This window comes from Centrocercus urophasianus, unplaced genomic scaffold (assembly GCF_019232065.1).
Source record: "Centrocercus urophasianus isolate 14NV4802_14NV808 unplaced genomic scaffold, USGS_Curo_1.0 seq_23, whole genome shotgun sequence".
Lineage (NCBI taxonomy): Eukaryota > Metazoa > Chordata > Aves > Galliformes > Phasianidae > Centrocercus > Centrocercus urophasianus.
In genome coordinates, this window is record NW_024884789.1 from 1337828 (window position 1) to 1409916 (window position 72089).

At 43.3% G+C, this 72089-nt stretch overlaps 1 protein-coding gene and 1 long non-coding RNA gene across 3 annotated transcripts; both read right to left on the minus strand.

Annotated features, from left to right (window-relative positions):
* Positions 1–2141: 2141 nt before the first annotated feature.
* LOC122163325 lies at positions 2142–56616 on the minus strand. Of its 2 annotated transcripts, none has more exons than XR_006169883.1 (5): positions 56426–56616; positions 53148–53240; positions 13879–14027; positions 12643–12772; positions 2142–2353 (listed from the first exon to the last, which is right to left on the minus strand). It is a non-coding gene; the product is annotated as an uncharacterized LOC122163325 (long non-coding RNA). The 2 variants fall into 2 exon arrangements; XR_006169884.1 differs by lacking the exon at positions 2142–2353 and adding an exon at positions 11750–11836.
* A 5286-nt stretch (positions 56617–61902) lies between these two features.
* On the minus strand, positions 61903–71815 carry ZWILCH (zwilch kinetochore protein). The gene is made up of 18 exons (XM_042824734.1): positions 71746–71815; positions 71527–71578; positions 71100–71195; positions 70893–71011; positions 69674–69870; positions 69213–69292; positions 68786–68941; positions 68481–68552; positions 68057–68150; positions 67130–67185; positions 66604–66706; positions 65314–65393; positions 64946–65102; positions 63924–63952; positions 63450–63586; positions 63172–63267; positions 62956–63074; positions 61903–62300 (listed from the first exon to the last, which is right to left on the minus strand). The coding sequence occupies exons 1-18, from the start codon at positions 71799–71801 to the stop codon at positions 62209–62211; spliced, it is 1791 nt and encodes a 596-aa protein (XP_042680668.1). The 5' UTR covers positions 71802–71815; the 3' UTR covers positions 61903–62208.
* Between the last annotated feature and the right edge of the window lie 274 nt (positions 71816–72089).

The window sequence follows — 72089 nt, forward strand, 5'->3', positions numbered from 1 at the left end:
TCAGGAACGTTAGGAACTGAAGAAAAGTCCACATACTCTATTTTTTCCACGGGCACGCACACGCTGGAGCAGAGCAGTGTATCTCAGCATAAAGCCCTGCACACAAAAAGGATACGGCAGCCAAATTCCGCCGTCTACCACAGTGTTAATAACAGTTATTATTACTGAGCTCCCTTCACTATCCTGGGTGGCTCTCAGAAAACAATGGCACAGTCTCTGCCTTGAAATGGTAATGTTCCACAGAGACATGATACAACAGGAGCGAAATGGAAGAGGTGGGTGGGGAGGGAGCAGGAGGACAACGGTGGCAGCAGTGGGATCACTCGTTCCATCCCGTGACTATCTTGATGCTCCCACTGAGGGATTTAATTAATGACCTCGACGAGGGCACAGAGCAGGAGGGCGCGGCAGTGCTTCGGAGCAATAACCAGGAAGGCAGACAGACGGGTGAAAGGAAAGCCAGCAGTTCCCAAAGGCTGGAACTGAGGAAACGCGGATGGATTTTGCTTTATGACACAGCCTGTGGTTGAGACACTGCAGTGCCTCACTTGCACACAGGTTCTGGGTGTCTGGCAAAGTGAGAGCACGCAGGCATCATTGGTGCCTCTCTTGCTGGCGTGGCTCCTTTACATTGTGAAACCTGCAGTTAAAGACAGCAAGCTTTGGGCCTCACCTACCTGCCTGCTGCCTCCAGCGTCACTTAGCTCAAAACACCACGTAAGAATGGAGCGCACACAAATGAAAACACAGTGCTCCTTAATATAGATCATCTTTCTGTTCCACATACTGTGTGGTAACTTCTATCTACAAGCTCATGTGACAGCTGAGGAAGACAGCAAGCTTTATACAGAGGAAGGTAAATGAAGTCTTGCTTTCCTTGAAACGATAATTTGATTTGAAAAGGAAAATCTGTGAAGTTTTCATGGGCAAACACAAATTCTAAAACAAAAACTGTCTATGAAACCTCTTATTTCATAGCGCTGAAGTGAAGAAGAAAAGGCACTTCTTTATATGAGGAGTTTTTCCTGCCTTGTCATTTTCATGACCATCACCTGCTGCCCTCCGGCGAAGAAAAGCTCACGTCTCACCCTCCAGAGCAGCATTCCCCATGTGAGCAGGGAACAGCTTGTGCTCCTCCAGAGTGACACTGCCCTCACTGCCCTCCTGCAACCACAGCTCACCTGGCAGAGCCCATCAGGGCCGGGTTGAGCCCAACAAACAAGCACTGCGCCCAGCAGCCCCGCGTGCCCCCACCCTGACCTCACACACCACGTTTCACTGAATAAGCAAAGTGATGTCAGGAACCAGGAAGCTTTTTTTCTGGCTCGGCTTGTTTGTTGGCCTTGTGTACTCCCCAGGTGCAGAGGTGAGCATGAGGTAATCATACCTAGTGAATCTGAGGCTTAGGCTATAGGAAACCAACAGAATTTATGTAATTTTGGCATGCAGCAGCTTTCTTCTCTTTAAATTCAGCAGCGAGCAGCAGGCTAGGCTGCAGAACAGAGCGTGCTCTATGCTACACCCAGATCTTCCTCACTGCACCGGAGCCTCAATCAGGGGAAGGGGCTCTGAGCCCCCACATTGCTCAGGTACTCCCATCTCCCTGGAGATTCCTGGAAAAAGGGATGGAACTGGAACTTGGTTTATTTGCTGCCAGATTCTCCGCTCTGACTTAGGGGTGCATTTCCCAAAGGATGCTTTGAAGAGAATCAAAAAAGGATGGTTAGAGATAAGAATTATTATGTAAGCGATTAGCATAGGCTCAACGGAGAACAGGAGAGAGGGAATGACCAATCTCTTCTTTATTCCATGGCTTCTAATTTGCCTGAGTGATTGAAGGCTTCTGAGGCAGGAGCTGAATTAACAAGAGATCCCCAAGCTAGGCACAGCTCATCTGCAAGTGACAACGTTCCTGAGACAGAAGACTCCCAAAGCTGGTAATAATACCCTGCACGGCTCCCACCTAGCTAGGAAGTTAGCTCTGAGCAGATGGTTCAGCTGGATGCTTGCAGAACTTTCCAAACCCATTTTTTTCTATGAGTCTGCAAGCACTGAGCCTTTCAGAGGTGCTGCTAAGGCCACGGCTGCTCCTTGAAGCTGCTTTAATTTACACTTTAATTTACTGCAGTGGAAGTGCTCTTGACTCCTGCTGAACTGCTTCCCCGTTTGACTTATGCTCACGTGCAGAGGACAGAATTTCTTCAAGGCTGGCCCCAAATCACAGACCTGCCAGAGAAGAAGACGACCTTGGACCTGAGTTCTGTGTGAAATTCATCACCCAGAAACATTTCTCCATGATCATTTCTTCACAGAGTCATGCAGACAGAAGCAGAAGAGCCCAGTCTTTCTGAGGCTGAAAAAATAAGGGAGAAAAGCAGCATTATTTATGCTGGCACTTTACACACTGACAATGGAGGTGCACTGGCACAGATTTTTTGTCCCGAATTTTGTATTTTTCCTACAGAACTTATCCATACTATTGCTTCCTAACCAATAGAAACAGGAATCTGCAGTCCCATCTGGAATTAAAATGCCATAATAACAACCACAGCAAAAGCTGGCATCTTCTCTGTGCACAGGGTTGCAGAATTGGAGGAGGGGCTTTGTGGGATTGCTTGAGGTTTTGACTGCAACAAGTTTTTGTAGATACAAGTCCTCTACCAAGGTCAAAGCTTTAATCCCAGCCTGACTCCTATCTCCCCTCCTTAGCACTCAGCAGAGCCCTTTCAATGAATCAAAGACCTCAACTTAAAGGAATAGAACACATTGTTCTCAAGGAAATACATTTCAAAGCTTATTACAGTTATTCATCCTTGTACTCCCAGACAATGAGTCTTAAAAGTCTTTCTAAGTCATCGAGCCACCAGTCCTGTGACTGGATTTCAGAAATGGATTAGGCTCCTCATTCTGTGGCTGCTGTCTCCCGTTCTACGGCACATGTGCCATGTAAGAAGCTGTGAGCTTCTGTATGTACGTATTTGTTTGCAGGTATTGTATTGCCAAGGATTTGAAAGAGAAAAAAAAAGACAACAAAACAACAGCAAATCCAAACACGAAACACCAAAAGAAACCTGCTTCCTGTAGAAAACCACAGCCATTTAGGAAACATTTGGCTACTTCCAGGGGACTATTAACATCTACCCCAGATGAGATAGGTTTTTACGCAGTCATTTTGTACCTACTCATGCGGCCTATCAAAAGTGTGAAGGCTTATTGATTATGCATGAGAATATTTAACATTAATTTAGCTTTTGCCTCTCTTAGCACCTTCTAAACTTCTCCCTAGCCCATTCAGCCATGGTCAACATCTCTGGAATTCACTGTGGCAGTCCTCAGTACAGTTCACAAAGAATGACCAGCGCTGTGTCACACCCCTAGTCTCTCCCTAGCTGTATGTAGAACATCTGGCTTGTGGAGGAATGGTCTTGTGCGAAATGAACCTTCTCAAGAATCACTGGGAAGCTTGGGGAAATGTGTGTACAGACTTTAAATCAAGGTACTGATTTGTATATCCACAATTTGCTGAATGTTCGGAATATTTGCCATAGATCTAGAAACCTCTGAAAACCAAGAATGTAAGTACAATGCAAAAGCAAGAGATCTGCAGGTGCCTTTAGTTCTTCTTGGACACAGTCTGCAGGGCTGGGCAGAACTCGGCCTGCTCAGACCCAGGACAGCCATTTGCATTTGTTCTGCTCACTTGATCACGAATTAGAGAATACCCAGAGTTGGAAGGGACCCATAAGCATCATCGAATAAAACTGTTCAAATACCATGGCATTAAGATTTCCCTGCAGCACCCTTCATTAGGTCACTGACGAGACAGTCATTTTGCCACACTCCTGTTCAAAGCACGAGAAGAGCTGTAACAGCTATCCTGGTGTAGAGGCCAGCCAACAGCTCCACAGTATTGAAGGACACAGTGCAGTCTGGAAGGCAAAGCTCCACATGCAGGGACCTCATGCAAGGTGCTGCGGGCAGGCTGATGTTCCATTGCAGGAAAGCAAGTTGCAGGCAGCCCAGGCATGGCGGGCCCCCTTACCAGAAGGGAAGCCATTCTGGTGAGCATCCCCAGCCTGGGGAGCAGTTCTAGATCTGCTGCTGCTGAAGCCTGGGCTTCAGGCTGCTGTGGTACCAGAATCTGCAAAGCAGTTGAAGAGGTCTAAGTGCATAAGTCCCACTAACTTCAATGGAGAGAAAGGGTTAAACTCCCCCAAGAGTTTAAAAATCTCAGCATAGACGTAGGACTGGCTTCACCACCACTGCGTGGAACTTGGCAACCGCACGAGAGGACACATCAACACTAAACAACGGTTTGGAACAGGAAGAGAAGATGAATATCTAATCCGACTGAAGCTCCAGAGGAAATATCACGCAGGCTGGCTGGACCTGGCCCAGCAGCCTCACACTGATGGCCGCAGCCTGACGGAAATTCTCCTCGCAGGTCTCTCCCTGCCGCCCGTCGGTGCTGTGCATCAGTCGCTGGAAGCATCGCTGCACTTTGGGGAGCCAAGGCCTCGATCTTGCAACTAAAAAGATAGGTTGTATATCCTTTAAAAGCAAAAATCATCCATTAATAGGCCTGGTCGGGGTGCCTGGGAGGAGGCGGCAGCTCAGGCTAATTCTTTTGTTTCTCTTGCTCGGTTTGTCAGAGATAAAGGTCTTCATAACATAAACACTTCCTACTTTGAATACGAGGAGTGGGAGCACTGCGTTGTTTCTTCTAAAGAAAATAAAAGCTAAAGCCTTTCTACCCCAAAGTCCCAAAAGACTCCAGATTTCCCACTTATCTAAGAAAAATGATTTGCACGGACGCTGTTTCCCAACACACGAGCTATAAATCGCCTCCAACTCCTGTGCAAGGACATCCCGAGAACTTCAACACCCGCGAGCTGGGAAGGCAGCCAAAGCCTTACGGAGTGGTGATCGCAGTTCCCACACCAAAGCTGTTACATGTGAAGTCTGTGGTGTCTCAGCGTTCCTCCTGAAGGCTGTTCTCATGCAGATAGAGCAGAAAGTGAGGAAACCTGTCTCTCCCAGCCTATGCCCGTGGAAAATAATGCTAATGCACTGAAGCAGGGAAGCTCCCACAAAGTCACTGGTGCAGGGAGCTGATTCCTTTGCAGAGAGAAGTTGGCTTTTGAAGTTCCCAAGATCCATTTGTTCACTTGATTCCCTCCTAGGTCTTCATGAGCAAATTGTGACTGCCCTATGCTGCCTTTTACTCCTATAAGCTTTGAGCTGCAGAACACCTTCAGCCTGGCCTTGCTCCAAGTTTGTGATTTTTCTCTTTTTTTTTTCTTTCATTTTAGCCTGGCTAGTTCTTAGCTGAATGTGTTTTCTGATCCAGGTCATTGCCATGAAGAAGAATAACACTGGAGCAAGAAGCATGCAGGACTGGATTTTCCCTTTGCTGAGGGCAGACACTAACTCCAGGATGAAGAGATTGTATCACAACTTCGTCACGTGCTTTTGCAAATTCCTTGCCAACACACCACCACAATCTGCATCTACTCCACTGCTAGTGAAGCTCTCCTAGTGACACTGCACCTGAGAAACACATCCTGGAATTGCAGGAGGAAATTCTTCACTCAGAGATGAAGTTGCTGGCATTGCTGCCCAGAGCTGTGGGTGCCCCTTCCCTGTGGTGCCCGAGGCTGTGCGTGGGCCCTGGGCAGCCTGCGCTGGATGGCAGCTGCCTCTGTCAGGGGTAGGGCTGGATGAAGTGGCCTGTTTCAAACCAGGGTCCTGTACAGCGTTCCAAACAGAATAAGTTGGCTCACACCATGTTTGATTTAGTCCCAAAATGACCTATCCCAGCAGGGCTTCATAAAGCTTAGGGGGGCACATCCTGTTCTGATCCTGCTGTCAAGGTCCATAAAAAGATCTGCACTTAATAAACCTTTCTTTCACCAAGGACTCAAACCCTGGGACTTCCCTTAGCTTCTCTAAGTGCATATATCATTTTGACCCAAAGGACATTTGTTACGCAGCTTGAATGTCTTCAGCTGCAACGGAGCACAGGCTTTTCACTACCCTGACAAAGCCAAAGCCATTTTTTGCATAACCCACTTTCTTTTCAAGTCACAAATCCCACTTGGAAGCACTGTGAGTTGCACACTAATTAACAGCCAGACAAGGATTTCAATAAAAAACACACCTGAAGTTCTGCAAATCTGACGCATCTAAGATGAAATGCATGAAGTCCAGTTTTGGAAGGACCCTTAATCCTCAGATCCAGTTTTATTTCCAAGATCTGCCACAGGCTTTGGAAATCATTTGTCACAACTGAAGAATTGAGGATATTGCAGTCTAATTCACTTTTAAAGCATTTTCATTGCTATTATTTCATGAAGTTATGCGTAGGATTTACCTTCTTCCCAGGACTTTATCAGCAGTTACTCAAGTAATGACAAATCTGATTTGTTACAGGAAAACACTGTGTGTATCTTAACCTCAAAAGTATGCCTTAGGATTGAAGAACACCCACTACCAAGCTTCCAGATCCCTCTATAAAAATGGAGTACATTGCACATGACTTATTCAGATACAGCTTATCCAGCCTGAAATGGGCTCGGCAGGATTTGCAATGAAGTCCTGACTGCTCTGAAATGAGAGAGACTTCTGTCAGGGACTTCAGGGGAGATGGATTTCATGTCTGGAATTTACCTTTTCTTTAATACACATGCACAGCACCTACAACATGCTCACACACATACTACCAACCAAGCTGGCAACAGCAATGTTTGTAAAGGTTTTGTTGTCTTTAACAGGGATTTGATTATACATTTTCCACCACTTACCCAGTGGCTTTTATGTTTTTCCCCCAACTCTAGTAGATTCAGCAGAATCAAATCAGTACTACTGGTTGGAATACACTGTTACTACTGCCCTTACTCTGAATGATCTGGGAGTTCACTCATCACAGAGGACAAGCAGAGGCTCACCTGGGGACCCAGAGGATGGCACAGCCAGCAGAAACGCTTCAGCACAGAATCTGAATCTCACCACATAGGACAGCCCTGAACCTAAGCAGGGATTTCAGGCGTTAACCCAGTATAAGTGAAAACATGTGGCAATGTACAGCCCACAGTTCTTCTTCCTTGAACTAGGGGATGTTTGATGGACGTAACTTTCGCCATAGCTATTCAACGTTTCTTCACTCTCGGTCAGATGGTGGGAGAATTGTTTTGTTGGGTGCCCCTCGAGTCAGATTGCCAAGAATAACGGCGGCCTCTCCTCCAAAAATGGCAGCTGGAGCCCTGTGCAAACAGCACGGCGGGCTCCCCTTGAAGTGACAGCAGGTCCCACCGACATCAAAGGCGACACGAGGTTTTTAGTGAGGGCTGTTTGTTGATTTTTTCTCCAGTGAAGTGATATTACATGGCATTTCCAATCCTCAATCCTATTAAGTGACAGAACTACCTAATAGCACTCATTAAATAACATAACTTGGTGTCAGACATTCACTGACAGGCTCATGCAATTGAAGTGGTAGATTTATGCCCTAAAACAATGTGGGTTTGGTATTATTGTTTTGGTTTTTTTTTTAATAAATGTCATTTATTTTAACAGGTGAAAGCATAGGGCCCCAGACAGTTCACAGAAAGGTTATCACCAATGAGTAGAAAAGTAGGTGCCCAAATTTACCTTTAGAGAGCACTGAAAGCAAGTTCATCACCATGCTTCTGGCCCCTGCACTCAGAGGAGCTCAGCGCTTTGGTGACACCAGCCCACACTACAGCCTGTGTCAAATGTTTAAGTTACCCATTGCTTTGGGATACACAGCAAACAGATAATAATAATGTTAAGGTCTCAAATACCACCATCTTCCACTGCTCTCAGTCAGCTATTAACTGCACACCTGAAACCTTTAACCCAGTGTATTTATCTTGTGAACTGAATGACAAAGTTTGTTAGTTCACAGAAATAAGTTTATTAATGATTTCTTGCTGGAATTACTGACAGTATTCCTGAGCAACTGCTCTACAAAAGGAAAAGTAATTCACAACATGGGCTAAAGGTCTATAGCCTGTATGCAGAAATCCTCCCAGGGTCTGCCACTGCACACCGAAAATCCACATTTCTCATTATTTCTCTGCTTGCTCTTTCTCATCACCTATGCATCTCGCCAGGTTAATGCCCCACCATCTCTGGAAAGACTGAAGGCCATGACCAACACTGACCAAATTCCCATCTTGCTGACGCCATGAGCGATTTTTCATTTTTACCCTCAGGAGGATGGCCAAGCAGGCAGACAATTCTTTAGAAAAGTCCTGTCTTGTACTCTTGAAGTCTGAAAAGAAGCAGTACTGTCTCCAGCAAATGCAGAGGCAGCACAGCTCATGCAGTCCTAAACCACACTGCTTTCAGAACTTCCCAGCCCTCTGCTGGGAATCGCTGTGATTTATCATCCATACTGTAAGAACAAGATGCATGAAACAACCCCACTTAAAAACCCAAGGAGATGGGGTAACTTTCAGCAGGGATAGCAGTGATGTACCCCACAGTCTCACAAGTGATGGCAGCAGAACACCTGAACTGCAGCCGGGTGTGCCCCAGCCCTGGTCCCATCCTTCACTCCAGCACTGAGGGCCCCAGCGCTTGTCTGACCCTGCAGTGAACTGATTCAGCTCACTAAATTGGTTGAACACTAACAAGGGAGAAGGAGCTAATCAGCTCCCAGGGTAATATGAGCACCAGCGGTGAAGAGAGGGAGGGGACAAGCTGCAGACTGAGGGAGCAGCAAATTGCAGCGTTCCTCTGGATGGAAATGAACGGTCACAGAACTCTTAATCCATCTTCACCTCTGAGATTGCAGAACTCACCCTGCACAGCTGCCTGCCTCCTTGTGCCAGGTGAAGCCACACACTCTGTTGTCACGATAGCGAGATGGCATATGGGTACATTCACATCAGGTTAAAATCATAAATGAAATCAAGATGGAGAACACAACCTGCAAAAAGACTGTCCATGTATATCCTTGCACTGGAACGCCAGGAGATGTGAACAGTCCCAGCCATAACCCATTTGGAGGTGTGGTGCTTAGCAGCCCAAAGCTCTGCCCCACAGCCCTCTCCAGCCCCACTCCCCATCGCACAGCCTGCCCCCTCTGTTCTGCTGGTGCCAGCACCCACCAGCCCGTTGCTCAGCACAGTCCAGCTCCTCACTGCAAGAAAACCCACGCTCCATTTCCCCCCCACACCCTGGCTTTGTGCAGGTGCAGTGCCTTGGACCTGCTCACCAGAACAGCACAAGGGAAGTGGAGGGCTGTGCAACCAGACACAGGGAGGAAAGGGAACCCTCCAGTTTCACGGTGCCACAGAATAACTGAGGTGTAAAGGGACCTCTGGAGGTCACCCAGTCCAGTGAGAGTGAATCACTGCCTTGGCTCAGCCATAGCATTGAGGCAAGCAGGGAAAGCAGCCAGCAGCCTTCTGGCTCTGTCATCAGAAACTCAATTCTCACAGTTTTCCAATGACAGTTTTAATTTTTTTTAATGGAATACGAATGTTGTTGCAAAAATTATTCCTTTTTGTACCCTTAAGGAATAAAATGAAACGCTCTTCCTGGAAAACACAATTAGCAGCTAAATCCCTGACTATAACCCTCTAAGTAAAGGCAGAATACTCCAAGGAACAGCAAAACAATGCAGCGAATATTTTTGCAGCAGGAAGAGTTTGGAGATGTTTGTTTACCATACAGTTTGTTCCTACTTCACAGATCCTAAAGAACCCATACAAAGAACTCTGATTATTAATAGAGTCAGACAACTCAAAATGGTATTTCTAACCTGTTTATAAATGGTCTGAAGGAAATTACAAATACATAAAAAACAAAACCAAGTTTACAGTAAAAGGGCAGGGAGCTAAATTTGTTCTTCCAGTAAGCAATATGTTATATGAAACTGAGCTGAGTACATCTGCCATCATCTTACCTGGAAAAAATCAAAGTGGGGAGAGGAGGAAAGATTTGTAGTTTGCCAGTGTTCTGGAAGAGCAAAACAAAAAGGAAAAGCTCCTATAGTGTACAAACCTACATATGGATAAGTAGTTTAAGCAACACATGCAATGATTTTCACAGCATGCCTTGAAAAGATTCGTTAATGTCTTTGGAAATGTGGGAAAGTAATTTATAACACCAAATAAAAAAGTAACAGAGGGCCCAATCCTGTCACCACTGACTCAATCTGGGCAGAGCTGTGCTTTCGGGACCTTCCGGCAGACTTAAAACATTTTTCAACAGCCCAGTTCAGATATTAGCAAGCCCCAGCCTGGCTGGCTCCCACCACATCCCTACTCGCTATTTTATTTCCCTTTCCTCTCCCTCCCTCTGCTTTATTAAAATTTAAAACAAAAATATTTTTTATGTTCTGAGCATTTGTATATTTGGAAACAGTGCCTGCCTTTTCTCCATCTGACAGCTCTGAGCACTGCTGGCCCTTAGCAGCCTGCAAATCAAGAGAGGCACAGCAGCCCACCTCGGCGGCATCGCCCACGCCACCACAGCCCTGGGAACTTCTGGTTCTCTGTATAACACTGCCATGAAATCCCCCATCTCCCACAGAATCAGGGGGAATTCCCAGAGAGCAAAAGGAATTCATTTTTCAGAGCCCTTTGCGATCGGAAAGAAATATTTTCCCCTTGCCACAGTAAGAAAAATGATGAAGATGGGCCGTGGATGGAGAGGCTGTGGTAGGAGACCAACAGCATGCTCAGAACATGGCACATTTTACAATGTGATCCTGCACTAAGGAAAGCCACCTTCCTTCTCATTCCTACCAGCAGTGCGGGCCAGAGTGGCTGCTGGAAACACCAAGTCTCTGCATGTGGCACATAAGTTTCCATCAGTACCCTGCAGAGCTGTTGCACTTTCAGAACACGCTGCTGATTGGACTGAAGTTCTAATGCATGTTATTTAAAAAGAAAGGAAAAAGAAAAACAAGCAAATGAAGCACTCAGTCATTTATAAATGACTCTGCGTCATGTGCTCTCCCACAAAGTCAGCAATGTGGGGCATGTCTGTTGATATCCTCTCTGGATTCCATGTGGAAGGACAGAGCCAGTGATCACAGTGTCTGCCCCAGCCCTGACTTCCATTCCTCTCTCCAGATACAGGAGATACACGACCTGAAGTCCTCAGTGAAGAAATCCAGGACCTCTTGTGAAGCTTCCATTGAGACAACCAAGCAGTACACACCACCCAGCTGAACAATATCAGTCAGAGCATCTCCCAGGCTTTGAAACTATATGGCCAGCAAGCATGCAGCCTCCATAGCAGACCTACATGGGCAACAAGTTTCTAGCTATCATATGAGACCTCTAGCTTCAGAAGAGGTCCCCCTGCTTTTAACTTTCCTCCTCCACGGTGTGCTTTGGTTCTGATCTAAATGCAGTGTTGACTTCCAACTTCACCTCTATTGCAAGTGCTTCTATCAGAGCCTGGGAGTTCTTCTCCACATTTTTGGGCAGTTCATCAAAGCAGCGCAGCCAGCTACATCTGCACATATTACCCACAAAGAGTAAAACTTTCTCTGTTCAGTTGCTGGAACAATATAGTACAAAAGCTCCACCAGGACTTCAGTAGGAAAGTTTATTTCTTGTGCTTTTTATTACCTTGCTGCTATTTCCTAGCCATAAGTTGGAAATGTTAAATTATAAAAAACCCAATATTAACCAACCAATTGAATTGCCAGTTCTAATTTCGGACAGAAATATAGACAAAGAAATAATCAAAGACTTACCAAAAAAGCAGATGGCTGCAGAGCACTTCTGGCAGTCATGCTACTCGCACATGGGACCACTTGAGTTTAACAAATCGGACAACAGAGAGAGTGCTGAAATGGAAATTGGGGCTCTACTCCATTCAAATTCTTCAAAATGTTTGTTTTGGATTTGTACCTCTACTGCAATTTACAACTCTAGATTAGATATAGCAAGAGTAATATTCTTGACTAGAAGAAAAACAGAGTGTTAAGCCATTTGCCAAATCACACAGATCGCCTCCCTGTATACAAGTAACATTGATGGATAAATGTTTTCCTAAATAAAACCAAGCGATGAAGGTGTTTTTACTAACACAGCAATACAGTCTACCAGCAGTTGGAGGACAAGACATTTTCCTGATTCAAACTGAAAGACATCTTCAAACAAGTCCCTTATCCGCTCACAAACATGTGCAAGTTCCATCAGCATGAAAAGGAAAACCACAGAAACTTGAGATTTCGCGGGAATCTCCACACAGCACAGACAAGATACTGACACCTCCCACTGGAAGCAAGTTTACATCCCAAATCTGCTTGCTCTAAAGGTATCCCCTTCAATGCTAACGAACGAAAGTCCTTTCTAACATTTGCCACTTTTGAGGCATGGTCAATCAGGCAGGGCAAATTACTGAAACACTGTAATACTGATGCAAGGACGCACGGGTAGCAGATGACGCATGAAAAAGGGGCAAAAAGACTAATTCCACCAGTCCTGCTGTAAGAAATCAGTTGCCATAAGTGTTTAACAGAAAAACATGAAGGCTTGTGTCACAAAGATGCCAGTTGCAGCTTAATGTCAATGCACGTCCAACTATGACATCACCTACCACAACCAAAAATTAAGACGAAAGTTCTGCTGGTCTCAAGGACTCACTCACCAGGGAGCCGGTGGTTTTATATGCACGCCTTCCTGAAGAATCCAAAAATAACATTTTTCCATAGAGCAGAAATTCTTGTAGTGTTCACGCTTTTCGTTTCGGTCATGTTGCAATCCAAAGTGCCAGCCCTCTGTAATGAGGTAATCCAACAATGTAATTTGTAGTATTTTATCCTGTCAAAATTGATCTTAGTATTTCTATAGCAACTAGATCAAAACAAAAGATGAGGCAGACAGAATAACTCTCCCCCTGCCACCACCCAGAATTTTATATAAATATGTGTGTATATATAGAAAGCATTACATATATGAAGTTAACATTCATGATTCATCATTAAACAGCACTAGAAAAACAGCACTGGAGAAACAGCAGCACAGTAGGATGACATTTGCTAGCATTTTTTTTTTCAAATGTGCAAACCGGCATGAATATAGAATGAAGAAGTAATTGTTAACTACCAAACACCCATCAATAGAGCATGTCTTTCCTGCTAGACCCAGTTAGGGAAAGGTATTATCCATTCCCAGGTGGGATGGATGGAAAGGAGTACTGGTTTTTACTGCTGCCATGAGGTAAAGAACATAATATCTTTTCCTCAGAGAAAATGACGTTGTAACAATTACCATCACAAATTGATGTTTAAGAGCATTTGATTGCCATTTAACGATCTGAGCTTAGTTTTGGAATATTCTTGCAGGTGTCTGCCAGCTTATTTTGATGCCTTCGTAGGAGCTGAGCTGAGTCCAGACTCTGTCATTTCAAAACACCTCAAAAAACCTTGCATTTGGAGCTCAATCCTGTTCCCAATCGACTAACATGATTAATAGCCCCTTCCTTTTGAAATGAAGATTGGCCTTTTATAATGGTGAGCTAAAAAGTTTGGTCCTCCTACAGAACAACTTCTCCTTACCATCTGAGTAGCTTCTGAACACTGGTTAGGAGATTCTGTTGCATGCTGAGCACAGATTGCCAAACACACACAAACTCCACATGTAGGCATGCAAATCCCATATAGTTCCTGACTTTGGCTCTAAAGTGAGGCTGAACTTCTCCTAGCACGTGAGAGATACCTGCCTATAGAGACCTGCACAGTGTCCAAGAACAATTTTCTGTATCCCGCATGGTGTCACTTACAGCCCTGGTATAAGAACACACAACAGTTTCAGACAGATTCCTAAAATGGCTGGGAGGGAAATTCTGAGAAATTGTCAGCTGGAAAGAGGGTGATAAACTCACTGTCACTGGGCTCTATCTCTGCAGGTCCAACCAATTTTTTGCTGCAGGCTGCCACCTGTGGAGGGCATCACGTTCCAAGGCACACCACAACAGCTATGGCAAGTGCCTGCAGCCGGAAGGCAATTTGTCTTCTTGGCCAACTGCCACTCCTTAAGAAAAAGTGAGAAGGTTAAGTCAGACAAATACTGGCCATAAAATAAATAAATAAATAAAACAAAAACCTGCTGGTAAAAGCAAGACACCTCTTCGATACGAAGCTCTCTTTCTAGAAAACAGAATTTTGCCAGAATTTAGAGAAGGGGATATGATAGACAAGAAATTGTCCATGAATATACGAAAAAAAATATGTGTGTGCATAATTTGAAGGAGAGGAATGTTTCCACAGATTATTCTCACTCCTCAAATTAAACACACTCAAGCTTTTCACCTCCTAAAGCCCTGACCTTGTGAAGCGCTCTTCCACTTGATGGCAATTCTCTTGAGTAATGACAGAAAAGAATTCAATTGTGGCAGAAGCTGTGCTATGTATTCCTGTTTCATTCACAGAGGTTTCTGTAATAATGTCTGTCCATACATGGCCTTGTAGTAGCGGCATTTCAAAGCTTATCTTACAGCTGACAGAGACCCTGGCGTGCCTTCAGATGAACATACTTATAGAAATGTATTCAGCAAACTGTTCTTTTTTTAACCTCAGAAATAACTGCCATGCTGGTACAGCAGGAGTTGCAAAATGCTCATTTAAGCAGTAGTGTTTAAGAAGCATAAAAATGAATGAAACTGTGGATTTCTTCCTAATTATCACCAGCTCCTGCCTGCCAGAGATGTACCTTTTCTACACCAAACCCCTCATTACCCCTTCCTCCAATAAATGCAATCAACATTGAACCAAAAAGTTCCCGTCTGCATCCAGTTTACAGGCTCCACCATCCTGCCCTTTGAAATGGAATCTTGTATGAGGCGCGTTAGGAAAACTGAAGGAAATTGGAGAGAAAGAAAAAGAGATTTAAAAATAAAAGCAGTATTTATGTCTCCCAAATGGGAAGTTCAGAGCAGCGAGGGCAGGAAGCGGACGGGTATTTAAGCTGATTACCCAAGCAAAGCCCTCTGCCTTTTCAGCAGTGCCACGGTCCCTCGGTAAAACCATTTAAATTAATTAGAGTTCCACGGAGGGGACGAGGGGATGGAAAAGATGTCAGGTTTTATCGGGAGTGTTAGTGATGGCTGGCTGCAGAGAGGCTCCCGTGCTGCTCATTGGGTCTGTGTGCTCCAACAGAGTGCTCTCACTGCCCCGTGGCTCCGTGCCTCCCCAGGGGAACGGCTCAGACCCGCGGCCATTCACCCCAACATACACAGCGTGCGGGCAGTGACCAATTAAGTACCAGGGTATTTCACGTTTGTACAGAAATTCACACAAATAAAAGCCTTCTGAGCCACGCTGGCCTTCTAGACATGGATCTTATTATGCTCTTTGCCTAATTACCAACTCAGTTTTTTTTTAAAACACGAGCACTGCTGCGCACAACCCCAGCGCAATGGCCTCAGGCAATGCTCCCACGTGCATCTGCATACATGGAGAAATCACATCTCCTCCTTCACACTTGCACATAACTGACTAGACAAATAATATTATCATAGGAGGAAGAGCCAGAATTAGAAGGGAAATACTGCAGCATTTAGATGTAATCTGGTGAGCATTAGATCATGATTCACTTTGACACAAAAGCTCAAGAGCACATTCAGCCGGGGAGAAACGCGTTGCAGCGTTTTAAACAAGAAGGAAATCATTCTAATGTTTCATGGGCTGCAATATTTGCTGTTGAAATCCTCATAATTGCCTGTGCTCCACACTTGCATTGTACCTAATGAATTGGTTTTAGATTTCAAAAAGCTTCAGCAAGATCTTATTTGCTTCTGACTCCCAACAAAGAGGAATGTTTTAGTAAGATGGAACAGAAAGCTGACAACAGTGACAACAAAAAGCCTTCAAACACCACATTATATTTATCCTCACTGCATTGCACAACAGGATTTCTAAATTGAGGATCTTTGGGTTTTAATGAATAATTTGTTGAACAGTAGAATACTCCAATACCCATTGCTTTTCATCACAGACAGCTACGAAAGTTGTTTTCCACCTCTGGTATCGCAGGGCACCCAGCTACAAGGGGACAGGGGCATCTTCTGGAGGTGAAGAAAACACTTTGCAGGTTTTATGGCAGTGTGTTATCTCAGGAGGGAGAAATGAAGGAACACACTCAGTCCAGGTTTCAGGAGCAGATACGGAGCAGTGCTTAAAGGCTTGTAACTGCTCCACTCTCGGGAAGTTTTGCTTTATCAAACAAAACCTGAATCAACGCGACGTTAATCAGAGGCTGGCTCAATGCAGTTTTACTGGCTTAGCCCAATCTTCTGCTTTCTTCTCCCCCACACCCACGAGACCCCATTGCTTCCCTCCTATCACCTCCTGCTTTTTGCTGGCCACAAGAAAGAATAAATCCTCGCCTCCTCCCCATCCATTCTCCATCACATCATCTGAAAAAAACACTGGATCTTTTCTGATGGTACCGCAGTGCTGCACTGCTTCAACACAATCCCCAAACTCCTGGCTCCAGACACACATTTTCATGGTACAAAACCACACTCAGCTGTACTTTCCAGCCAACCCTCTCCATCAGCAGTACCCAGTGGTCTCTCAACAGAACAGAACACATCCTTCAATCCTCATGCCACTCAGAAAAGGAACTGAGAAACATCTTTATGGTTTAGATCTGAGCCACAGTATGTGAAGCCAGAACCTGTCAAAGAGCACTGAGTTTCTGCTGGTCCGTTTCTGTCTTCCTCAATCCAATGCATACCAACAAAACTCCCATGTCCAGCTTTGCAGGGGTTTGTGCTTTGGACTTGTATTCATCTAAACACATTTCCTTTATATAGCAACTGGAATGAACGTATCTAGAAAGAAACCAGATCACATAAAACAAGCTGCTAACTCTTTCTCACATGTTCAAATACGATGCCAATTCCCAGAAGCTGCTGTGATTGAGTGAGCGCAGTTCTGTTATGAGCCCAAGTGAGGCTAGCGGGGCTCTCTAAGTATCTGCAATTTCAAGAGAGATAAATGTTATGTAAACATAAATTTTGCAACTTTATTATTGTATGTTATTTCATGCCAAGTTGCTCTTTACATAGAAAGCAAATACCATCACCAAATTTATTTCCAAAAAGCAAAATAAAGTTTATAGCTCTACTTGGCCTATAGTTTGTTTATAAACACAGGAGCTGACGGGCCTTAATACAATGGGAAGAGCAAAAAAAACCCCACAAAACTGTCTGCAAGCTGAATAGGAGCCAACAGTGCACTCTCAGCAAATAAGGCAAGGGGCACAATGGCCTTCATTGGGAGGAGCGGGGCCCTGAGGAAGAGATGGGGATCTAGCAATAGGCTGTCAAAAGCCTACAGCAAATCCCCCAGCTTGAATGGGAAGTTTAGTGACCACACAGCCCGACTGCTTGTTTGAGATGGCTGCCAGAACGACGGCAATATCACAAAACGCATCTCAGCAAGTTCAGATCAGATATTAGGGAAGTCCTTTTCAGAAGGGTGGTGCAGTCCCGGGATAGGTCACAGAGCAGCGGATCTCCGATCTTGGGGATGTTTCATGCTACACATGCATCTTGAGACAGAGCAGCATTTTTGGTGAGAAATTATCCTGCTGAGCAATTTTTGACCAGGTGTTGAAGGAACCACAGACATTTGGCACATAACAATCCAGCAAAGTTCTCAAAGCTGCTCTCTACCTTTTATTAAATACCAAAGTGCCCTTAAGAGCCTTATTATAAGCTACCAAACCCCTGCAGCTCCAGGCTCAGTATTCCCAAGATGTTTTGAGGTTTCACTCACATGCAAAACTTGCCCTGTATTCTGGTGGATGGTTCCAGAGTGCAGGGTCTGGCCACACAATTTGCATCACAAGAGCAAACTCCACATATTTGAAAAGATTATCAGTCAACTACAGTTCTTTCCACTGTAGAAACAGTTACTCAGTTAAGATAAACAAAGAAATTCCCATGAACTGAAAAGGAAAACCTATTAACTGATTAAACATGTGAATCAGTTGATAAACTGGTTATCAAAGTTCTGAAAACATTTTTAACAATGACCCTTCCTGCCATGGTTAACAATGACCCACAAAAGCTAGAATAATTCAGCACTTTGCAGGAAACCAACTGGACAGAAAACAGAATGCGCTTCAGATCTAAGAAGCAGCAGCTCTGCAGTGTGCACTGACACACTTAGATATTAATTATCAGTAAATTTGTGATAAACATTTTAGTCACCAATTAAAAACTTTGGACAATTCTTTTTGGCACACAGGAAAAATGAAGCATTATCCCCTCTGGCATGTACTTGTCATTCTATTCTTGTTTTGAGCTTTTCAAACAGCTATAAAAATACTCACAAAAGCATTTGTTTTTCTCATAACTGATTGTGCAATAGGACACACTAACACCTAGACTTCGTTTTATTGAAAAACCTCCATTTACTCTTCAGGACAGTTCAGAGAAGGCAAATCTCAGAGCTGCCAGAGCTGCCCTTGTCACACGGTCCAGATGGCTCCAGAAGAGCTCTGAGCAATTCAGCTGCCAGACTGGGATCCACTCAGGTTAACCAAACACATTACAGTTCCTTGGATGGAAAGTGTGGGCAGAACCAACTGTATTTACAGGAAATGACAGACATGAATTTTCCCAAGAAGTCACAGAAACACCCAAATCCAAGGCACTTTTCAGACCACTTCCCACAAATGCTTGATATCTATTCCCCACGTTGACTGCATTAGTGAGACAAAGCAGGTACTAAGCAAAAGAGACCCAAATCCTAATTCCTACTTCTGCATAACTTTGTGGTAAGTAAACTATAGCTTTCTTTTGCCTTTCATCATTGGAAAAGCCAGCCTGTCTAAGAAGCAATACTGCCTATCAGAGAAATCCCCAAATGCAAGATATTTCCACCAGGAGTAGAAACTGCATCACTGTGCAACGTTCTGACAGTTGGCCAATCTGTGATAGAAAACTTCTCTATCAACTATGCTCTGCTAAGAAGTCACAGCGAAAGACTGAAAGGTTCTACCAATTATTGAGGAGTACTGGAAGTTAAAATGGTCAGCATTTAAACATTCAGCTTTACAATGGTTTGAAAACAAACCATCCTTTGTAAAAGAAAAAATAAAAAATCAGCTTTCTTGCAAGCTCAAATAATAAGGCAAACTGAATTAGAAGCCAGAGTCAAAAGCCAGCATTCTATTTTCATTCCAGAAACACAACATTTAAAAGTAATCAAACAAGGCATTTGTTAACATGGGAGCACAAATATAAAGAAAATAACTCGAGATATTGAGTTCTGCAAACACTTCTACCATTTCTGGGAGCTCTGTATCTCAAAAGCACTGCTTGCTCATGCTGTAGAAAGATCCTATTTACTTGGCTACAGCACGGATCTCACCAAGAACTGATGGCCGTGCTGTTGGGAGAGGAGGAAAACAAGAAGTCCAGAGGCCTATTTTTAAAAGATTTCAATGTATTCCAAAGCCATAATGAATTTGGAACAGAGCTGAGACCCAAGCAGACCCCGCACTTGGAAGGACATGACACGCTCAGCTCCTCTCTGTAAAGAGCTCCTCAGTTCATCAGGTCTAAAAAGAGAGGAACACGCAAAGGATTCAATACTTTCAGTTCTGTAATTTGCAAAAGATGCAGGAACTGCCCAGTCCATACGCTTTGGGTCATGTTGCACTCCTTTGGTCTACAGAAACAAAGAGCAAGCAGAGCAGCCTGTTCTCCTCACCTTCCTCCCAGTGCCCCCTCGCTGTGGTGCGGAGCTCCCACTGCCTCGCTGCGCCTCTCGACTCCATCAATCAGATGTTCAGAACTAGTTCCTGTGTGTTCCTGGCTCGCGTCATTCCTCCTCCTCTGCCCATGAGCTGGACTCCTCGTGAGCTTTGTGTGAAGCAGAAATGCATTTTTCACCGACAGTATAATAATCTGAAATGTTTCTTGAAAGTGGATTAGTATAAAAATGTACCAGCCGTTCTCCAGCCCTACGTTCCTCCTGTTTATCCCATGCCCTTGAGAAGCGGCTCTTGCTTAGATCAGGGCAGTCACCTTGTAAAACCAAACCCTACAATATTACAGAGACTGCTTGATTTCAAATGCTCCATTTCCAGGCCCAAAAGAATCCCCAAGTTTTCTGGAGGTGAGAACTTTGCGGCCACCTTCTCCAGAACCAAGCTGCCCACTGCAATCTCCAAAAATTTCCAGGGTTTGTTAGAAACCTGGTCACCCAGAAACACATTTATAGCTGTAGCTTCTTCATACAGCCTCAGTATTCAGTTAATGGCCTTCCTGTTCTACTCGGATGTTTTTGTGGCCATACAGAACATATGCTCTTTGTTCTTCTTCTAAGGATGAAATCTGAGTCAGGCTGTAAAAGTATAAAAAAGTGGTGCTGAGATTCATGATGCAGCTCAAGAGCAGAACGGTGCTGCAGATAATTGGTAACATATACAAAATATTTATATTGCAATGTGGATAGAGCTGCGGGAGCAAAACGGGAATGAATTTCCCCTCTACAGCAGCGAGGGAAGATACACCTCATCTGTTAAAAAGCTTGCACACATGTGAGTTGTTATATCTACAGCTCCAGATAAAATAATCATTTTCAAATAATGGCAAAATAGAGCTTGAAGAAAAAAAATGGTCTTTGTTATACTGTATTTGTATTGGAGCGCTCTGAAGCATTTCATTTGGTTTTCAAAATGATCCAAAAGTGCAAAAATTGCCACTGTGACCTGCAGCTTTGGTTTGGAAATTTCACAATGAAATATTTGGATTTTTCCAGCTGAATGATGCAAAGAAATCACCGTAGATTGACAAAACAGAGCAACTGTAAGTCTGCACCAAAAGAGTTCAGGGGGAAAAAATAGTTAACGTGACCCCACTCTGCCTCAGAATGCTTTTATTTAAAAATAAACCATGTGTGAAAAAAATCAGTCTGTAACAGTATAGTTTTCAAAGATTGTGCAGCCAGGAATTACAGATAAGCCCTCTTAAGACCATAAAGAAAAATCTTTTGATAGTGCTTAGCATATTGAGCGTGCTCCCCCCATCTGCGCGGTAATAAAGCTGTCAGGCAGCACTGAGAGGAGAGCTAAGAATTCCAAGACTCAGCCGCATGAACTTCTATTAACCTATATTAACATGTAATCGTTGCTGTGAGCACACTGTTCTCAGTATCAAGCGCTTGTAAAGAACACAAGGAAGAGCCTTCCACGTGAAACAGGACAGGGTGACTGCTGTACTATCTACCAACATCCGAAACAACCTTACTGGCAAACACTACATTGATCTGTATGAGCTATCCCATACAATTAGTAAATTCCAGAATGCGAAGATATGATCTTTCCTTTTAATAACTTCCATGTTTTACATCACACCAAGCAGTTGCTGGTTCATTAAGGTCTGTGAGCTCCATGAACAATCTCAGTATGACAGCATGCGATCGCTCCACGTCACCCAGCAGCCTGCAGCCAGGGAAGTGAGCAGGGGGTAGGGGACCATTTGCTTCCGAGCATGGAGATAAAATGGCCACATCAGACAGGCCGTGTGGGGGGAGGAGATTTAGGACACAGCCTCAACATTTTCATCTCCCATTCTCTCCTGCTGTCTGAGGTGGGTGGGAATTTGCCTGCAGTTCTCTGGGTGCACAGTGCTGAACCCAAGCTACAAAGCACAGCAGTGTGGGCAGCTGCTCGGACAAAGCTCCGTATCTCCTGCAACCAGGAGCTCAGAGGTCTCCATGCTGCTCCCACAGGTACTTCAACCATGCACCTTAAGATGCTGCAGAGTGAGGGTGAGAGGCGCTGCACGAGGCTCTCTACAAATAAATCAGAAGGGCAAAGAGCAGAAAGAAGAGACATTTAATCTGAAGAGAAACATTTGCACAATAAGCAGTGGATATAAGCCAAGTATTAATAAATTTCTCTTAGAAATTAGAAAAGGGTGCAGAAAGATTCTGGCACAGCCCTCCAGCAGGAAGGGAGAAACGCAAACCTCACAAAAATGTTACTGTGTTTTAAAATGGATGTTTATAAATTCACAGAGCAGACGAGAGGACGTAGTGACCTGTGATAGCAGGGCCTGGACTTTCTCAGCTCTCTCTCTGAACTATGCCTCCTGGTCCCTTAAGCACCCTTCCCTTCCGAACAGAATTCATTTGAGCTGCAAAAGTAGCGCAAAAAATGATGCAGTTTTCTTAGAAAGCAAGATATGATTGCACGACAGTTGTACTGGTCACTTACTGAGGTCATTGCTGATGCTGGTGAGCGTGTTCCTGTGCCTAATGAGCTGATCATCAAGTTCTTTGCCCACATTCCAGATGTTACCAGCCAGGCTTACAAGCAGAGCTATACATGTGATGATGCCCTTGTTGCCAGACACAGTGATGCAGGGTAAGATGTGCCCCAAGCTCAGCAGTTTCCCCTGAACTGAGCTGGGCTGGGACTACAGATGCCCCGACGCCAGGCATCAGTGGCGTGTGGCCATCCAGCAAAGCACGGCAGCTGAGAGAGAAAAGGTGTGATAAACCTCACCCAGTAAAAGGAAGCCAAGTCAGGAGCAGTTTACTGGTAGAGCAGAGCAGTAACAGCTAACATATGCTGCACTACCACAATAGGCTGTATTTCTGCAATTGTTTCTACACGACCTATTGTGATTTCTTAAAGAGGTTGCTCCTGGACAGGTAGCTCTGGTTAAACTTCCACTCAGTGGATGTAAAGGCCAGCAGATCAGCACACCTCGCTGAGCAGGCAATGATGAGGTTGACTCTCCAGGTTTCGTAAAAACACAGCGGAAATTTAAGGCGCACGTATTCCTTCGGGTTTCATTCCACACATTGTAATCTGCCTTCCTCACCTTTCACCATCTTGCTTCAACAAATATAACCTGGGGGGATTTCAGAGCCTGCGTCCTCATCCCAGGTTAAAGTGGTTGCTGCTGACAGACACAGCTAAGCACGCACATTCAGAACCTGAGCTCTCAGGCAAGAAGCACGTAGCTAAACTTTGCCAAATTACTTTCAGAAAAGCCCTGATTGAAAGGGATCTTCATTGTAAAATGCTGAAAGACACATTCACAGAAACCCTAAAACCCAGCGAACTGCAAAGGCAAAAGGCAGGAAGCAGCCATCCTTTTCCTGACTCTCACAGAGCTACTCATTTTCAACTGATGACCACATTGGTTTAATGCATTCCAGAGCAATGCATTTCACACAGTATCCACACACAATCCAACAGAAAGACCAGGATTTCCACTGTAGCTTTGTGGACTTTGCAGTCCTTTACAGCTGGAGCAAGCTTAGATCTACCAAAATCAATGCAAGCAATGAAAAGGGCTCTTCCATGGAATTGCATTAAATCACTTTTGCCCCTTTTTCTCCCCTCGTGTTTAAACACACAACAGTTGCTCAAAGATTCAGCTATGAGACTGTTGGAACTGGGGCTGTCTGATGATCTTTCACTTCCTGCACTCCTTCAGTACTATCTCCATCATGGGAGACCTCTTCTGGTCCTGCTTTGGGGATGAGGCCAACATCAACAGCAACAAAAACAAAATAGACAGATTCCCAATTCATTTGTGTTTCTGTGGCATCCTCAGCAGTGGAGAGGATGTATTAAGAGTGCAGTGTACAATCTTCTTAAATTCATCAGAGGGAAGTTCTCCAGAATACGACACACGAAGGCATGGCGATTTAGGAGTCACTGAATGCTTAGTATAGAGCATTTCTTGATCAAGTACAAGAACAGAAAAAGGAAAGTATTAAACACTGTTAATGCATGCCATTCTCCCTCACTTTCCTGGCACTCATGTCCTTTCATGTGGTAGTTTGTTTTCCTACAACATGGTTTCAGAAATATATCTCTCCGAACATCTGGAAAACATCCACTTGCTCTGCCCACCGTAGGAGGAACCAGAGTAAATCAGATTGTCTGTGTACTCCACCAGGGCCACAATCATGGATTACCTCTGCCCTCATCTAAAGCCTGGCTTCAGAGCTCATTTTGTGGTTACCTGAAAGCCTGCCTTTGCCTCGTGAGAGCTTTTCACAACACATCTCCTGACGTGTTGAAGGCTTTGGTGCCTCTGTCCCTGACAGCCATGCCTTCTTTTAACCCTCCCCAGTTGCCATAGATCATCCGGGGATGAAAGAACTTGTGATACACAGTACCATATGTTTAACTCTGGAAACAAAGAACAAGCAGCAGCTCACCTCCATCGATGGAACACTAATTCTCACGCAGAACGAGCTCTTTGTGAGCCTTGAGACAAAGGCAATTTACATACAGAGGAACAGGGAAGGCAGAGGCAAACAAGGGGCAGTAGCATCTTCCTCCCCTCTCCGCTGTCCCAGTATCCACAGCAGCACCAATTGCTTTGTAAGATTGCTCTTTTGTCTATTAAATGCAGACCTGAGTGCCTTTCCCATTCTGATTCTGGCACCCCTATTGGCTGAGAGCAGAAGGAAGCTCACTGCCTGCGCACACAAGATGCATGCTATCCGGAGCAATGTCACCTGGATGGTTTCATCTTTCTTCCCAGGACATAGTTCACCTCGAGTGACCTACTTCTTCCAATCTTCTTACGAGAAAGGACAGGACGCTCTTCTACACTATGACTGCTGGAATTCACTGTCCAACAGTTCTGTTTTGTAATACAGAAGATGTAACAACCAACAATAACCAAAACTGAGGATACAATGGCATTTGCTAACCATTTCATTGAATTAAATGTATACGAGCAGCAAAAGGAAACATCAACAAATTCCAGATGCAGAAAGCAATTTTGTTTGGATGGCAGAATGTTTCATATTGTTTTCTATAGGAAAAAAAAAGTCATCATTAAAGCAGTGGAATTTCAGTAAACTATGTTCTGGGTTACAGCCCAGAATAGTTACACTTGGCAGTTTAGAGGCATGGGTAAAATATTCCAAGGTTCATAAATCCTTGACTTTAGTTTGTAGATATAGGTTACAGCTTTAGTATCTCTGCAAGGGGGTAAATCATGCTCCCACCTAAACAGCTGCCAAAGGGCCCTGTACCAAGCTTTTCAGCTCCGCTGGGCAGCCTTTAGGAAAACCATACATCAATGTCTTTCAGGTTCCCATGCCAGTCAGATACTATATACTCACAGCAGAAGGCTTTCTTGGCTGGAACAGGCTCTACAGCACCTATTTTTAACTCGCATGCTTGGATGGTGGTGACCCATAAAGGAAAAGCTACCTGAAGGTGGACTGGAAATGAACAAGTTGATTCCTCTTTCACAGCAGGCTGCATCACCTATCTCAATCCTGTAGGCTCAGTATGGCAGTTTGGAACTGTTAGGAACTAATTTGTAAAACCAAAACTCCAGCAGCATTCAGTGACTGATAAAGAATTTCGTTTAATTTGCATTTTCTGGAGTGAGTTAAAGGTTTCCAGCAGCATATGTGTACGAAAAAAAAACAGCTCACAGTGTCTGGGAAGAGTTACTTCACTAAGCTCTCATTTGATATTAGACACATCATCTGCATGCTTCTTTCAGAGCTTGGGTTCTTAGCTGTGTTAAATTAAGTGTTTAAGAAACTGGCACATAAGTCTTATTGGTAGGATGCTGCTTTGTGCAGCAAAGACCTTACAATTAAGATCTGTCACATGGGCAACATATCATTCCACGACAAGATAATAAACCTGTAGGTGAAGCAGTAGCCTTTCCAAGAAGCTGAAGCCAATTTGTCCCACTGCTCACAAAAGTATTTTTCATTCTTCACCTAAAATACATTCTTACAAGAACTCTGAAGATTCATTTTGGGACTGAAGGGGACATTTTATCCATTCAGTTAAAATCTTTTACTACAATGAAAATAATAATAATAAAAAAATAGTTATTTCTAAAAGAAAAATAAATTAGCAATTACAACCTAAACTAGCTGACAATCAAAGGCTGAAAATTCAAGCATATATTTGAAGAAACACCTGAAGGAATTCCAGTGAAGTCAGTGGGATTTCTGAAGCATTTTAAAGTAGATCCTCAATCTATCAAATTACAGAGTCAGTACTGGGAGAGTCAGGAAGCACTGTAACAGTGCAAAGCATTAGTTTAGGAAAATATTATCCATCTTCCCACCAGGCCTCAGTCACTGCTTGGTTCATTTCTCTTCACTTCTGTGGTAGTTGCATAACTATTCTGCTCACATTCCCTCTCAGGAGTCCTTCCTGGAGTCTTTCCTTTGGAATTTATGTGATTTTCCTACCATCAGACACATTCTGAACTACTGTGCTCCGCTATAAACCATATTTCCCCCAAAGGTACATCAGAATGTGGTACCTACAATTCTTTCCATTTTTGCATGGTGACAGAAAGAGCAGCCCTTCTCTCTAAGACACAGCATTTGTTTTCTAATTAGTTACAACAAGGTTAGGAGAAAGGCTTTCTTCTGCAGAGACATCTACTCTCTTGAAAACATTGCTAGATAGATCACAGTCGTACCGTATCATAGGCTGTCATGACAAGTGTATCTTCTCCCATAACTGCTCTGAAAGACGTTGAAAAATATAAATCCAGGTTTATATGTGTGACTGCAGATGTCAGAGGAACATGGAATGTTTCTCTAGTGGAAGAATTCAAAGAAAAACCCAGAGTTTTAAAATGTAGAAAGTGCAAATATTCTGCAAAGTCTGCAGATGTATGGCCTGTGTGTAGGCGCACAGATCAAACCATTGGGTGTGCAGAAACCCAAACTCCATTTGTACTTCGGAGTTAATAACCAATGCAGTGATTATAACATCCCACTGTTTGAGCTCTCATGAGGCCTCAAACCTATTTACATCTGGGAGGGCTGGGATTCATTACTATGATACGTAGTAACTCTGGTCAAAAACAAGATGCTGTGAACATCCTGTACAAAATGACCCCTTGGCCCTGAAGCCTGCCCTTAGAACAGAGAAGAGGTGGATATGAACAGGCAGTACACCAGGAAACACATCCAGCTCAGGAGGACAGGCAGTGCTGGCATCCCACCCACATTAACCAAGCCAACCAGATCCACAACTCAGCAGGCCTCAAAGCCACGGGTTCCATCATCACCCTGTACCATCAGCTGCCCATGTGCTTCGCCTTCAGACACAGTGAGGTGTTCAGGCACTGGGAAGAACTGGGCACGAAATGCTGAGGGAGGTTCAGTGATGGTGCACACGAGGGCAGGCAGCCATTGGCGCCAGCGAGGGTCAGAGCCGGGACACGAAGCACTGTATTGGAAAAGGGCCCACAACAATTTCTTTTTTCTTATTTACATCATCTGAATAGAAACACAGTTAATGGGGTTAAGTTAAAATGGTAAACAAGAATTTCAGGTTTAAGCTTTGATTTAGACGATCTCTATTCTGATAGTGCTTGTGTGAATGGTGCAGCTCAGTTATTTCTGGAATAACAGTGGGCAGCATTTATAAACAGGTAACCTGCAACGTTTCCTCGTTCCCTGCCTTCTTAATAAACTGAAGGATCACCTAAATTTAAAACAATATATTTAAAACATTAGAAATAATTTCCTGGAATTTTCCCTGTTTTTTTTAAAATTTTTAAAAAAAAAAAAAAAAAAAAAAAAAAAAAAAAAAGCCCAAACTGTGACTGTTTGTTGATTGCCTGTGTTTTTGAATTGTATTTATTTCTGTGCTTGTATGAGTGGAAAAACAGAACTTCTTTATTTTTACAACAGCCCTTTCAAAGAAGGAAGTCAATTGTGCTCCTAATTGTGTGCGTTTTTCAACAGAGGTCTGTAAGATATGAGAAAGCAGACCACAAAATGATAACAAAGATTAATTTAAAAGTGCTTTTTTTGATATACATGAATGAGTAATTTGCAGCCATGTTTTGATATGCCTACTTACAAGAAACAGATGATTATTTATTTTTTCCTTTAATTTTCAGGCTTCCCTAAATTCTCAAATTCCCTAACCTAACAGTCTGGAGACTTTAAAGCCTCCCTCCTGCAGCCTCCCCAGGGTATTTCATAGCACACTGAGAACTACAAGAGGAGCGTTCTGTGACGGTGCACACGCTGTTTGCTGCATTGTTTTCTCTTCCCCCGATTTTCAGAGAAATATATACAGCAATAAAGCTGCCACTCCTCCAGTGAGCCTTGTTCCCACCGACACAGACAGCAAAACAAGCATGGGAAAAGGACCTCAGCTCAATGCTCCAAAACTTGGTCCGGTTACAGTCACAAGCATTATTTGCTTCCAAATATTATTTACATCCTAAAAATCAAAGTGATTTTGTGCCATACCTTCAGCTACTACTGATACTAGTTTAAGATTTTTTTTATGACTCAAGCGCAGTACATGCAGAGGTAGAACTGTGGAATAAAGATAAGGGTACACTGCACGGCGATGGCGTGCTAAGCCCCGTGCAGATACTCCTTCCTTCCAAGCATGCCCCCGAGATGCAGCTGTGGTCAGGCCACCTCTGTCATGAGATTGACCCCTAGCCCCACATGGCCTGCTGTGCTACAGGCTTCCTTTCTCTAGGGACAGGCAGGGGAGGTAGTATTTCGTGGCTGCCACTCCAAAGCAAAAGCTAGAAATCCAAGAGTCTTTACTTAATAAATAAAATTCCAGCGCTATTCACGGCAGCAAAGTCTCAGTTTACACAGAGAGCTGACAGGGTTTTCTTCTAGCTAAAGGGCTCAAGTGAGTTACAGTGATGAAGGAAGACCAAGAATGTTGATAAATAGATATTGCAATCTACAAAAAGGAGAGCCAAAATTCTCATCCCTTCCAGCCGCTGGGGAAAGCAGGAGATCCAGCAACGCGCACACCAGTGGCACTCGCCCCAGGTCTAGTTACACTTTGTTCTTTGCAAGTCCTGGAACAACTCACTTTTGAAAATTTCTGCATTGCTTTGATTCCTTCTCCTATCTATCTAGGCCATTCTACAACCAAGATGTATCCAACACCCTCCTAGGTGATCATTAAGGTCCCTTCCAACCAAACCCATTCTGTGAGTCCATGATTTTCACCAATTGCCTTGATGCTACATCAGCAGCAGAGCAGGTATCTTTCAGTTTGCACTCCCAGTGCCAACAGACAGAGAACACACCTGTCATCCTCAGACATCCATCCCAGCAGAGCCCCTCGCCCGTGGTTATTGCAGATCACTCTTCAGAAGCTCAGATGATTACGAGGAGCATTTCTGACAGATTTCAGATGAACGGCTACTGCTGGCACGACGACAATGCAATAAACACACATTTCAAAGCTGCTTCTGGCAGGTTCCTCTGTTGTGCCCTGGACGGTTGCCAAAAAGAATAAAGATGTTACCCAGGGTGAGCTCTCTAAGGCACTGGGTGCTGGAGCTGAAGGTCAGTGCTGATGGATCCTATGGAACCTTAACCATGTGGATACCAACAGTTCTGAATTCAATGTCAGATTTATGCAAAACAAAGTAACACAACCAGCCCTCCAATACAGTGACTGGAGATGCTTCAAAAAACACAGAAAGCAGAACAAAAACCAAAACCCACACTCACAGGGAGGCCAGCAACCATCAGTCATCTGTTAAATGAAACCTGCTCTTTCTTTCAGATTAGCTACTGTCTAGTGGTACATAATTAATATTGATTTGAAAGGCAGACTGCCCAAGGGATCCTGAACAAGTGATTGTAGTACATGCTGACAAATGAAATATCATAATGGCCAGTTTACAGCACAACTTGAATGAATATCTATCAGTAGGGGGATTTTTTTTTCTCTGTCAGACTTCCAAAAGGCTCAATTCTAGGTTGACCAGATTTTAAATACCAGAAAATTGAAATGATATTTGAAGAAACTGGAAAGCACAGTTCCATATTTTCAGATACTTTAACCAGTTTTTCATGTCAGGCCTAGACTGTGTGTCTCACGGAAGGAATTCCTCACTGAAAGTCAATGGACTAAACAACTGCATTACACCTGCATTCCTGTGTGGGTTTTGTGTGCATGTTTGGTTAGCCAGAGATCTCCCAATGCAACTGGGATACAGGAGGGCTGCAGGGCCATGCTGCAGCCCGAGATTTCAGCATGATGAAATCCTTGCTCTGCTATGGACTTTCTATGAGGAACAGTGCAGACTCCATTTTTTGTGTGACATGGCACCGGGATCACCTCACAGGGCCGTGGAAAGCATAAAGATGAAGGCCTTCAGAAAATTAGGCTCCTAATGGAAAAGAGGCTGACCAAAGACCCTAGCCTCCTGCAGACAGCCTTGTTTAACATACTTTCTTTCACAACTGCAGCAGACAGACCAAATTTCAAAATGCTGAGCCCTTGTAACTAGAAATCTGCTTAATAAAGACAACCAGTACCTTCTTTGGAGGAAAAAAGAGAAACAAAGAGTTATCACTTAACCTCCCATCAGACCTTCTCCCTCACAGCACGCACACAGCCCGATCAGCATTCAGCTCTTCAGGGGAGGCACAGTGCTGGGGAGAGGAAGGGAGAAGCAGTCCTGGTTCCCTTCTGTCCCCATTCCTCTCCCGACCAGAGGGGTCAGAGAAAGGGTAGGAGCATACCTGGGTGAGAAATCCTGAAGTAATCATTAAAAAGATAAGCCAAAAAGTGTTTGCACAAATAAACCAGCTGCTGTCTGAATGGCCTACTTACACCTTGCACTGACAACCACAAGCTCTTTCATCTCTGCAATGACTTGTGTAAGAAGCAGCATCACAGCTACCAGAGCTCTCGTGCTGTCAGGCTCTGCACATGAGAACAGCAACTTCTGAAATGCCCTTACTCAGAATGAAACAGGGATTCCTGAAGCAGGCACTAACATTACATAATTTGGTAGAAGCTGTGTTCACAATCAGGACAGGAGCTGGACATATTTCCTATGTTTCCTTAAAACATCCCATTTCCCTCTATACAATCCCATCTCAGGAAACAAACAAAACAAAACAAAATCTATTAATTGTAAGTCCTAAGTCTGAAGAAGGAAATGACAAGTTATATTAGGAAAAACAGGGGGACACTTTCAAAAAGAGGAAAACAAGATGCCACCAATCTCTAGGAGCAGATACACAGGTGCTGCAGCAAAAAGAAAACAGGTTTAGAACCACTCCTTTTGATTCAGCTAACTTTTGAGCAAAAGCACTGAACTGTAGATTTGTCTAAACAAAACCATCCTAGAAATTATTAACATATCTCAGTAACATTCAAACTCCAGACATTATTCGTTTTCAAGCCCAAAACATTTTCAAGCTTACAAGGATGCTGGGCTTCTGAGCATCGTGCTGCATTCAACAGAACTGAAAGTCTGAAGCATCATTAAAGGTAACACATTGTTTGCATTTTTCACAAAGACGTCCAGAGTGTTTCATCCCTCTGAAACATGATCTCCCCCAGGGAATTATGGATGAGCAAAAACAGAATAAGTGGAAGCTAAATAATTTTTTTTTAAATGCCAAGAAGCCAATGGGTTAATCTCTCAATTCATCTTTGTTTCTCCAAAGATACAACGCTATTTCAGAGACATTAAGAGTAAGACCACACCTGGGTTTCTTTAACAGTAGCTTGCTGAAAATATTTGTCAGGCATTGTGTCAAAATCCAGAGCACATTCTTTCACTTTATGATTAACCTTTAAGGAGATTACATTGGGAAAACGCTCAAAGTGACATTCATACTAAATTAACTGCGTTCATGCTGGAAAGGGTTTACCCTTGAAGTTAGAGACGTTTTTCAAACAAAGCTTAAGTCGGTCATAGAGTACATGTCCATAGGAAACAGAATACGGAACCAAATGCTGAAAGCCAGCCAGGGATGTTTTGAAATGTAGGCAGTAGTAAATTCAATACTCCACAGGAAAAAAAAATGACAGATGAGAGAAAGTGACCTTTCTTTTAATAAGATCTGCTCCTTGAGATGAGCAAATCAACTCCAGTTAAGTAAAAGAGCAGAACCTGGATTTGTGTCGCAAGCAGAGCCCTTCTTCCCCTCGTCCCATAAATACCCAAACATCTATAAAAAGTGTTGCCACTCCTACGGGCTTGGCACAGCTCCAGGCTGTTCCTCCTGACAGGGTTTGCTCCCTGGATCCATGTCAGCTGGTGCAACTCCAGCCTCGTTTCATTGAGCGTTTATCTCAGAGACTAAAGCAAAAGTCAGAGGCTGCCTGAGTCTGGGCACTTGGCCAAATCTGCAAAGACAAAGAACTTTGTCCAGCACAATGTTAATAAATGATTACACCCTCCCTTTACAAAACATTAATTCACTTGACTTGGGGCATAGGGTTCCTTTTTCAACACTATGGTAAGGGTTTAAAGGAAAAACACGCCCGTTTGTGAAGCAACAAGACCCAATCCAACCTATTTTCCCACTGTTACCTTGAACAGGCTCCCTCGTCCCACACCACAGTGATTTGTACCATACATGAGGCCACGGCAACAGCACAAAAGCAATTGCAGTCTGCATGTTTTGGTAGAAGTGTGTCGGTAGCACAAAACAACACCCTGCTGCATTCATTCCCCCTGCTCTGTGTGTGTGGCCACTTATGGTTCTGATTGCCAAATCAGAATAAATGATCCCTGTCTGTATCTCACATTCTCCTGTCTAAGCACCATTTGTAGATTGCTGCCCACCTCCCTTGGATCTCTGCTGACCCACACGATCGTTCCCAAATCCTCGTGCAAATTGATGGAGAATGCTCCAGTCGTGCACCTCCCCTCCTCAGCCGGGGGTGAAGGCGCTGCACCGCGGGGCCTCGGAGAGCAGAGCTCGGCTGCCCTCCGGTCTTGGACAACATTCCGTGTTCTTGAGCACCATCTGCTGGCACCACGGCCACAGACCCGGCCCCCTCGACCTCAGCACACGGGGGACCTGCTCCCCCAGCTGCTGCCCTGCTTCGGAGAATCACAGAATCATTCCGGCTGGAAAAGGTCTCTGGGATCTGCAACCCCTCCCCACCTCACCGTGCCCACTGGCCATATTCTCAGTGCCACATCCCCGCCAGCCCCAGGGATCCCACCATTCCCCAGGCAGCCCTGTGCTGGTGCAGCACTGCTCCTTTGGAGAAGGAACTTTTCCTAATTGTCTGACCCTCCTCTGCTGATGAAACTGTCCTTTACTCAGGGGTAACACCTGTATGTAAGACACCTCTGGGTATACCTGTATCGTTGTAATGAAAAGTGTGATTTTGTGAAGTGAATCCACCAGTTGTCCCCATTCTTCATACTCTGGTTCACAACGTGGTAGCAGTCCCACCTTGGCCATCCCTCTATCCCCCTGTCACTGCGATAATCCTGCTCACAGCTCCCAGAGCTCAGGGGAGGCTGCCCAGCACACACTGCTCTGTGGATGCAGATCACTCCAGCTCAGCCCCTTTACTCTGCTGTGCCATACAAGCACATCCCAGCCCTACAAGGGGCTCCCGGCACCTCCCCCATCCCCGCAGCCCCAGCAGCCTGCAGATTGCACACACACATGCCCCCACATCAGCCCAATAACACAAGTGCCTGTAACACTGCACAGTTTTACCTCTGCAATCACAACCTATTTCCTTTCTTCATCTCAGTCTGCTTCAGGCACCCAGGCAAAGGGAGGGAGAGCCAGCAGGAGTTAACCCTTTCCTCATCTCTGGCCAGAACGTGCATTCAGCTCACAATTAGAAGGATTCCTGGCTCAGCATTTGAGGCTGGAGGGGAATTACTTGCACAGTATGTCCAATGCAGGACTTGTAACAGGCACCACACTTTTGTACTGCTCCTGCACTCACATGCTGCAAGCTTTCTTGCACCACAGATTGTCTTCAGTTTTGAGAACCTCAGCAGAAAAAAACAAAAAAAAATCCCATTCTGCTTTTCCAAGTTATGAAGAAAAAATTTACAAATGTGGCTAGGATGCAAGACTCTGATACAAGAAATCCAAGGTTATTTTTCCTTTAAAGAACCAGTAGCTTACAAGCTGGGTGGAGGTATCTCCATCCCAGCACACACTTTCTGTGGCTTTGTGATGACAGTCATGGGGAGGACATGAAAAGGATGAAATTTACTAAAATATTGTAAATGTGATTTTGATACAATGTTTTTGTTAAAGGCCGTATCTTCTTCTTGTGTGCCTCAGAATGATTCCCTGGCCTAAGTCATTAAGATAAAAACGTGATCACAAATGAACAGTTGCTGAGCAGTTACCATGAAGGTTTCACACTTTGATGCTCAGTTTAAAGCTGAAAACCTTGTGAACTCATATGATGGGGATTTCCTTGAGTACTGCAGTGCTTGTGGAGTCCCAGTTTCCCTCACTGTGCTTCTGGTTTTCCATATTACTCTACAGCAGATTATTTCTGCCCTTGGAACGCAGCTAGCTGGCAGCTACTGTTAATGCATTCATCAAGAGTCTGCAAACTCCAGAAGAGAGCACAGGATTAATCTGTGTACGTGGTTCCTAAAGCAGCTGATACTCAGAACATTTGGGATTTCTGCAGTGTCCTGCAGGACGGAACTCTTCCACCAGCAGACAATAAAACTCAGCTCTCTCGGGGAAAGGAGAAGTAGCAGGGCCATTTGCTCCCTGTCTCTCAGTTTCCCTTCTGAGTTTTTGGGTTTGTTGTGGGGTAATTAGAAAGACTTTATGTGGAGTAAATATGTGGAGTAAATATGTGGAGCTCAGAAGCTTTTTTTGTTGAGTGACTTTTCAATACATGGACTTTCTGTGATGGTTTCTGTCAACATCAAGGATTCGTGCTTTTGCTTTTTTTTTTAATAAATTCCAAAAATCCTTGAAAAACACGAAGACAAGGGCATGACTCACTTTCAGAATTTCCTGTTGATTTTTTTTTTTCAATGACCAGGATGTCATTGGAGAGCTTGTCCTAAAATAGACTGATTGCAATAATTTTAAACACATCAGGGACATAGGTTTCAAGCAGCAATTCTGCTTTATGGACATGTTGTGAGAGGAGCCCTAGAGCTATCACAGGGACTTTACAGGTACAAGCTTCCCACAAACAGGCTTCAAAGAGCTGGTTTTCACTCAAGACTGACAAAGCAGCTTGTCCAAGCTAAGGACCAATACAAAGCCAAAGCCATCTTCAAAATCAAAAGTGCCCTTCCAGGATAGTCCTCTTGTGAGAGAAGAAGGTATGCAGGCAGCCTCACAGGGTGAGATATTTACACTAACACCAAGGCTGATAACCTTTCTTGTTCCCTGGGACGGACATTTAGCAAGAAATGGCCAAATTTCATGACATCTCAGCTGGAGTGGAGCAGAGAAATGCAGTGCCCAGGCTCCAGGCACTGCCACTAATGGCACCTGCTGGATGCTCTTGGTGCTGTGAGCTCCCACGTCCTCGAGGTGCTGCAGAGCCTGACAGGCACAGCAAGTCTGTCACAGAGTGTGCTTCATTCCAAGAGATGCCTATGCAGGCTCGCTCTTCCTCTGCCCACCAGCACAACACATAACAGAAATAAAAGGTTGACAGTAAATTAGTGAATTTCATGTGCAGTTACGTGATAAGAAGTTCTTCTGGATTGCCAGTGGTAGGAAAGATGAAGATAAATGGGAAGGAAGCACAGTAGGAAAATATTAACAGGGAGGATGTGCTTTGGGATGTCATTTGACCGTGTCCCAGCAGCACATGCCTGATGGCAGGTTTCTCTAGAGCCCTTCAGAGAACAGACATTACAGCATTTATCTCCTTGCAGGACCATTAACTGGGAGAAGTGAATTTTTCAGCTTTTCCTCAAATTCTTGCATTCACCCAGAGCATTTTCTCTTATAAAAAAAACTATTTCTGCATCAGACGAGGGGGGCTCTGCACTAACCAGAAAGACTGAGTTCGAATGCCATATGCTCCTTACACGCACTTTGATAATTTTGATGAGCTGTTAGTTATTTCATTAGCATTGTGCAACTACAAAGGGTGAGAGGCCATGTGAAACTCCATAAAACTTTCTGAATGCTGTGGGGGAGGGGTGGTAGGAAACGGAGGAGGGAAGGAATGAGGCTTTGGAATATAGTGGGGAAAATAATACAAACCAAGTATTGCTATAATTCAGTTTTGGTCAGACTGACAGGGTGGGCAGGTGGACAACGTTTTCAGATACAGATGGATATTGAATAACTGCAAAGGAAAACATCAGCACAAAATTACAAAGGACTGAAAAGCAAGAGATCCTGTTCTGTGATCCATTTTGAACTGCTGCTGATCCCAGAGCGTGAACCACAGAACCAGCTGCACACAGGGTGCTTGCTGGCACAAGGACTGGAGAAGACTTTCCCTTTGCAGTGCTATTGATCTGAAAACAACAACAAAGCAAGGAGGGAGGGGGTAAAACTGGGACTGGGGCACACAGCCACTATGACTCATTCCCCAAAACAGACTTTTAAATGCCTCACAGCTGAGAAACAGGCAGCTTAGAGAGTTAACATTCAGAAATTCAGTATAGGAGAAAAAAAAATCACTGTGCAGTTACATGTGGCACTACATCTGCAAATATTTTACATTTTCCAATGTTTGGAGATTTGCAGCAATACTAACTCCTGCAGCCTCTCCGTAAATGTCCTGAACACATTTTATAGAATAAGCAGAGGCAGAAAAGGAGCTTGCTCCAAAGCCAGACAGTCAGTAGCAGATTTGAAAAGATCCAGAGCTCAACAATATTGCAGAAGCTTAAGAACACTTATTTCATGGCACACACAGATGTACCCAACAGCATCCACCATCCTTTGTGAACTGTGTCAGCAGCTTTCCATCCAAGTCAGGATTTCAGTCAGAGAGGAGCAGAAGTCTCAGGCACTGATGGTTTCGCATCTCTGCTGACAACTTTAGCATATATTGCATGTTTCACGAGATGTGCATGTTTTTAAAGCAGAATCAAACCTCTACTTTTATTCTTATGGTTTGGGGATTTATTTATTTCTCATACTTAAACTCCTACAATATATTTTTGGAAAAGAGACCAGCACCAGCACCTAATAAAGAGAGCCCTTCCGTTATTTTTAGATGCCCGTTATTTCTGTGTGCATCTCATGGTATTACTGAATTGATTTAAGCTGACAGCACCGGGAACAGTGTGGCAGACCGATCCCAAAACATCCAAAGAGTCCTTCTGCAACAAAGCCACATTTAACTCTTTCCCACCCGCAAAGTGCCAGTCGGCCATTCAGAAGGCAGGATGACCATGGTGCAGCTCATTTGCCCCATCAAGTACTGCAAATACCAAATGACAAAAGAAACGGGAAACAAAAAATGTGAGCACATCCTATTGACTGTGATCTCTTCGCAGCAAGCGATTCCTGACACTGTATGAGTGAACCAGCATAAATGAAGTTCAGTTTAAAAAAAAAAAAACTATTAAGGGGAGAAAAAGTAATGAGTCTGCAAGGTCTGTCGAGGAACTGGCTGTCGCTCCCCAGCTCTGTCTTCTAAACCACATTGGTTTCTGCCACCCAAACTCCAGATGAAAAAGGCTCCGCTTTGGGTCTCCTGGTTAAACAAAAGAGCAGGCAGGGCTGCAGCCAGAGACTGTAAACATTCTGGTTTGGTTTTTTGGCATCTGTAGTACACAGCTTTCTCATACGTGTGCTCCTGCATGTGCACACACCCCCACTAATAAATACAGACTGCTACCTTGAGGGAATAGCCAAAAGGCTCCAAAGCAGTGACCTGCTATGATTGTAACCATATCGTGTTGAAACTAAAGTGAGCCTTCCCCTTCCCCCTCCTTCCCTTTCACATTCCTCATGCACTTAGAGCACAGATGGCCAAACCCAGGCGTGGTAATAGGAACTTCCACTCTTCTGAGCTGCACATTGATGTAAATGAGCGCTTGCTTTGGTCCACAGCATTGTGTATGTTTGCAAAGAACACAGGAACCAATACAACACATCTGCTCCCACTGCTGCCACAACACTATTTCTTTCATCTGTTTGAGTTTTGGCTTCTCTGAGAGGAAGTAATTGGCTGTTAATTATGGGGGCTGAGAACTGGTCACATCACAGAACTGTGTTTGCAAGCATGATTCATGACAGCATCATTTCTCAGCAGCTGTCAGCAGTAAAGGCTCGGCACTTACATGAAACTATTATAGTGTTACACCAGCAAAGAATGAAGACAAACGCTGTGCACAGCTGAGAAAGCAGAAAACAAAATATTTTTTTAAAACCTTTATTCGATAGAGAATCAACTTGAAACATGCTGTTTCTCAGGAGAGATAAACAATAACCCTGCCAGCATGGCTTCCCAGGCCACGAAACTGAAATCCAAGCTCTTCAGATGTCCTCCCCAGAGCTGGATGAAAAATGAAAGCCCTTCCTCATTAATAGCTGGACATTCTAAACTTGTTCTTAATAATCCCCAGTCTGTCTCTGTTCTCCTCGCTTCCTTGTCTTGTGCTTAAATTGTTTGGTCCTTGGGGAAGACATTATGATTTGTTATCTTCATATAGCCCCTAGGAGATCTGGCCCAAACCCAGGACTATGGTATTTAAAACCAGAACAGTCAGCCTGCATCAGATCAGCAGTCCACAAAGAACAGCATCCTGTCTCCAGTGACTCCCAGTAGCGAACACTTAGAGGGGAAAAATGCAAACATCAGAGTATGTGCGGACTGAACTTCCTCCTGACTGCATTTTCCCTGCTTCCTGCTTACAAAGCTTCCTATCAGCAGCTTAATAAAAGACAAAGAATAGGAGAAAGACGGATGCGATTACAAGGGTGCATCAGAGAGAGAACTTAACACCTCCAATATATGAGCAGCTGGGGGCCCTGAGACCGATGCTGCCGTGTTCTGCCACGGGTGCCTCATTCAAAGGGAGCTTCGGCGAGCACGGGAAAGCCTGTCCTTCACAGTGCTGACTGACAGATGTCATCGCCTGAGGTACTGAGCTGTGGGCAGGGCAGGCTGAGCCCATCCCACTCCAACACTGCAGCCACCAGCAGTGGCTGTAAGGAGAAGGGAAGGGGGAGCTGTGCCTTCCTCAGCTGTACCCACTGCTGGCAGCAGAAGCTGCTGAGCCCTCCACCAAGCCAGCTGAACCTGCTCAGAAACAACAGGCAGGCTTACTTTAGAGTGCTAGAAGTGTGTTCTTGGAGAAATTTTCTCTCTAGAATCTGTTAGTGCAGTGTTTATTGGAAGAGAGGGCTGCACGCTTAATTTGTCATAGCTCTAACTCCAGATTGGGTTTCCATGCCATGAATAAAAACAAGAAGCTCCATGCAAGCTCTAGGCAGCTCTTCTCAGCGGCAACCACTAAAGCTCCTACTGCTGCCAGTGTGACTACCACGAGGCAGAATATGATACAACGGAGAGTCCCTCTGCCCCACTTAGTCACCAGCGACTGTGAAAAACAAGGTGACCCCAACACACAACACTCACAAAAGAATGCAGTCTTTTATAGGAAAAGAAAATGCATTTCCATGGGCTTCAAACTTTTTTGGTGTGGTTTTACATACGCAGTTCCCTGTAGGATAATTGATGCTGGGGAAAAGACTGGTTTGCAGAAGGCAGGAAAAATTTAGGCAGTCAAAGCAGCCTCATTTAGCGGGCTAAACCAAAATACCAGGACTTGTATGTAAAACACAAGTGAGAAGAAAGGAAAAACAATGCTATAAAAATCCCAGCAATTGAGCTTAAAGAGAGCTGATAGATAACATCTCTAAGCTACCCTCCCAAGCAGGGCCTGAGCCTTTTTTCATGCTGATTTCTTTCTACTTCAGAGGAGAAACTGAGCACAATGTTTTCGTCAATACCCAGGAAACTCCAAATTCAGGACTACTCATTTAAGAAAACGGGAGCTTCAGAAAGCTGAAGATTAAGATACACTGCCCTCAATAGTCTGCATGGGGAAAAGCAAAAGATTTCCTCGTTTTTATGAAACCTCTCTGTGCTCAGTGACAAAATGCAGTCTCGTGGATGGAGAAATAACTGTCAGAAAGAAGCAATCTTTTGTCCACAAATCAGAAAGTGAATCTGGATCCCTCGATATACAGCTCAGTGCCCTGACCCCAACACCGTTCTCTCACACAGTCACATGTCAAAGTCCATTCTTTGCTGATCCCAAAAAGCCCTCAGGCCCTCTGCACTTCCAGTGTTTGAATTCCAGATCACAAGCTGTACTGGTGCCTAGCTTGTCGTGGCTGAACAAGCAGGAGATGCTAACACACCTACAGTTGCACTGCTTGACTGCCCAGTGCTCTCACAAATGACAGTCTTGACAGTGGTCACTGGAAGTTAACTGCCACATTTAAGTGGCTGTTGCTATTTTTCTGAATAAAAACAATAATAGTTTTTAAGACTAAGCAGGGGCAGATCTGTGGCATCCTGATACCAGGTAACAGATGTATGGACAACTCACGGGGACATGTTTGGGTCTGTAGTTAAGTTTGTTTCTTTCCTTCATTGGTGAGTATGAGCTAGAAGAACTGGGGGTGCAGAGCTTTCAGCCCTGAAGAAGAATCTCAGGCTGGGATCTGATGCCAGCTGACCTAAACAGGACTGCATGGTGACCAGCTCCTGAATCACAAGTCTCTGTGCAGTTCTGGAGTCAAATAATGATCATCTCCAAAACCAGTTCCAGTTCCTCAGTACTGAAAGCCACATCCTGCGTCTGCCCAAGACACTTTCTGTGCAGGAGAGCAGAAGGAAAGCACCTCTGACACGCCATGGCTTCACACCTGCCCATTCCCAATGTTCTTCTTTCATAGTTAGTGATCTTGCAGGAGGCGCACATACACTTTGGTGTCAACAGGGACAAACATGCACTACTACATTTTAGTACCTGTTTTGCTTTGGTTTTGAGAGGTATAAAAAGATAAAAGCTCTGTATGAAAAGATTTCTGTGGCAATGAACCCTACATTGGCTTATTGCAGTTCCCAGCAACAACACTGCTATGCTGCTGTGACCAGAAGTAATCCTCAATTAGCACAAGTGTGTTCCTTTTTTCCAAAGAAGAGAGAAACAAAAAATTGGACACTGAAGCAAATGAAGTGTCCGGATTCCTGGCCTTTATCACAAAACTACAAATTTCATTTTTTTTCCTGAACTCATTCTATATGTTGGCAGAATATCAGAGAAACATTTTCGATGAATCTTCCTCCCACTTCTCCTCCTCCTCCCCCCTCTTTGGGGCTTTCATTCACTAATCACAACTCAATAATCCCCAAGGGGAAAAGAGAAAAAAGAAAAAAAAACAGTTATTTTTGCCAGTCCAATATCCTTATTATGCCAGTGAACTTTGCTGAAGAATCCAAAACTCAGGCAACTTACGAATACATTTGTAATATTCAACAAAATAATAAATTCAGCACATGACACAGGAAATAATAATCAGATGATCTCAGCCCCAGAAGCATTTCACTGCTGTGGAAATGCCAGGTTGGAGAGTTCATGTGGAAAAGGAAAAGCCTTGTAACTTCTCCAAACATCAGTCATCACTTCCAGATACCTCTAAATATGGCCATTCATTTCACACTGCAGGATATTGTATTGAAAAGTAAGGCAGGGCCAACACAGCACCTTCCACCACTAAATATGTGCTGCACAAACCTTAGCTAAGTGTGTTTTTCCTATTTGGAATAGGGCTCTTTCATTTCTAAAAAAGAAATGCTTCGTGCTTCTCGCAGAGCAAAATATTTATAGCCACATGCAGAAAAATATAAAGAGCTTGAAAAAGCAAACTCGGAGGTATTCCAGGATAGCTCCATGACAAATATAGAATGACTCATCCACCTCTTTCAATGAAAATGTTCATCCTAGATAGATCAAAGGCACTGAGAACACCAAGCCCTTTTTGCTAAACCTGGCAAGAAAGTAAAAAAGTTTTCAATCAGCAGTCACTTAGTGGGAGGTCTGTGAACAAATGAAAGCCATAAGATGCTGGCACATGAAAGAAACCATCCCCTACAGTGCACAATAGGGACAATGTATATAATCTAAGCATAATTTGTGAGGAACAGAAAGTTTGGATGAATATTTTTGCACAGCTCTCCCAGATGCCATATGGATCTGATAGGAGCAGCTATGCTTGATTTTTTGATACAGATTTTCAAAGGTCTTCACACTGCCTATCATTCACATGCTTTCAAAACACAGCTTTGAGGGCTGGGACAATTGCAGCCTGTCATCTCATCGTGGATTCACTTTTGAGGCACTTGCATGGACACCTACCAGCTCGCAATTGGTTTGAATGCATCTCGCTGTCAGTGAGCCTCTGCACATTGTTCTGTTTGCCTGCATTTCAATGCTGGAGCTCCCACCTCTCCCCACCACCAAGTGGAGGCAAGCAAAGTGTCAAAGCCTCATAAAAATAACGTGCTTGCGGCAGACCCCAGGGCTAAAGCTGTCTTTGCATGGGTGCAGCCCCGTGTGGTGCCACCACACATACATGCTGCGTGTTTCTAGGCCTTGGGGGTTCCTTTACAGTGGTGCCATTACCTTAAAGCAAGTGGCTCATCAGGGCTGGAGGGGTCAGGACAGGAGAAATGCTTGCAGTACTCACTGGTCACTAATGCCCTGTGCCTGTGCTGTGCAGCAGTACTTTGCTGGACAACCACTGCCATTCAGGCCAGGAGGAGCCCACTTCAGGAGGAGCACAGCCAGCTGAAGCCACCTGTGCAGGGATGCAGGGCTGTCTGTCACTTCCAGAGAAGCTGGAATCGTTAGCCTGGCACTTCAGAACAAGTGGTGAGGTGTTAACCCCACATCATCAGTTTTGTCAAAGGCAAAGAATAGCCACTGTGAAAGCTGAACGCAGGCGTCCGATTCACACACGAGTGCTGATGTTGAACCCAGCTGCCCAGGCAAGCCCTGCTGCCTCAGCACTGATTTCACAGACTGCGTGCTCTGGGAGGACGGTAGGACGGGAGTCAGCTTTCCTCAGCAACGATGAAATAGGAATGCACACCCCTGGGCAGAGTGTGTTCCATCCCCAGATGGGGATGGATATTTCTGTGTAGTGAAGCCAAAGTCTCATATTCCCCTCACTGAACACTTTACCTCACTGCTTGTGGGAAATGGGGAGAGCAGGATCGTTCTGCGCAGCTTTCTTTACTTGCCCACTTTCCTTTGTCCTCCCACTTCCCTACTGTTGTTTACCACTTGCAGCAGTGGAGTCAGCAGGCCGGCAGACCTCTTTCCATCCTACAGTGTGGCTCATCCACAGCCAATGAACAACCAGAGGGAGTGGGAGAGAGTAGACTGCCCAAATCACTCCTGGTGAAGGAAGTTCTGCCAGACCACAGCGCAGCACAGCCTGCAGCTCACTCTGTACTGCCACACTAGGAAAATAAGGAAGGAGTGATGCAGCCGTGCATTAACACCAGCCTGACCAAAGCATGGCTACAGTCCAACTGTCTAAATAGTTCATTTTGATAAACACACATCATCTGTGCCGGGATGCTCAAAGCCCCCTGGTGCAGCACTGCTAGCTCCTGCTGCTGAACAGCTTTGGGGAACTTTACACTTCATCATGAGAGCACTGCACTGAAAAAAGCTGAGTTGGAAGTTTTTCAGTTTGAGTTTCTTGTCTTGCTAAATTCTTGAAACTGGTTTTAAATACTAACTGTGCGTAATTGCTTACTGCAGAAGGGAAAATCCTGACAGCAATATCCTCCTTATTCATAAAGCATTCACACATTTTACCCAATTCTGAAACTTACTAACCAGGCTTCTGGAAGCGATTTTTTTCCACGACCTTAAACTTCAGCAGTAACAGTTTGCAAATTTTCTGGGTAACAGTTGCCTACAAAGCACTTTAAATTTATAAACTTCTCATACAGTTTCTGACATTTATCATTGCTAAAGTAAATGGAAGCAATGGAATCGGCTATGCATCGTGAGTAATATAATGCAATACTCAAGGACACCCAGAGGAGTACTTCAGAGGCAAAGGAATCTAAATCATACACTCAGTGCTGGGAAACCGTATAGGAAAATGCGCAGCACCATTTCTTGGTTGACTGTAGCTGTCACTGCTCAGTGTTATGCGAGAGCTGAGCACGCTGCCGATGCGCGGGGTTACATAATTGACAGCGGTGATTTACTATTCATGTGAATTAGAAGAGAAAGAAACTGTGGAAAGAATTCCTAATGAGTGATCACAAGTGTTTCCACAGGGCCTGCCACAGCCAGGGCTAAACAGAACCTTACTGCACGGCCGGGAGATGGCTTTGGGCAAACAAAGCGGGGAAGGTGCTCGGTCCGCGCAGGGATTCCCAGGCAGGCAGGCAGCCTGCTGCATCCCAGCCCTCAGCAGTGTACCTCTAAGCCCTTAACACACAGAGCTCCCTCCTTTGTGCCTTCTAACTTCTTTTTGTTGTCCTTCATTGCCTGGTGCAAGTCAAAGATTCTCAGGCACTGAGCAGATGAACTGGGCAGAAACAGGAACTCTCTGAATGCACATTTATGGACACTACAACACCTGCTGCATCCCGCGGGTCACTGGGCAGCAATTCAACTTGTCTTTGGCAGGTGTGTGGCTTACACACATCCTACAAAGCGTGGCTGCCTCCTCCTTTGTGAGCACAGGGTTTGTCTGGATGGAACATGAGAGCTGCAAGCACCCAGCAGCACGGTTCCTGCAGCTGCACTGCACGATGCCCCACTGACACGCACAGATCAGTGCAGAACGTCTGCTGCAGATCAGATCTGACCAGCTGGGAGAGGGGCTGCATGCTCTGTGCCAATGGAACACCTCCACCTGGAAATCCCAGCCAAAGAAGAAATAAATGTGGTAGTATGGAAGCTTTGTACATATATATTCTTTTGCACTCACTGCTTCTTACATGGAAATACACAGAATTTTTGAGTAATTGTAACTGTACTCAGATTAAACTTCAGAACTTCTTTTTTTTCCTTATATTTTTTCCTTTGCTCTGTGTTTTAATCTCCCCTGCTTTCTCCTTCTTTTCCTCTTTTTGCTTCTTCCTCCAGTCCCACTGAAGATAAACACAAGATCACGGTGTAAGAAATAACTCACCCTTTCCATTCCTCTATTTCTTCTCCAAGCATCTGCAAATTCTATTAGCTGAAATGATGTGGGACACTGGGATGGATGGGGGCAGACGGAGAGGCGCAGACAGACAGACTGCCCGGTAGCGTCTGGTAGCCTGGCACTTGCTGGCTGCTTGGTACAGAGCTGCATCTTCCTGGGGAGGAGCTTTATCAGTATCATCAGTACAAACCCTAATTGCATTACAGAAATTGTAAGATGAAAATGAAAGTTTAAATTACTTCAGTGTTTATCTTCATTTGTATATATTTGGCTGTTAACAAGATGCACACACACACAATACCAACTCCAGCCGATGGGGAGAATTTATGATGGAGGAAGCAATACAAACTGAAGAACAGTCAGCTGAGTGCTCTGCGGCCCTCAGCACCTTACTGAAGGCATTCTGTGGTGAGGGAAGCACCGCTCACCCACTGCCGAAGCTCAGTGCCTTTGTGCCAGTACAACCTGCAGGACCATGGGGTAATCACTGTCACAATTGCAGGAGAAATGTTTGAAAGGAATTAGGTAAGAACAGTCCAGTGGCTCAGTGTGCAAAGCAAACAAGTTTTGAAAATGTACTGCTCTATTTTAAGGTTATGGCCTTTAAGACAATCTCATGACTTGGACGGCATTTTTGCTTTTTGAAAGCTAGCAGCTGCATACGTAATGTGACTCTCCACAATTATTTCCTTAAAATCTTTGCAGAAAACGTGTGACAGAGAGCAAACAAGCAAGCAAGACTCACATACAGCATGACTGCCTCGTGCTTCCCTGTTCTGTAGGTTTTACGGCATAAGCACATTTATACGTAAAGCCAGCAATGCTTTATTAGATAACCAATAACACATCACACTGCAGCTAGTAAATAGATCTATCCCAAGAAAATACATAATGGAGGGAGATTGGGTCTGGCTGGCATCATTATTTACACACAAGACTGCATGGAATCTTTGCTTCTAAACATAGCTGTGCCTGGCTGAGGCGGGTGGGTCAGATGGGAACTTCCCAGGCAGGATGAATGTGCCAACACTCAGACAATGTTCAGATCATTTCCCCAGCTATGCAGCCTGATGCTCCCAGAAATGAACTGAGATGAGTGCATGCAGTCTGTACCCTAATCAATATCATTAATTCATCTGTAAGGAAGGAAAGAGCAGAGGATCTGCTCTCTCCTAACTCTGCTGATGAGCAGAGTGGTCAGTTGGTCTCTGCCTGCAGACTGAACAAAGCAGCAGTGCATGGCCCCCAGCAGCCAGAGAGATTCAATGGGGAAAATCCTGACAGAGCCCTTGGTCATGAAGGATTCAAATATGGAAGACTTCAGATTTCCTATTTTCTTCTAAGGATCAGAGATCTGTAATCAGCTGGTGCCTTCCTAAAGAACAGAACTGTCACCAAGCTGCTCGTGCTGCTCCTTTCCCTCTGGGGACAGTCCCATCACGGGGCACACAGCATCGCAGGAGAGGGCAGGGGGCCATTTTGAGATACCTGCTGTGAATGAGACAACAAAACTTGGCAGCTGCTGAAGAACATGGAGTCATGGAGAGCTGGGCATGCACTGATATATGGTGCTAGATGCAGTGCAGTGAGATGCAGGAATTAGGTGTGCCTTGACGTCAGAAGGCTTCTTTTCGTATATACATATGTGTGTAATTGCACATACAGAAATGCACAGTTACCTACACAGCAAGTTCATGGAAATGTTAAATTAGACTCTGAAGAGCTTGAAAATACTTCAGGAAAGCATTAAAAGGAGGTGATATCCTAGAAGTATAACACAGAAGTCTAGGCTCTGTTGCCCCTAATTTCCAAAACATCGATCCCTGAAAGACACACACACTTTAGAAAACAAAATGCCATTAAAAGATCAAAGATCCTTCTGGGGTGCATTCTCAGCACTCTTGAAAGCCTTATGTCCCCTCTCTTGCCCCTTGCAAACTGATTAACTTCAGTGGGATGAATCAGCTCACACAATCAGCAAAATCATGCAGTGAAAATAAGCAACCGTACACGTTAACTTAGGGCAGAGCAAAACCAAGATCCTTCTATTTTCCTCTGTTTGATTGAACCACTGGGATTTACACTAGTTCTCATCTTCAAGCTACAATTGGTATTTAATCTGTTACCAGGCAGCTTTTTCTGAAATCATTTTGCACATGGATCAGAGGCAACCCCCTTTCCCTGAATTAAAAAGTAAACGAGAGCACCATCTGGCCACTCCTCGTCTGATTCAGCCCCAGTGCCTGCGGTGGTATTCCAAAATGTGAGGAATGCTCACCCCGTAGACTCGATTCACATCCTCCCTCCTATTGACTAAAGCTGCTCTGTCCCCTTCTGGGCTGCTTTATATAAGAAGTTGGTGGGAAGACGAGGGCTCTGAAACCTTAACCATCTTCAAATGTGCGTGTGTGTGGTCTGAGCAGGCAGCTTATGCAATGAGAAATGGGAAGCCACTAAAATGATTCTGCTTCTAAATATTTTGACCTTTATTGACATTTATAAGTAGCAGGCAGCTTAATTACCAATTAAAGGAAGTTATTAGCTACAAAAGGAGCCTGTTCTTTTTTTTCTTTTACGGCTCCTTTCCCAAACCAGTGCTACTCAGATGAGATTTCTGTGGCAGGACAAGGCAAGGGAGCCCAGGAGACCTCAACTGCTCTACAGCTAACCTACACAGCAGCTGACAGAGAACTCAAAGAACTTTCATAAAGTGGACGCTCCAGAGAAAGCACATTCAGAACAACACACCCTCTGCTTCTGCTGGTATCACAGCCTTGTATTACAGCGCTCCCACAGTTTTCTAAATGGGACTGCTTGGTGGGCATTACTGCTGGCTTGTTTGCTTTCATGCACACTCAGAAACAAGGCCTCATCCTATTCAAATTATTGATTTTAAGTCAGTTGGTTTGAGGTTGGTTTTTTTTTTAATACACAATACGCATTCAGAGGATGGCCTGAGGAGCTGAGAATATACATGAATGGACCACTAACCCTGATGCAAACTGTTAAAACAACTGCAAGTTCCACCCCAAAGATGGCTGCATTCCTGCAGCAGACAAAACAGTTCCTTTAAGCCACCCAGTCTCCAAATTTGCCATCAGGATTGCATTGGTAGGAGCTTTGTACACGTGTACGGCCCCACTCCTCTAACATGATTGCTGGGTAATGGCACTTACAAAAATATCTTGATTAGAAAGTATTTATTAAATATATTTATTAGAATAACCAGTGTTCTCCCATAATTTTAGAATACCTTTTAATAAATACAAATGAGGAGAAGAGTATACCCAAATTTCAGTAGTGAGTGCTCTAATATCTGAAACGTGATAGCTATGATGCTTTTTCATCTAACCCTATTCTAACCTGAATTAAAAATCAGTGACAAAATAACGGCCCAACTCTGACCACTCATTATTTTCCACTGTGTAACACAGATTAGTGCTGTTTGAAGAGTCTCTGTATAAGAAGGGAAGATCAGTACATACAGAAAATGCAAAGAGACACCTAAAGCATTTTGTCCTCAGTGGATGAAGAATCCCCAGTGGATGCAGTTCCCCAGTGACAAGGAAAGTAGCTGCATGGTCCACAACGCATTTTAGAGTATATCAAACCAAGAAGTAATGGAAGTTCCAGCACTCTTCTAGGCACAATATTTCAGCTTTTTACCAGTGCTACTCCTGCATATATCAAAAGAAGTCCCGTGACACCTTCTGCTGACCTCAGTGTCCAATTTTCCAGCATACTTCTGGACTCTCTCAAGCAAGGGATTTAACACTATTTTTCCATTCTCTGTGCTTTCTCCCAGATCCTCCTGTATTGTTTTGTTTTTTCTTTGTCTGTATTATTTACACTTCCTAAACTAAGTTGGTAATTCAACTACAGTTTCATACAGAAAAAAATTATTAATTGCAGCCTATTTGAAACGAAGATTTTGATCCTGCAGTCACTAAAGTCAAAGGCAACAAGGGCTTTCTGTTCAGTGGGAATAGAACAAACCCAGTTCCTGATCAGTGTGTTTTTAATCAGGGAGCCTTCACATTTAAAAAGGAAATAATTTGCATCATATTAGTATTCATTGTCCACCTACACAGGATGGGAAGTTTACTGAACAAAAAGGTTAAGTGTGTCGGTGCCAAAAAGGTTTGCCCGTTGCTCAGTCAGTCACAGCAATGAAAGCATCTCAGCTGTACCTGTTCCAGGAAATTACATCAAAAACCCCTGCACGCGCGGCTCAGGGGAGTCAGACCTGTTTCTTATGGTACATGAAAGGTCAACTGAGATCACTGTGTGCATTATTTCATCTCAAGAAGAGTCCAAGTGCACCAAAACCAAAAATAAAGCTCAATGAAAGAAGGTAGCAGAAAGGAAGTTGCTGCAGGCTGCCTGATATGGCTTACTCGAGTCTGTCACTTCAGGTCAGCAGGGAAATGTCTTCCAGCAAATTGTTTACCAGGGGACTGGAAAAGCGATACAAGAGTTCTTTGTGCGTGGTGCAGGAAGGCACGTGGTGCTCACGGTGCAGGACAGCTCTGTCCAGCCTGGGGGTCACAGAACCAGCTGGATTTGGGGTCATTGTAACAAGAGGCAGAAAAGACTTAGTGTCAGAAGCAAGCTGTTTGCTGCAGAGCCATAACCTGCTTCAGTGGCAAACCATAGGCACTAACAGTTTGAAAAAGACCACAAAGCACTTATTTAGGTGTTTTCTTACAAGATGAAGTTTATACAAGGTTTCTTCCTATAACATTTTATCTAATATTAGATAGTACGTCTGATTAAAGACTGAGATTAGATTTCAAAGTGGAAAGCACCTTATGGTGCATCATTTCACTGACGTTTTGAGGCAGTTCAGGACAACAGCACGTCACACACCAAAAAGCCTGTGTCTTCCAGGAAGATGTCTCACCCCTGATCATCTTTCTCCTCTGGCAGCTATTCTGGCAGCTTCTCCCTTGCCAGCTATTGCAGGAGGGATAGAATGGGATCTTAAGTCCTGTGTGAACTTGTGGTTGTCAAATGTCTGAGCAGAAATTCTACTCAAAGCTATTTTTTAAAGTATTAGTAACAAACCAAGCTTATGCAAACATCAGCCACGGTAGCTGCTGATGTGAAGACGTGGAAGAGCGGATCAAATCCAAGCTTGCAACAGCAAACAGGTATCAGTAGGATAGAAACATCTGCCTGAATTTTGATGCCCTTGAACAACTCGTTAAATCACATCATCCTACATATACACCTTGACAGGAGTCAGACAGCAGTAATGTCCTTGGAAATCAGGCAGTGGGCTCTGGGAGGAAGGAAGTAGCTGGTACATGCAGTAAATCAAATGCAAAGAAAAAAAAAAAAGGAAAATAAATTTGAAAAAAATAAAAATCACAGTTCTGCTGCAGAATCATTCCATTCAGCCTGGCTACAAACACAGGCAGCTACAAACCGATCATTCACCTCCAACATAAACATAGATCTGGTTAGACTAGCAGTAACATAGGTTGAGATTTTTAGTAGATGACATAAATAAATGTATTTTTATATTTCCTGACCACATTAAGCTTGAAATCAGAGTTCTAAACTGCGAGCCACATACTATAAGACTTCTAATAGCCAATAAATTCCGAGAGTCACAGTGAAGCAATGTTTTCTCCTTAATGGTACATTTTGCTGTGGTGTATATAAATACAAGGGGACTTGTTTTTTTATGGATTTGAGATTTTATGTTGCTGAACATGACCATTCAAACAAGGTTAAAGTTCTTTTAGAAGGACAGCAAGATGGAAACCACTTCAGAAGGCACGATGTCAGGTTCCAAATATTATTTCTACATGGAAAGACATTAGTAAGAGATGGGGGAGGGCTGGGGAAAAATGCTTTCTCCCCAGAAGGCACAATTCAGGAGAGCAAAAGCATAGCTAAAACATCCCAGCCCAACATCACCTCTGTGTTCCTCAGTTCCTATCCCACTCTTATACATTAAGAACGCATTGAGCTCTACCCTGCCCAGTGCATCCACTCCCTATTTGTAAAGCAGGGATTATAGTGCCAGAATTCCTTTAGCTGGTGCCAAAGGAATGAATGAGTTCAGAGAGTTACCAGTAATACTTAGTGCTAAAATACTTAAACTCTAAAGGTCATTTTTCATCTCAAAGTCTTACAACACTATAAAGTGGAGATCACGATAACTGAACACAGCAGATGTAATAACTTTTGCAGATTCACCAAACGTGTCAGTAGCAAAATCAGAAGTGATTCTCAGGTTGGCCACAACCCTTAAAAGTTACCTTAAGCTTCCAGACCCATCAAAGATGACAGCTGATAACCAGTAGTCAGCTTTTAACAAGCAGCAGCAGCTTGCTGGATTACAGGGCTGCATTTCAGCATGGCATTGCTAAGCAAGCCCTGGCAGAAGAACAACACAACATTCCACAGACTTTGAAGGCAAGTCCCTCAATACGGGACAAAGTTGTTTAGCTTTTGGATCTACCACTTTCAGCAGATCTCTCACAAAGAGACATGTTCCCAGTGGGGGAGCAATAAAGACAGTCAGCGTGTACTGGCTCTACTGCCTGTTATTGACTGAAAGTTGTTGGAATAGCCAAGAAGAAAATATCTGAGCGCTGATGTCACTTTGATACAATTGCTTTGGAGGCTGTTCAGTTTTCCTTGGGGCGCCTATTCATTTTTAGAGACTCACTGATCTTTGTCTGATGGCTGAAGTTTTATGACCAGAAAGAAATGAAGATGGCAGCTAAGAGCTTCAGTTCACAATGAGAGAAATAATCCTTTTAAGGGAGAATTCCTCATTCCTAGCTCAGTTTAAGAACTAGCAGTTGGGACTGAGTAGATGGAATGTACCAGCAGAATAAATTTTAAAACACCAAGTACTTTCAAATGCAAATTAGCTGTAGAATGACAAATAAAACAAAAATAATAATAACTTCCCCGCCCACCTACGTTAAAGGTTGAAAAGTCAAGTATCTGCAGGCTGGAAACTCCAGAATTAAGGTTGCCTTGTGCAGTCCTAATTCATTTCTCCTGTGTGATACAATTAAAATATATTTCCCCCACGGCCTCACCCCTTCAGTGGGCAGGATGAACAGAGCTATTCAGGATTTCTTTTTTTTACCTTTTGGAATCAATGTGTGGCCTTGGTTTTATTTATAGCATGCAGTTTAAACTCTGCACTGAATACAGGATTATTCATTTCCTGGTGGGTTTTAATGTAACGCTTATCAAGAAGTCCTCGCTGCAAAAACAAACATCTCATGACAAAACCCCTGCCAACGAGGCAGGATGGTAGCATGGGTCCCTTCAGCAGAAGAGCTTAATCAGAATCAGAGGACCCACAAGACTGTTTCGATTAGTATGAGATCATCTGAATGCAATATAGTGAATAATATATTCTCGTTTTTAGCAAACCCCATTTTCTGAGAGAGAGCTCCAAAACTTCCACTGCCACGAGTTTTGTGTTTGAGAAACCATGTGTTTCCTTTCAGGGTCATCCACAGCATTTCCAAACCTCATTTTCTGTGGTTTACAGCATTTCCTTCTAAGATCTCTCATCAAAAGACAAGCAAGGCCTAGTCTGGGGCTAAGCAATGAAAACTGCAGGGCTAGAATATAATCGTTCATAGCTTACATGAATTTGGAAATTCACTTTTAAATTTATAATTTAAAGAAAAATAAAATCGATCCCTGCTTTTATTTACATACTCTCTCATTTAGAAGTGTAATTGTAGGTTGATTATGTATATACACCTAAAACCAAAAAGCAATCATGTCTGCAACCAAAAATACTGGAACAACTCTGTAGGACTGGTTGAACAAAACAATACTCATACTTTGAGTTGTTTTGTTTTGTTTTTCCAGCAGTTAATCATGAATCAGGAAAGTTTTAAATAAATAATTCGGAGGCTATATAATCACTCTTCTTGCAGACAAGACAACTCACACCCAACCTTTTGATTTGGATCTAAGCTACAAATCAAGTAACTCTTATTTAGAAGTTACCTCTACAGAAAAAAAAAAAAGTTACTTCAAGTTCCATCAGTACGAAAACCTTTCAAGAAATACGAATTTCAAGTTCATGCAAGCCTGTAATCCCACCTGCACAACCTCTCTTTCAGATAAATCAGTTCATGATTCCCTGTGTCATACTGCTTGTTTTACATCACACTCTTAAAGAAAAGAGCAGATGTTAGAAATATTTAAGAAAAAAAAAATGACTTACTGATCTGACAGCCATCGGGATCTCTTTTGGTTCACACTGCTTATCTCAAGCTGTTCCTCACTGAAACTCTCTTCAGAGAAGAGGATCTGACAGCTGAAAGAAAAATGCACAAAGCTTACAGTTTATACCCACAAGACTGGAAATTTGGCATGTCTGGAGGCTTTAGCATTATTATTATTACAAATACATTCTGGAATTTGTATTTTTGGCATAAGCAGAAGATTTGTTGTAGAGAATGTAGCTTTTTTTTGTTTTTAATGTGTTAAGTTAGCTTGGATTACTTCAAATTCAAGTATTTCAGCAATGACCACAAATAACATCCTTTTTTGATTTGATGTAGCAAAAAGAAAGCTAACAAACATGACTTTAGATACCACTTAGCTACAACTTTCAAAACATCACCTTTATTATCTTAGAACGCAGCAACCTGAAAAACTGGCCCTCCTACAACCCGAGCTTGGTCAAGACAGACTTGTTAGTTATAGTTTCCTTTAATGAAAAACTATTTTAAAGTCAAAAAAGTTTAAAAAAAAAATAATAATGATCTCAAACCAGAGCTCTTAGTGTCCTGTTGCTTTTTTAAGAAGAACGTGCTTAATTCAATATGTAAGTTGTCTGCCTGTGACATTCCCCCAGTTCAATGCAAGGCCTCTGATTTATAAAGGCAGACATTTATAAACTGATTTATAAACTCTCAATTGCCAGTGCATCCTCCCACCCACAACTACTCTTCAGCAGTGTCAGTTCTACACCTCCAATGTTGTAACAGCATCAGGGAGATCCCACTGCAGACACAGGCCTTGCTAAATGTTGTATAAACACAGCCAGGAGATTTAAATTACCACATCCTCAAAGAGATTGATGGAACTATTTCGCTGTTCCAGCAGGAGGATCACAAGGCATTTCACAGTCAGGTCTCTCTGGAAGGAAGGCTGTATTTTCAGCTTTATTTTATGGATGGCTGAGTATAGCAGCACAACACAAGTTTGCTTTCTCTCTGAAAGTGGACACACACTAAACTGAAAGCTTGCTGAGGTTCCATTTTTGCAGACATTATTACTAAAACTAACAGTACCACAGAAAACCATAGGTCTGATGCCAGCATCTAGCTCTAGTTTAGAAGCACCCATTTCCTCAGACTGACCGAGAGCCTGGAAATCATTTCTACCACCAGCCACCTGATGCTCTCAGCTGAGCCCAATGATTTGCTCACCCAGAGGAATGCACAGACACTTGCTAATACACTGGGAAACAGAAGTCAAGGTCATTTCATCCGTATGCCTCAAGTGATGTAACATTTGCCATGGCTACTATATAATGCACAAATTGCAGAGTATAATCATCTTACTGCTAACATCTGGTCAAGTTTAAAACCGGAATCTTGTAAAGTTTGTAATTACATCTCCTTATGCTTTTCTGAGCTTTATTAATCTCAGCTTTTTTTTTTTTTTTTTTTAACTTCAATGAGTACATTTTCTGATTCATAGCAATGTTTCAATTAATCATTTCCATTATTACCCCTTTCATTGCCTAAAAGAAAGAAAAAATAAAATTAAAAGCTCACTGAGTTTTAACCCTTTACATGACAAAGTGAGATAGGCTCTCAGAATCTCATCCAAGTGATGCTGTAATTCACTGGAGACTTTCTACTGACTCAGCTTTGGATCTGCCCCTAAAACAAGGGAGGCTGTGGTACAGCAAAGCCCTGGGGCAGATATTCCACTTTAAGCATGTATTAAAGCTCCATCGCCATCTCTCATTAATCCATCAAGGAGGGAGGAACTCAGTACGTTCTCCCAGCCTTGCAGAGCTCTGCAGGGTGTGCAGGGATCGGTGCCTGGCACTGCCCGGCCCGCCCAGCCCCATCCGTGCTGTGCAATGCTGCCTCTCGGTGGAGCTCAGCTAGAGGCTCAGCAAGGCTGTCAGCTGTTCTCTCCAAACCTGAACAGAAGCAGAACTAGGCTGTCTTTAGCTATTAAGGTGCCATTTCCTTGCAATTTCTGTCTGCCTGCTGCATGTCAAAAGGACTAATGTCATAATCTCCAGAGTATCACTGAAAGTAAAAGCTGCTGGTAGCTGGGCAGCCAGAAGCACAGAACCTGAATGTTTCATAAGCCAAGCTGAATATCCATAGAGAACAATTGCATGGTTTTGCTAATGAGCTAACTCAGCTAATTGGGTGATGAACTAATTCAACTTCTTACAAAACAATTCATGAACTCTTATTAATGATCAGTTATTCAGTGTTTGGAGACCTTCATTAATCACCACTATTCCTACTTGTTTTCTCTATTTATGTTATATGTGCAGTGTAAAGATAAACTTAAAAAAAAAAATTAGCTGTGACTTTTTGTTCATAATCACAGTGATGGGAAAAACTCCAAAAGCATTCTCAGTGTTTTGTAGTTGTCAAGACACTTTATTTTCTCTCATTCCCAAGCTTCAGAAGCTTCCTCTTTGTGATTGCAAACAGATGAGGGTAGAACATGCAATTAAACTACAGCAAGTAAATTCCAATCAGTAGTGGCCTGCAGCAGCATCTCAGTGTTCACATCAGAAAGAGGCCAACTCTTAGTATGAAGCTGTCAGCAGGAAAAGATAAATTAAAATTGATTTTTAGAAGCAAATTCACTAACCTTCATTGCACCCAGGAAAATCTGTAACATCTGTCATTGATTTCCTACCAAGGCTGGGATTTTCAACCATCCACTGAATTTGGGCATTCAAAATCTGATATGCAACTTTGAATACACCAGTGCAAAATTGAATGAGTTCTTCCCATGGGAGAGAACAGCATTCCATAAAAGGGAGAAGTTCGTGCACCTCTCCATGTTCATCAAGCAATATTATTAAGAATATAATATTTTGGGGCTTTTGACAGGCTGAAAGAGCTGGGGCTCTGGGGGGACCTTATAGTGGCCCTCCAGTGCCTGAAGGGGACTTACAGGAAAGCAGGGGTGGGACTTTTTATAAGGGCATGTAGCAACAGGACAAGGAGAAATGGTTTTAAACTGGAAACAGGCCTTTAAAATTTGAGGGTTCTGTACAACTGCAGCAGATTCTGCAGATTTACATCTTCCTGCCCAATCCTTACAGTCCTTCACAAAACAGAGATGGTAGATTCTCACATATATTAAGTTTTTCAGAAATGATCCCAGTAAAACCAGTGCTTAGTCGTAACAGTTATTCAGTCACCAACGGGCACAAAATACAACAGTGTTAGTCTTCATGCTAGTGTAGGAACTGCTAAATAAATACGGTGTAAGTTTAAGAGTTACCTATCCTGGTCTCATTTCAGGGATCGCATTTCAAACCCAAGATCTTCCAAAAAAAAGATGGTGCCTCTCTGCAGACTGTGATGGTTCCAGGCAGTGCTACCACCACACTGCATCCCACATGTCCCGGAAGTGGTGGAGTGGTGCTGAGCCTCCTGGCACTCTGTCGGGATGCAGGCTTGCCACCAGTTCAGGTCAGCAGGCAGTAGGAGAAGCTGGAGAAAAAGCACATAGCAATGTGAGGTACACCAAGCTTAACCAGGTAAAGGGCAGAGCAAATATGAGCATATCATTCTGTCTAAAAGCTTTTACATAGAAATAAAAATTGTTCTAGATGTGGAAAAGTTGGCAATCTTTATTCTAAAGTTAATGAGGAAGCCTGGCGTGCATGTGTGTCTATCTGCATGTACGTAGCTGAGTTCAAAACCAGGCATTTAGCAAAAAAGCCTGCTCATCAGCTCTTGATCGTTTCACACAGGCAATAAAATGCATCTCCCACATTTCCAAGCACTCCTTTCTGTCCTTTGAATGCATTCAATCCTAAGAAACGGTTCTGAACATCTCTTCTAACAACTGTTTCTCCAACTGCTTCAAATCAAAGCTACATGATTGATTGTAAAGTAAGACATCCTCATTTAAATTACTTCCAATTTTCAATTTTTCTCTGAAAACCAAGTCCAGGCCACTGGTACAGTTGAGTGATGGACAAAAACTTTCCAAAACCAGCTAATATAATGTAACGAAAGTCATTTTGTAACACAGAAAAAATATGAGTACAGTTATACAAGCATTCCTGTTCCAAGAGCCATTGTAAGTGGGTTTTGTTTTGATTTTGAAAAATCTCCAGTATTCCAGAGTAGCTGAGTAGACCACACACTGGAAAATGACATGTTTTTCTGGTCACTCTGTAATAAAAAGCATTTTTCTCTGAGAGACAGAATAGGCCTTTTCAAGGTTGGAGAGGGAGTGCAATTGCAAGAATGAAATATCAGGAGTGAGGGTTACAGTTACAGTTGTATGAGGATAATTTGGCCTGGTTGTCAGAACAGCTGTCAGGGAATTATGAACAGCTTCTACTTTATCATCTGGATGCACAAGACCTTAGGGCTAAAAGCAAAATCAAAGAGCACTTCAGTGGTACCCACTGCTTCAGGTGTCTCTGGGCTGCTGAGAGGTTTTGCAATGTGAAGTGTAGCACGGAAGAAAATCAACTATGAGAGTAAGGATCAACTGGGTTCAGATAGAGGGGTTTTTGCCAAGCTTGGTGTGATCTGGTTACACAGTAGGTCTGCAACCAGATAATACATAATTACCTGCATCATTAAAAGGTGAGACCTTGCTCCAGGCTGCAGGCAATAAACTGCAGATAAGCCTGAGCTGAGCGTCAGCCGTGACTTTCTGGTGGCTTCACAACACCCTGTGGTAAGCCAATTGCATAACCTGCTTTCCAGGTTATTTTACTGCAGTCATAGGGCAATTTTGGACAGCCTCCATGAGTACATTTTTTTAACATTCTTTTTACTCACCAATAAAACAAAATAAAACATTTTATAGCCTTGATGTGTTTCTGGCACATTTTAAAACTGCTGCTAATAAAAGTTTTCCAAGATGAAACAAGGAAAAAATGACCAAGCTGTAGCAATATAAATATCTCATCATCTTATAATATCTCATGACTTTTTTTTTTTTTTTTTTTTTTTTTTTTTGTAAAGTTGGGCTTTAATTCAGGAAGCTGGGAGAGAGCATCACAGAATAAGATTGTGGTAAGAGAAAAATCATGTAAGCCCAGCTCACAAAGTGGAATAGGGCTATGTTCGTAGCAGCCACTACTAAATGTAGTTTGAAAGAATCATAGTTTCATGCACATTAAAGGCTTGCTCTTCTGACCACTGAAGGTGGTGACAATTTGCCAAGTGACTTCAGTGACACGTGAGCACACCCTAAAGAAGCAAACTGACTTGTATGCACTGCTCTGTGCAGGGAGGCAGCAGACTGGGCTCAGCTCTGCTAGCTCTCCTAGCTCTGATAGATGCTCCCTGGGTGATTTCTGCCCAATATCCCTCAGGGCCTCCTCACCTGTTAAGAGGGGTGATCTGTCTCTGTCAGATCTCAGAACTGTAACTATCTGTCTCCTGGCACGCCAGAGTCTTAATTTTTGGCATGGCTTTATGTGTAAATGTGATATAACGAGAAATGAATAATGCACAGCGTTAATAAGCCTAACTCCAGATCACACAATGCTGCAATGACTTGCACACACTGCCCTGCCCACCTTCTGCAGGGGAGAACGCCTGCCAAATGCATGGCAAGTACTGAAGGTGCCTAAAGCACCAAGCTCTCCTGCAGCAGGCTGACTTATACACACAGTGCTGCTCCTCATGAGGATTGTCACTCCCAGAGCATGTAAGCTGGCTGGTTTTCAAGCAACACCTTGAGCAGGGTCCATCCTAACCAGAAACAAGTGCATCAAGTGACCTGCATGGATGAACAAAGGGCTCCTGACAAAATGCCCCCTGCGGTTCAAATGTGCTTTTCACTTCTGCCATCGGAGGCAGTGTAACATCTACAATGGTACGTATTATTTATTCCACGCTACCAAAAAATGCTTTGAAAGCTGATTCTCATTCGTGAAACTGACCACCAGAGGGCGCCAGTACTGCTTAAAAAGCGCAAAGCAAAGTGAATGAACCGGAATTCGCTCAGCCTGTATGGCTTCAAAGGCCTCGAGAAGGTTCCAGGTCATGAGTCACCCACGCTCAGAAAGCCCCAGGCTCGGGCAGCTGCATGGGTGCTGCAGCAGGCAAAAACCACCCAACTCCTGAGAGTGGCTTCCCCTACACATCGCTTTTCTTACAGAACCCATTTCCTTAGGGTGGATGGGTAAAGGCTCACACATCCCATGTTAATGCTGCTTTCTAGGTATGAAAGCATTTCCCAGGTGGCTAAGTAAAGAAAAGGAGGCACAGAAGCCTGGTTTACTCGCTGACACATAGCAACAGAGGACGATCATGGAGGAGCACTGCGTAATCACTGCTGGACTAAAACCACAAACAGAACTGACTGGCAGAGCTGTGTTCTAGCAAAAGCAGAGGTGCATCAATTACTTTTTCATATGTGAAGTTAGTATGAAAGACTGGTGGGCAGCCAAACGTTTAAGTTGTAACTCAAGTCTTTTTACCTCCAGGGTTTTTATGGAGAGCTGGAAGTTCTGCATACCAGACTAAAGGGTCCTGGGACAAAGATGGGAAAGGACCAAGGATCTGGGATGCTTTTACTCACATGAAAGGGAAAGTGTTCAGAGATGAAACAGGAGACAGCATGTGATGCTACCACAAAGTGAAGGTATCACCAAGGGGGAACTGTCCCTCTAGAAACATTCTAGAGCTATTTCATGTGTCATCTACTCCTACTTTACTATTGAAGATATGGATATTTGTGCTATTATTATTTTTTCTTCTTCAAGATTTCCTACATTCAGAGCTATTTAAGACAGACGAATTACTGAAGAGTTATTCTGTCTGGATATGAGATACACTGATTTCATAGGATGACATTCAGTTACTGAAGAAGCTTAAAGTTAATCATTATCTGCTCTCTGTCTCATGGGCTTGGATTATGCCCACTGGCATCAGAAGCAAGTGCAACTCCGCCGTATTCTTACTGGTTAACAGAGAAGCTTGGTGGAAGTGGAGCATAGAATGCAGCACACCATGTAACTAAAGTAAAATTTAAATTGAATTTTAAATTGTGTTAAGTGAGAATTTTTAGCAGACTGATTAAATTTTTCATCCTGCTCTTTAAACAGAAACACAGCTTTGTAACCATGCCAGTTCCAACTGGCACATCAAATTTATTCAGTAGCTGAGGCAAACTGATTTCAGACCACTAGTGCATATTCAGGGATCACGTGCAATGAGAGATGCTTGACGTAACCCTCTGTTGTGACAACTTAATACTCCTTGTAATTTAAATACTCCCTTGAAAAATACTGTGTAACTGCTTGGGTAAGAAAATGTCCAGGTTAGTCTAGAAACAAGGAGTAGAATCCTGGTCTAGTGAAATGAACTCAGTTTTTCAGAGTGATTTCAGTGACTCATAAACACTCACCCACCTCAAGCAAAGACATCAAAGACAAGAGATGCTGGACAGGACACTATACTGAATGCTGTGTGTAACCTCTACGAGCACCTCAAGGAATTTAAGGGAGGCATATTGAATAAATGTTTGTGGTTTTTATAAGAAATGGAAGCTTCCATGATATACTTAGAAGAAATGATGCAATATTTTCAGATACACCTTAATCCAAAAGCTCCTCTCCACTATCCTCCTGCATTGCCTACAATCTAACAGTTGCAGTGTGCACGTGCTCTTATGTATTCTTACAGACTCACACAAATGTATGGCACTCTTACAACAACACCTGGCACACTGAGCAGCATGGTAACAGGTATTCATTCTGTAATTATGCTTCTACTTCTATCAAGGGCCTAGCAATTGTGCACAAACTGCAGAATTATTACTTTGTTTTTAAGGTACAGTTGGAATTTCCCTAATGAGTAGCTGGGGGAACCTGTTGATCCACACAGCCAGGCAGACATGGATGCTGCTGAGATATACTCATCATGTATTGTCCTACTCCTGCTCTTCCTCCAAAATCACAGCTAAAATGGCACAACTTCTCATTGTGTAACAAAAACAACACAGTAAGCCAGCTGCATTGTAGAACACTTAGCACAAGTGCCTCCTTTTGCACCATTGTAAAGGTGAAGAAATGTTATTTGCTCTGTCCATGCAGCTCTGTACAGACCTGTTTCTATTTTTTTTTTTACTCAGTTCTCAAAATTTAATTTAGAAATTTTAATAAAACCCGAAATATATTTTCTTTCTGCATTATTTTAAGTTTTATGCAGCAAATTTTGTTTCTTGTTATTTTGGTAAGGATTATATGGAATAGCTAGATATGATTAAAGCGATTCTAACCTTGCCAGCACACATTTCAAGTGATCAAAATCTATTTGCAAATTCTGTTTTCAATCTTTTCATCATTTCACTTTTCACTACCACAAGCTGCTATTTGAAGAGATAAGCACTGTTTTAAAATGGAAAGTGATTCAAATATTCCAAGAGCACCACTTAAACACTAAGTTATTTCATGGCTGCAAGTTAGGATGATGCTTTGCTATTTAAGTGTGGAATAGAGTTGAAGTGGCTTCTCGAAGATGACAACTACCATTCAGATTTACACTACAGGATGTTTCTCTCCACAGAACAGCCAGGAAGACTCCAGAGTGTAAACTGAGATATGAAGAAAACCAAACTGCAGAGGTTCATAATGCCCTGGATGAATGGCTTTCCAAATATACCTGAAGGATGAAATATCTCTTGATACAAAAAATACCCATATTGCTTGTTTTGTTGGTTTAAAGTACTTAATAACTTTTAACAGTGTCTGTGTGCATTCTTAATGAGTAAAAATAAAATTTTAAACCCCAAAGTGCAGAACTTTATTGAATGTTTGGAAATGTATGTACCAAGATATCTACTATCTTACCAAAACAATTACTCTGTACATTCACAACTGCACATTTATATACAAACTGGATTGGTACAGATGACTTAGGGCTGCGTGTCACACTGTGTGAGCATACTAAAGCAAAGAACTCAGTGAGATGAAGTGTTCTAGTGTTCTCCAAATGCCAGAATCTTTCCAACACGCTGCTGATAGATAATGCTGCACTTCCCCCCTTATTGTACCTTTCAAGGCCTGCCTGCACAGTGATGTGCGTTTATGTGAAATGCACCTGACTGCACTCAGCCACTGCAACAAAATACATCCTTTCTTCACTGCTTCCATTAACTGTGGTATCACAAAAGAGACCTGCACAGACAAAAGATTTGATTAGCCAGTGTTTTTAGAAGGAGCAAATGTAGATAATGCAGGAATAAAGTTTCAGTGACAGAGGCACTTCACGACAAAAACTGAGGAAGGTGGGAAAGCTTTACAAAGCATTGCCCTGGGACAAACCTCCCCTTCACTCCCACCCCAGACACTTTTATTGCAGTCTGTATCCTTAATCCTTCCCTGTCCTCGTGCATTTTCACTTATTCTGCACTTGACTTTATGAAGCAAGGTACATCTCCTCTCATTACAGCCTGTTTGCTTCCCAGGCTAGATGTAAGTATCCAGCAACAGGTAAGTTTGTCTTCAGACCCATTCTCAGATACATGGGCAAAGATTTTAAAAGCTCTAAGATGCTGTGGAAGATACTAAATAGTCAAGTCATCCTCAGAAATCTTCTGCCATTTTAACACTAAAAACCTAATTCAGACAAATTAAGAAGGCAGAAGGTCAGACCTTCTGAAAGTCTTTTATGTTCTATGAATACCACCTCGTATTCTTCATGAAAGACTGCTTTGCTTCAGTTTTGCTGAATATACATAACTAAGAAAATATAAATACTCAGTAAAGCCAGCACAAAAGCTTTTTAAAATGTGTACTTCCGTTATTTCATTTCACCATAAATATTCCTTACCTGTGTTTTTGGATGCCATATGTTCAACAGGAGCACTAGCACTAACTTGCCACGTTGTTTTAACCTCCTTCTGGCCATGCCCACTGGTGATGTCCACCTTCCACATTTCTGGGTGATCACTGATAGAATAATCAAAAGATGTCCACATTCAGTCAGGTGCTCAGATCTGAATCCACAACCTGAACTGAACGCTACAAACATGGAAGGTGATCTTACTTCTGATAGAACTTCTTGACAAGGGCTGGTCTGATAGGCAGCTGAAACACTTGCTTCTCATTCAGAGGGTTTTCTTTATAATATTTCAGGCAAGTTCTAGAGTAATATGAATCAACAAGTTACATTCCTTGGATGAATGCTGTGCAACACTGCATAAACCTCAGGCAAAAGTAATTAAATCCTCAGATTGCTTTTTGCTTTTTTTTGAAGTTTACTTACTACTATCAAAGAGAGTCTGTCTGTTAATGCTATTTATAAAGTAGAAATGAAATAATTACTGTGTCAAAGGGAAGAGGTTCTCATGTTTAAACTGGAGTAAGACTGTACAGCTGACCATTATTTCCAACATATGATGAAGCTTTTGAACACGATGAACTTGCTCTTGTAGATCTACTGATGTGGAAACGAAGTAATCCTGGAAAAGCAAACAGCTTCTGCTCTTAACCAGACCCTCAATTTCTACACACACAGCCTGCTCTCTGCTTACTAAAATCGTTCTGTTGTTCTTTGAAGAAGTAAATATATAAAGAATGGCCCAGCAGAGTCAGAACAAAGTCAGAACTCTGGTGCCTGACAATGACTAATACCAGACAAATGGGAAACATATGAATAAGAAAACAACATAATGACATTTCTGCCCTATGCTGTCCTGTTCTCATTATTTGCAATTCAGTTGCTCAGCTTATGGGGAAGTTACCCCCCCCACCAACTGAGGGTGCTGTACATCAAGAGTTAAAAATAAAGAATCTCACCAAATAGGTTAATGTTGTGAGTTCCTGACCTGGAAAGTGAACAGGAAAAGAAACAATTATCAGATATCATCAGGTGAAATACATGAACAGCCAGGTAACCTACCAGCAAATTCTACTCAAGGAAAACAAGTGCAGCCACTAAGATGGAAGATGATGTTGTTTATCAGTACGGTTACTAATGCAGAACAAGGATCACAGCCACTGAAGTGGCAGGATAGGGCAGTATCTTACATGCTACCAAGGCTCCACGGAAGCACCACACACAAAGCCATCCCATGCTTTGAGACAACCACCCTCCCTGGGACACCCAGGTTTAGATATAACAAATATGAAAATGAAAGATCAAGTGTGACAAAGCAAGAAATAAATTAAGAAAGAAAGAGTTGAAGGAAATGGATAAGTACAGCGGCAAACATAACATCCCTTCTGGATTCAGAAAAAAAAAATAGAGCTGTAATACTAAAAACAAAGCCATGGTGCTGTCAAGAAAAGGTACATTACAAAAATTGTTCCAGCCCAGCTTTTGTTTGGGTTATGCAATGTGCACTAAAAATAAATATAAAAAAATTAAAAATCTACATAGTACGGACTGTACAGACACAGCTATTACATATAAACACCCTTGCCTGATTTCCTTTAACCCACGTAGACCATAGAAGAAAGGGCAGAAAGAGCAAGAAGGTCTTAATTTATCACCTACAGCAGACAGGTAAGAAAACAGAACAGCCCCGTTACACACATCTGACACTGTGTTACAGTAAGTTTAACCATGAGATTTTTTTCAGTTAGAAAAAGAAATGCAGGGTTATACTAAGTGCAGTTATTTGGAAACAAGTTCATTTTTTTATTTTGGGAAGACACACACAGAGCATGAGAGCATGAACACCAAGGAGGCTGGGAACAGCACTGCAGCAGCTGGCGGGCAGAAGTGAAATCGAAGCGACTGGAACCTGCCTTTATTTCCTGTGCAGAGCAGCCTTTTCCCACACATCTCTAACCATGACAACAGATTGCTGGCTCACCTATGAAAAAGCTGACATAATCCTTCTTCATCTTATCCAAACCAATCTCCAAGAGCATCTGAATCGGAGTGATGCCACTGAGGGACACGGCCTCCACCTTGCCATGGTAAGACTGCTGGACCAGTTTACTGAGCAAACTGCTACTCCCTTGATGAATCTGAAAGTTAAACAAGTTTTTCTGTGGGGCAACCGTGTACAAAACAGCATGGTATTATTTAGAAATGCAACACCATGGAAACATGCAAAGTGTGACAAGCAAAAAAAACCTCAACAAAACAACATGGAAATAAGGGCAACTAAATAATAAGAGCCAGACTCTGCTTCGAGTAACTGGAAAGGATAAAACTATTGTGAAATAGATTACATACCCATGGCTGTATTTCACCGTGCTCCAGGAATTTTACGACCAGCATGAGACACTCCACCAACTCCTGATAGGAACAGACACCTTCAGAAAAATGATGACATGTTTTATTTATCTATTCAGGCTTTCCCTTTGAAAGGTGAGATGTGAAACAAGTGAAAGTAAAAAGGCAAGAAAACTTCACAGTGACTGAGAATAAGGGGGGGTGAAGGGGAATAGTTAATAGTTTACAGAAGCAGGAATGTGGAGCTCCTTAGAAAATAAGGGATGGCAGACAGTGTGTCTGGGGCAACGAGGGGGATGAAGGCCATAAAGATATGGTTTGAGAACAGCCCGAGGACGTTTGGCAGGGAGGTGAGCAGATGTCCACAGGGCGAGGAGAAACCAGTTTGGGGGGAGAACCCCTGAAAGGCTGGGAGTTCACAGCCAGAAAGGTCAGGAGCCTTGGCGAGGGAGACAATAAACCTTCATCCCACGTGCAACAGGGGAGGCTCTGTGTCTAACGAACTCTCCGGGTGTGAGGAGTCTGTATGGAACTCCAGGACAGCTACTGACTGAGTATCAGTTCAGCCTGTGTCTGTAGCACCAGTCCTCCAGGCCGGTGCAGGTCAGGCAGATCTGTCCCCCTTGCACCCGCTGCACTGGACAAACCCTGCCTGCTTTGTAACCTTACTTGGTCACAGAGTTTGATTCCGCACGTCACCTTCAGCTGCTCAGTAACAGCAGCCCAACAGTACTTGCAAAAACTTAACTGCTCAGTTAAAAAAAACAGCCAAAACGTCCCTGTTCATTGCAGGGGAGTTGGAGTGGATGCCCTTTAAATGTCCCTTTCAGTCTAAGGATTCTGTGACAGATTTCAATGCTTTTTTGTGAAGAACGTAAGTCCTACATCAAGAATGACCAAGTATGTAGCTTTATCAACTTTAAGTCTTTCAGATCTAGAAAGTCACTCTGACAGATCACTAGTTTTTAGCCACAGAGCAGGCACACACTCCTGACTTTTTAGTACTGTTATAATCCTAAAGAAATACAGTGTCTCCTGCTAGATCTTGAAATGCCTCCCTATGTTGTAAGAGAGTGCATGGTCTTACATACCTAAAATTAGTTCCTTTAGAAAAAAAGTAACAATTTTCTGAAGAGCTGAACAGTACATAAAACTCAGAGAAGTTTACTTTCATTTTCTCAAGGAAGTAATACAGTGTTGTAGGTACAGAGAAGAATTAAAGGACAGTGAATGGGTCAAAAAATAAACCAAACACAACAACTAAAAGCCACCACAACAAAACACACTTACTTCTCATTTTGCACCATAATTGTTCAGCAAAATCCAGGTCTCCTCGTTCACTGAAGATTGACTTTATTGAACTGTCCACTGCAGCAGTGTCACTTTTGATACTCTGAAAGAGTTCAAATGAAAAATGATGCTTAAGATTTAAAGACCTTCAACTAAAGTTAAAAAGGAAGGGGAAGAAGCATACCAAAATAGTCCAAGTATCTCCAAGATTACCAACTGAATGCAAAACTATATGAAAATTATGCATAATGGACACAATGGACGTGCCCAGAAAAGGAGATTTTCTTGACAGGAAAAACTACAGTGGACTTTCCATCAGAGAACAGCCATGGAACTTCTAATTTTGCCTTTTGAGCAATTTCTATTATTTCTAAACTGCAAAAGCAGAAAGCTACAGATCTTTACATCATTACATCTACGTACTCACATGTCTGCATAAGCAATGTACAAGACATAATCAAAATCTGAAATAATTGCCTGCCAGAGGAATGAGATGACAAAGAAACAGGTAGGAAATTGCATATACCTCTGTTTCATTCTTATTTCCTGATACACAACACCCATCCAGTTTCTTCTTCAAATCTAGGAAAGGAGAAAATAAACATCACCATCATGGAAGAACAGCAAAACCAACCACCCCTGGGGCTGGTTATAAACTGCTGGGCATGCACCAGAACTGACACTGAAATGTAAAATTAAAATGAAACTGAAATGTATCCATTTCTAAGTTGTTTCTGCTGGGCAAGCATTTGGTTTGAAATACACATGTATTGCTTTCTCAGTAGGCTTTACTGTGAAACACACATTTTGCTCTCCACCTTCAGTGTCCTTTAGCTAAGCATTAACTCCCCATGTTCCAGGGCTGAAGCAATGAGGGGTGACCAACAGGCTAATTACTGCCTCTGGTTTTCTCACAAATTTATTTGTCAAAGGTAATTTTTGTCTCCAAGTTCTACCTCCGTATTCATTTGTGAAAAACATACAGCTGCATCTGCAAACCTTTTGGTGTATTCACCTGATGTTCTTTCTAGGTTCATTTAGTAAAACCTTCAGCTTCTGGTTAGACTGCTATGGCTCAGTTTGAGCTGCTTTCAGCAGCTACCAGCAGCTGGGAGTGCTTCACTTTAAGCTGTCAAACAACTGCTGTCAGCCTCTGCTCCCGGGACACTTTGCACCTTCAGATGTTCATGTGCACGCCAAGTAACTTGAAAGATGCACACAGAACTCATTCGACTGCCTTCTAAACATGACTATCTTATTTTGTAAGAAACAATTATTACCTTTATTTCCCTTCGTACGAGATATTGGGACTAACTACTAATGCTTTATGCGAGTTATTACAGCACAGAAATTACAATCTCTTATTCTAACACTTCAGAAGTTTTATGTCGATTTTCTTTTGCTTCTGTGAAAGGTGACATCCCTCCCTTCCCACATAACAAGCAACAATTACCCAGCAGAAATCCCTGGACCAGCTCAAAAGCCGGTTGGGTCTCTAAGGGCTCAGGCCACTCCGTCACACCCGTCTTCAAGCCTTCAGCCAAAGCCTAAAAGCAGCATCAAAAGCAAAACAACACCCAGCAGTTACTATTTGAGGTTCTGCATACATCACTCTTCAAAATGTAGGTAACTTCCCCAGGAAACACAGCTCTGTAGAGCCATGGATTTTGAAGCCTCTCACGCTTCCTGGCTTTGGCATTCCTGGTTTGTCCTTGGAGCATTGAAGATTCGTGAAACCAAATTCAAAATTTATTCTGAACACTTTCAAATATCTTTGAAATACCATATGGAGTCTTAAACAGAGTAAATTATTAACACACACACAAAAATCACCATTCCATGCATATCTGAAATTGGAATTTCTCATTTTTACTTACAAGGAGAAACTGCAGCTCTCTATAGAGGGGATACACAGGACTCCTGGGGTCCCCAGACTCCAACATAATGTTCTGAAAGTTCCAGAAGATTATGTCAGATTCAAACCTTAGAAATCAGGTATCTTAAGATTTTCACTGAGGAAATACAGATGAATTAACAGTTTTTCTTACAAATATGCTATACTGCTTACGTAGAATATTCCTTACATAAACAACAACCACAAATGGCAAGAGCCAAACGTATTTTCTACCCCCTGCACTACTAATGAGGTCAGCAGAGAAAAGAGCCTGGGCTCCTTACTGACCAGCGTGGCAGCCGAACAAAGCGGCGGCGCCTGCAGAATCTTATCCACAGAGTGCCAGGTGACATCGACAGAAATACTGCTTTCAGATCCCAGAGTTGTGTCATCCATTGCAGCAGCACTGATAAGTTCATACTGAGCAAATCCTTTGGTTGTCACCTAGAATGAACAGATTTTACAAATCTTTAAAACATAACACAGCACTGTTCTGTACTTGTGCAAAATATTTTTTGGAAGCATTTCACACAAAGGAAATATTGGCTAAGTAAGGAGAAACAGAGACAAGTCAGAAAGCCCAAATGTTACTTCTAAAGAGATTATGATACTGTAGCGTTGTGCTGATTCTCTAAATAGTATCTACAAAGCTTCCCTAAATCAGAATCATAGATAGAAAACAAACTATAAGCAATGCCAGATGAAAAAGACCTACAACAGATGAATGGTGTTTGACTTTGTGCGCCGTTTTGAGTTCTTCTAGGTTCACAAAACAGGTTTTATCAGCGGTGGGACCTGCAAAAAAGAATTAAAAAATGCAAGTTATATTTGGCATGTAGAATTAGTTCTTCAGTATTGCATTCAGCTTCACGTTGTCCTCCAGCAAGGAGTACTGTTTCTTGCATTTAAGCTTTTATTTTCAGTATGATCACATTTAAATATCTATTAAGTCATTGCACCTGAGCGAAGGTAGGCCTTCAGGCACTGCTGCATACAAGATATTTAAAAGTTACTTCCTCGCTGCACACAGACATCTTTCTCTTTTCAAAAAAACAAGCAAGGATTAGAAGCAAGCAGTACAAGCCAACATCACACAAAGGCAGCATCCACATGTTAAGTTTTTCCTCATTTTTAAGCCTTCCTCATTCAATTTTGTACGTAGCATTATAACCTCACCATCACACGTAACCATATGCAAACTGATCCCTGTGATTTTGTTTCCAGCTTTGAGAGGCTCAGCTCCAAGCCAGTAAGTGTGCTCAGGGTCGGAGCCATCACACCGTATCCAGAGGGGCGGAAGCACAACCTGTTCACTGATGTTCAGATGGGTCATGTTTGGATTCTGTGCCATCGTATACAAGGAAATAAGCTGCCTGGGGATGTGAACAGGAAAGAACCAGATATCAGCAAGTATAACAAAATTTATCTGTTATGTAAAACACTGAATAATAGATTCATAGAATCATAGAATCACCAAGGTTGGAAAAGACCTAAAAGATCATCCAGTCCAACCGTTCGCCTATTACCAATAGCTCCCACTAAATCATGTCCCTCAACACCACAGTACCACAGTAATACCACAGTAACAACTCCTGTCTGCCCTGCCTCATCAGCAGACACAACACCATTTTACAGAAAGGATGCAGTTTTGTAAACATCTTCCTATGGGTAATCTATGAAGGAAAAGAAATATATCATAATTCAAGGCCAGGCTGGATGTGGCTCTGAGCAGCCTGGTCTGGTGGTTGGCAACCTGCACATAGCAGGGGGGTTGGAACTAGAGGATCATTGTAGTCTTTTTCAACCCAGGCCATTCTATGATAACTGGAAAAATATTTCATACAATATAGTACACATGAAAAAGTCCTAAACATATAACTGAATTTTAAAATTAAAGGATGCTAAAGGGATAAGTGAGTTAAGCAAGCAAGTCACCACGATTCACTACCCTGTTCTTGTATTTGTATTTTTGTATTTTATTCTAATTATTCTTATTAGAATTATTCTTAATATATTATTATTCTTAATATATTGTATTCTTGTATTTTAGTAACAGTCGAAAGATCAAATCCTGATCAGATTTCTCAAACTGAAGCTCTCAGAAGGCAGGCACTTCAGTCCTCCCAAGCTTTCTGTGCACACCTGCAGTGAGGCAGTCCCCTTAGCAAGGTGGGACAGCTCACAAGTCCTTTTCCAGCACCAGGACTTCAGCTACACTTTGCAAGGGTGCCATTCTGCAGAAATAACAATGCTCGGGTCACCATTAAATTGGTAAGTATTTAACTTTGGGGGATCAAAAATAAAGCAGGTGCTGAATATAAGCAAGAGAGGCAAAAGGAAAAAAAGGAAAAGCGCCCAGAAATGAGCAGAGGGAGGCAGCCGTGCGAGCACCCACTTTGCTCTCTGGACAGGCAGCGCAGCCGGGCCCGTGTCCACCGTGGGTGTGAGCTGAGAGGTGTGCAGGGCATCCTCTGCTCCTGGTTCTCCTGTTGGGTCGCTGCCCTCACTGCGGCCCTGCAAGAGCAATGCACGACGCGTGAGACTATTGGACGGCAAGAAAACAGATGACGTTCACAAGTCTGACACTAAGAGGCACGCTTACTGCTTGCTGCAGGATGTACAACGTGCTGCTTCCATTCCAAAATCTTCCAACTGGATTTTTGCAGCTATCATCAATGAAAAAGATCTCTACATCATCCTGGGGAAAAAAAGATAATAATACAAATACGCTACGCATACAAAGCTCAGCTGCTCTGAGGCGCGCGGCTGCAGCCACCACGCGACCCGAGACAGAGCATCCGCTAAAAACATCTTCCAGTCACTTCACCTTCGAGTTTCTCTCGAGAGCTGCGTTTGCAGACACCGCACAACTCACAGCCACGGCTGAGTGAAGGAATCTCGATTTGCCCGGCCGCCTCCCGCCGCCCTCCTGAGGGGCGTTTGAAGGGGCGCTTTTTCCCGCCCGCGCGCCGTTCCCGCCGCCCCCTCAGAGCGGGAACCTGAGGCGTTATTCCCGCCCACAGCTTTACCTCAAAGAGACACGGGCGTTCGGGGTCGCTTTTCTTCCCCTCTTCATATATCCTGCAAGAACAACGAGCATTAAGGCGCAGCAGCTGCGTTTGGCTGGCGCTTTTTCCCTCGCCGAACGCTCCGTTTATCTGCGTATCCCCCAAAGCGCCGCTCCAAACGCACGCCCTCAGCGCCGTGCCCACACGGCCGCACCCCGCTCCCGCCGCCCCGTCTCGCACCGCCGCAGCGCCAGGTACAGCTCCACCGCTGCCGCGCGCCGCCGATCCGCTCTCATCGCCGCGCGCCTCAACAACCGCCGCCGGAACTACATCCACCCCCAGGGCCGTCATTTTTATTTCTAATTTTTAATTTTTTTTTTCCAGCGCCCGGCGGTGGGTTTTATTAGGTTTTATTCTCTCCGCACCCTCTCCAGTAAAAATTAAAAAATAAAATAAAATAAAATAAAAAAAGCTCTCTTAAAAACTTGATTTTGGTGACGGAATGGCACGTCACGCCGAATCCCTCCGCCAGAAAAGAGTCCCTCAGGGCGGGGGATGGCGGCGGCGCCACGGGGCGAGAGAGG

What these genes read in the sequence shown, in the direction of transcription:
- ZWILCH (XM_042824734.1), bottom strand. Translation starts at nt 71,801, where the DNA reads ATGAGAGCGGATCGGCGGCGCGCGGCAGCGGTGGAGCTGTACCTGGCG. An exon ending in CTGTACCTGGCGCTGCGGCG is followed by an intron (nt 71,579 to 71,745) that starts GTGCGAGACGGG and finishes TTGTTCTTGCAG; the next exon opens with GATATATGAAGAGGGGAAGA. An exon ending in CTGCCTGTCCAGAGAGCAAA is followed by an intron (nt 69,871 to 70,892) that starts GTGGGTGCTCGC and finishes TCACATCCCCAG; the next exon opens with GCAGCTTATTTCCTTGTATA.